The sequence below is a fragment of the Arachis hypogaea genome, chromosome 18, assembly GCF_003086295.3.
Source record: "Arachis hypogaea cultivar Tifrunner chromosome 18, arahy.Tifrunner.gnm2.J5K5, whole genome shotgun sequence".
Taxonomy (NCBI): Eukaryota; Viridiplantae; Streptophyta; class Magnoliopsida; order Fabales; family Fabaceae; genus Arachis; species Arachis hypogaea.
Window position 1 is genome coordinate 46,953,707 of NC_092053.1, and position 72,089 is coordinate 47,025,795.

Here is a 72,089-nt window from a genome sequence, read left to right on the forward strand (position 1 = left end):
TGGACTGTTCATTTCCACTTAGGTCCATGATGGAGAAAGGGAGATGATGCGGATTGCAAATAAAAATATTTTTTTTTTGAGAACCGAAATTAAAAATAAAATAAAATAAAAGAAAATAAATGAAAAATTGACTATAAATTCGAAAATTTGAAGAAAAATAAATAAAAGAAAATTGAAAACTAAATTAATTAATTAAAAAGATTAGAAAAAGATGTGGGTGAAGATTTTCAAAAAAAAATGAAGAGAGAGAAATTGGTTAGGAAGTTTTGAAAAAGATATGTCTTAAAATTAAAGATACTTATAAGAAAATAAAATGAAAAAAATAAAAAAGAAAATATATGAAAAAGATTTGATTTTAAAATTTGAGATTAGAAAAGATAAGATAGGGTAGGTAAGAGAAGATAAGGAATTTAAATTAAAAAGTTTTGAAAATTAAATTTTAAATTTGAAAATTTGAAATTTGAATTTTGAAATTTGAACTTTGAAATTTTAAATTTTGAATTTTGAATTTTTTGAAAAGTCAACAATATAAGATAAGAATTTGAAAAAGATTTAAATTTTGAAGAGATTTGATTTTTTTAAATTTGAAAATTAAATTTTGAATTTTAAATTTTGAAATTTGAATTTTGAAATTTGAATTTTGAAATATGAATTTTAAAATTTGAATTTTGAAAGTTGAAATTTGAAATTTGAAATAAGATAAGATAAGATTTTGAAAAAGATATGATTTTTTTTGAAAAAGATTTGAATTTTGAAATTTTAAAACTAAGATAAGATAAAATAAAAAATTTTAAAATAAAATCTGAATTTTTAAAAGGAAAATTCGAAAAATCAATTAAAATAAAGGAAAAAGATATTTTTGAATTTAAAGAGGAAAGAGAAAAACAATAAGATAGCACAAGACTTAAAATTTTTAGATCTAATGCTCCTTGTTTTCGAAAATTTTGGAGGGAAAATACCAAGGAACACCAAACTTAAAAATTTTAAGATCAAGACACAAGGAAAACTCAAGAACACTTTGAAGACTCACAAGAACAACAAGAACAAAAGAAAGAATACCAAACTTAAAATTTTTAGAAAACCTCAATAAAATCTTCGAAAATTATAGAAAGATTGACAAGAAAACACCAAACTTAAAGTTTGGTACAAGATTTAATCAAAGAAAAATTATTTTTGAAAAAAAATTTTAAAAAGAAGATACCCAATTACCAAGAACATAAACCAACGCTCTAGCCAATTGAGCTGTAAATGTAACACTTGTTTTAAAGAAGTATTTTTAATAACTAAGAATAAATTTTTTTCGAAAACAAATGTTTTGAAAAAGCACAAGAAAAACAAGAAAAGAAACAGAACAAGAAAAATAAACAAGAACAACTTGAAGATCCAGGAAAAACAAAGAACATAAATTCGAAAATTTAAAGGAAAATATAAAATATGCAATTGACACCAAACTTAAAATATAAAACTAAACTTGAACAGAAAAAACTCAATTATTAGTAAAAAAAATAAAATTTCAAAAAACGTTGGAAAAATAAAATAAGGATTCTAAAATTTTAACAAGAACAATAATAAAAGACTCAAAGACAAATCACAGATTAATAAAGAAAAATAAAAATCTTTTGAAAGATTTTTGAAAAGAAAGCAAAAGACTCTGACCCAAAAGACAAAATCTTCCTAATCTAAGCAACAGGATAAACCGTCAGTTGTTCAAACTCGAACAATCCCCGGCAACGGCGCCAAAAACTTGGTGCACGAATTGTGAATCACACTTTTCACAACTCGTACCACTAACCAGCAAGTGCACTGGGTCTTCCAAGTAATACCTTACGTGAGTAAGGGTTGATCCCACGGAGATTGTTGGTTTGAAGCAATCTATGGTTATCTTGTAAATCTTAGTCAGGAAATCAATTATAATTATCAGTATGAATTTCGAAGAATAAAAGAGCATGGATTAAATACTTGTTCTGCAGTAATGGAGAATATGTTGGAGTTTTGGAGATGCTTTGTCTTCTAAATCTCTGCTTTCTCCCTGTCTTCTTCTTCACGCACGCAAGGTTCCTCCTATGGCAAGCTGTGTGTTGGTGGATGATGAGCGGATAATTTATACGCTTTTTGGCATTGTTTTTAGTATGTTTTTAGTAGAATCTAGTTACTTTTAGGGATGTTTTCATTAGTTTTTATGTTAAATTCACATTTCTGGACTTTACTATGAGTTTGTGTGTTTTTCTGTGATTTCAGGTATTTTCTGGCTGAAATTGAGGGACTTGAGCAGAAATTAGATTCAGAGGTTGAAGAAGGACTGCTGATGCTGTTGGATTCTTACCTCCCTGCACTCAAAGTGGATTTTCTTGAGCTACAGAACTCTAAATGGCGCGCTTCCAATTGCGTTGGAAAGTAGATATCCAGGGCTTTCCATCAATGTATAATAGTCCATACTTTGCCCAAGTTTAAATGACGCAAACTGGCGTTCAACGCCAGTTCTCCGTCCAATTCTGGAGTTCATCGCCAGAAAGGATCAAAAACCAGAGTTGAACGCCAGAAATGGATCAAAACCTGGCGTTCAACTCCACAAATAGCCTCTGCACGTGAAAAGTTAAAGCTCAGCCCAAGCACACACCAAGTGGGCCCCGGAAGTGGATTTATGCATCAATTACTTACTTCTGTAAACCCTAGTAGCTAGTTTATTATAAATAGGACATTTTACTATTGTATTAGACATCCTGAGTTTTATCTTCGGATCATAGTAGTCTTGGTTACTCCGGTTCCCCTCTGGGGACGAGACCAATGAACTCCATTATCACTTATGTATTTTCAACGGTAGAGTTTCTGCACTCCATAGATTAAGGTGTGGAGCTCTGATGTTCCTCAAAGATTAATGCAAAGTACTACTGTTTTCTATTCAATTCATCTTATTTCGCTTCCAAGATATTCATTTGAACTTCAATCTGAATGTGATGAATGTGACAATCATCATCATTCCCTATGAACGCGTGCCTGACAACCACTTTCGTTCTACCTTCGACTAAATGAGTATCTCTTAGATCTCTTAATCAGAATCTTCGTGGTGTAAGCTAGAATGATGGCGGCATTCAAGAGAATCCGGAAAGTCTAAACCTTGTCTGTGCTATTCCGAGTAGGATTCAATGATTGAATGACTGTGACGAGCTTCAAACTCGCGAGTGCTGGGTGTAGTGACAGACGCAAAAGGATAGTAAATCCTATTCCAGCAGGATCGAGAACCGACAGATGAATAGCCGTACCGTGACAGGGTGCGTTGACCATTTTCACTGAGAGGATAAGATGAAACCATTGACAAGGGTGATGCCTCCAGACGATTAGCCGTGCCGTGACAGGGCATTTGGATCATTTTCCTGAGAGAAGACTGAAAGTAGCCATTGACAGTGATGATGTATCACATAAAGCCAGCCATGGAAAGGAGTAAGACTGATTGGATGAAGATAGCAGGAAAGCAGAGGTTCAGAGGAACGAAAGCATCTCTATTCGCTTATCTGAAATTCTCACCAATGATTTACATAAGTATTTCTATCCTTTATTCTATGTTTATTTAATTATTATTCGAAAACACCATTATCAATTTATATCTGCCTGACTGAGATTTACAAGGTGACCATAGCTTGCTTCATACCAACAATCTCCGTGGGATTCGACCCTTACTCACGTAAGGTATTACTTGGACGATCCAGTGCACTTGCTGGTTAGTTGTGCGAAGTTGTGAACCATGGTATTGGCATCATGTTTTTGGCGCCATTACCAGGGAAAGAAAGAGCGATGAATTTTACATAATTAAAGTGTAATCACAATTTCTGCTCACCAAGTTTTTGGCGCCGTTGCCGGGGATTGTTTGAGTTTGGACAACTAACGGTTCATCTTGTTGCTCAAATCAGGTAATTTTCTTTTTGTTTTGTTTTCAAAAATTTTTCAAAATATCTTTCAAAAATTTTTCTTTTGTTTTCGAAAAAAAATAATAATAAAAATAATATTTTCAAAAATAAATTATTCTATGGCTTCAAAACTTTTAAGAATGAATTCTAGAGTTTCATGGTAACATGTTGAATCCTATCTGGCTGAAAAGCCATACCCAAACTCCTTTGGGATTGGTCTTCAACTAATCACCTCAATGGATGTAAATCCATTCTAAAGCTTGGCTGGCTATTATGCCATGCCTGACCCTTTGATTGGAGCTTTAGACTAAAAGAGCATAAGATTCCTGGAATTCATATTAAAAATTTTAGAATCCTTATTTTTCTTTTATTTCAAAATGATTTTCGAAAATTTTAAAATAAAAATACAAAAAAAATCATAAAATCATAAAAATCAAAAATATTTTGTGTTTCTTGTTTGAGTCTTGAGTCATGTTATAAGTTTGGTGTCCATTGCATGTGCATCTTGCATTTTTCGAAAATTCTCATGCATTCATAGTGTTCTTCATGATCTTCAAGTTGTTCTTGGTAAGTCTTCTTGTTTGATCTTTGCATTTACATGTTTTGTGTCTTTTCTTGTTTTTCATATGCATTCTTGAATTCTTAGTGTCTAAGCATTAAAGAATTCTAAGTTTGGTGTCTTGCATGTTTTCCTTGCATTAAAAAATTTTTTAAAAACATGTTCTTGGTGTTCATCTTGACATTCAAAGTGTTCTTGGTGTTCATCTTGACATTCATAGTGTTCTTGCATGCATTCATTGTTTTAATCTAAAAATTTCATGCATTGCATCATTTTTCTTGTTTTTCTCTCTCATCATAAAAATTCAAAAATAAAAAAAATAAAATATCTTTTCCTTTTTCTCTCTCATAAATTCGAAAATTAGATTTGACTTTTTCAAAAATTTTTAAAATCTAGTTGTTTTTATGAGTCAAATCAAATTTTCAATTTAAAAATCTTATCTTTTTCAAAATCTTTTTCAAAAATCAAATCTTTTTCAATTTTCTTAGTTATTTTCGAAAATTCTAAAAACATTTTTCAAAAATATTTTTCTTATTTTTATATCAAATTTTCGAAAATAACATCACCAATTAATGTTTTGATTCAAAAATTTCAAGTTTGTTACTTACTTGTTAAGAAAGTTTCAAACTTTAAGTTCTAGAATCATATCTTGTGATTTCTTGTGAATCAAGTCATTAATTGTGATTTTAAAAAAAAATCAAACCTTTTTCAAAACCAATTTCAATCATATCTTTTCAAAAATATCTTCTTATCTTATCTTTTTCAAAAATATGATTTCAAAATATCTTTTCTAACTTCCTAACTTCTTATCTTTTCAAAATTGATTTTCAAAATTTGTTTCAACTAACTAACTAACTTTTTGTTTGTTTCTTATCCTTTTTCAAAACTACCTAACTAACTCTCTCTCTCTAATTTTCGAAAATATCTTCCCCCTTTTTCAAAAATTTCTTTTTAATTAACTAATTATTTTAACTTTTGATTTTAAAAATTTTCGAAAAAAAATTACTAACATTTTTCAAAAACTATTTTCGAAAATCACTAACTCTTTTTCAAAAATTCTTTTCGAAAATTCTCCATCTCTCTCATCTCCTTCTATTTATTTATTCATCTACTAACACTTCATCTCACCCAAATTCGAACCCTCTCTTCCATCTGTGTTCGAATTTCTTCTTCTTCTTTTCTTCTACTCACATTGGGACCTCTATACTGTGGTAAAAAGGACCCCTATTATTATTATTTTTCTGTTCTCTCTTTTTCATATGAGCAGGAGCAAAGACAAGAATATTCTTGTTGAAGCAGATCCAGAACCTGAAAGGACTCTGAAAAGGAAACTAAGAGAAGCTAAATTACAACTATCCAGCAAGCACCTGTCAAAAATTTTCGAACAGGAAAAGAAGATGGCAGCTGAAAATAATAATAATGCAAGGAGAATGCTTGGTGACTTTACTGCACCTAATTCCAATTTACATGGAAGAAGCATCTCCATTCCTGCCATTGGAGCAAACAATTTTGAGCTGAAACCTCAGCTAGTTTCTCTAATGCAGCAGAACTACAAGTTTCATGGACTTCTATCCGAAGATCCTTTTCAGTTCTTAACTGAATTCTTGCAGATCTGTGATACTGTTAAGACTAATGGAGTAGATCCTGGAGTCTACAGGCTCATGCTTTTCCCTTTTGCTGTAAGAGACAGAGCTAGAGTGTGGTTGGACTCTCAACCCAGAGATAGCCTGAGCTCTTGGGATAAGCTGGTCACGGATTTCTTAGCCAAGTTCTTTCCTCCTCAAAAGCTGAGCAAGCTTAGAGTGGATGTTCAAACCTTCAGACAGAAAGAAGGTGAATCCCTCTATGAAGCTTGGGAAAGATACAAGCAGCTGACCAAAAAGTGTCCTTCTGATATGCTTTTAGAATGGACCATCCTGGATATATTCTATGATGGTTTATCTGAGCTATCAAAGATGTCATTGGATACTTCTACAGGTGGATCCATTCACCTAAAGAAAACGCCTGCAGAAGCTCAATAACTCATTGACATGGTTGCTAATAACCAGTTCATGTACACTTCTGAGAGGAATCCTGTGAGTAATGGGACGCCTATGAAGAAGGGAGTTCTTGAAATTGATACTCTGAATGCCATATTGGCTCAGAATAAAATATTGACTCAGCAAGTCAATATGATTTCCCAGAGTCTGAATGGAATGCAAACTGCATCCAACAGTACTCAAGAGGCATCTTCTGAAGAAGAAGCTTATGATCCTGAGAACCCTGCAATAGCAGAGGTGAATTACTTAGGTGAACCTTATGGAAACACCTATAACTCATCATGGAGAAATCATCCAAATTTCTCATGGAAGGATCAAAAGCCTCAACAAGGCTTTAATAATGGTGGAAGAAACAGGTTTAGCAATAGCAAGCCTTTTCCATCATCCACTCAGCAACAGACAGAGAATTCTGAGCAGAATCCATCTAGCTTAGCAAACTTAGTCTCTGATCTATCTAAGGCCACTGTGAGTTTCATGAATGAAACAAGGTCTTCCATTAGAAATTTGGAAGCACAAGTGGGCCAGCTGAGTAAAAGGATCACTGAAATCCCTCCTAGTACTCTCCCAAGCAATACAGAAGAGAACCCAAAAGGAGAGTGCAAGGCCATTGACATAATCAAAATGGCCGAACCCAATGAGGGAGAGGAGGACGTGAATCCCAAGGAGGAAGACCTCCTGGGACGTCCAGTGATCAATAAGGAGCTTCCCTCTGAGGAACCAAAGGACTCTGAGGCTCATCTAGAGACCATAGAGATTCCATTGAACCTCCTTATGTCCTTCATGAGCTCTGATGAGTATTCCTCTTCTGAAGATAATGAGGATGTTACTGAAGAGCAAACTGCCAAGTTTCTTGGTGTAATCATGAAGCTGAATGCCAAATTATTTGGTATTGAGACTTGGGAAGATGAACCTCCCTTGTTCACCAATGAACTAAGTGATCTGGATCAACTGACATTGTCTCAGAAGAAACAGGATCCTGGAAAGTTCATAATACCTTGTACCATAGGCACCATGATCTTTAAGGCTCTGTGTGACCTTGGTTCAGGAATAAACCTCATGCCACTCTCTGTAATAGAGAAACTGGGAATCTATGGGGTGCAAGCTACTAGAATCTCATTAGAGATGGCAGATAATTCAAGAAAATAGGCTTATGGACAAGTTGAGGACGTGTTAGTAAAGGTTGAAGGCCTTTACATCCCTGCTGATTTCATAGTCCTGGATACTGGAAAGGAAGATGATGAATCCATCATCCTAGGAAGACCTTTCCTAGCCACAGCAAGAGCTGTGATTGATGTGGACAGAGGAGAATTAATCCTTCAATTGAATGAGGACAACCTTGTGTTTACAACTCAAGGATCTCTCTCTGCATCTATGGAGAGGAAGCATAAAAAGCTTCTCTCAAAGCAGAGTCAAACAAAGCGCCCACAATCAAACTCTAAGTTTGGTGTTGGGAGGCCACAACCAAACTCTAAGTTTGGTGTTGAACCCCTATATCCAAACTCTAAGTTTGGTGTTGGAGAGCCTCAACAATGCTCTGAACATCTGTGAGGCTCCATGTGAGCCCACTGTCAAGCTATTGACATTAAAGAAGCGCTTGTTGGGAGGCAACCCAATGTTTATTTATCTAACTATATTTTTGTTTTTCATGTTTTCTTAGGTTCATGATCATGCGGAGTCACAAAATAAATATAAAAATTGGAAACGGAATCAAAAACAGCAGAAGAAAAATCACACCCTAGAGGAAGCACCCGCCTAGCGTTCAACGCCAGAACAGAGCATGGTTCTGGCGCTGAACGCCCAAAATGGGCAGCATCCTGGCGCTGAACGCCCAGAACAAGCATGGTTCTGGCGTTCAACGCCAGAAATGGCCAACAAATGGGCGTTGAACGCCCAAAATAGGCACCAACCTGGTGCTGAACGCCCAGAGTTGTGTGCAAGGGCATTTTACATGCCTAATTTGGTGCAAGGGTGTAAATCCTTGGACACCTCAGGATCTGTGGACCCCACAGGATCATCTCAGGATCTGTGGACCCCACAGGATCCCCACCTACCTCCACTCACTTCTTCTCATCCCTCACCACTCTCCTTCACAAAATCCCATAAACACTCTTCCCCAAAAAACCCTTCACCAATCACCTCAATCTCTCTTCCCCATCACCTCTTCACCACTCACATCCATCCACTCTTCCCCATAAACCTACCTCATAAACTCCACCTACCTTCAAAATTCAAAACCAATTTCCCACCCAAACCCACCCTAAATCGCCGAACCTTAACCCCCCTCCCTCCCCTATATATAGCCCTCCATTCTTCCTCATTTTCACACAACAGAACCCTCTCCTCTCTACTTGGCCGAAACACACTTCACCCCTCTTCTCCATATTTTCTTCTTCTTCTTCCTCTATTCTTTCTTTTATTGCTCGAGGGCGAGCAATATTCTAAGTTTGGTGTGGTAAAAGCATAAACTTTTTATTTTTCCATTACCATTGATGGCACCTAAGACCAGAGAATCCTCTAGAAAGGGGAAAGAGAAGACAAAAGCTTCCACCTCCAAGTCATGGGAGATGGAAAGGTTCATCTCCAAAGCCCATCAAGACCACTTCTATGATGTTGTGGCCAAGAAGAAGGTGATCTCTGAGGTCCCTTTCAAACTCAAAAGAAATGAGTATCCGGAGATCCGACATGAAATTCAAAGAAGAGGTTGGGAAGTTCTAACAAATCCCATCCAACAAGTCGGCATCCTAATGGTTCAAGAGTTCTATGCCAATGCATGGATCACCAAGAACCATGATCACAGTAAGAACCCGGATCCAAAGAACTATGTTACAATGGTTCGGGGGAAAATACTTGGATTTTAGTCCGGAAAATGTGAGGTTGGCATTTAACTTTCCCATGATGCAAGGAGATGAACGCCCCTATACTAGAAGGGTCAACTTTAATCAAAGGTTGGACCAAGTCCTTATGGACATATGTGTGGAAGAAGCTCAATGGAAGATTGACTTCAAAGGCAAGCCGGTTCAACTAAGAAGATTGGACCTCAAGCCTGTGGCTAGAGGATGGTTGGAGTTCATTCAATGCTCAATCATTCCCACTAGCAACCGATCTGAAGTTACTGTGGATCGGGCCATCATGATTCATAGCATCATGATTGGAGAGGAAATAGAAGTTCATGAAGTCATCTCTAATGAACTCTACAAAATAGCCGAAAAGTCATCCCCCATGGCAAGGCTAGCTTTTTCTCATCTTATCTGCCATCTATGTTACTCAGCTGGAGCTTTCATAGAAGGAGACATTCCTATTAAGGAAGAGAAGCCCATCACTAAGAAAAAGATGGAGCAAGCAAGAGAGCCCATTCATGGAGCTCAAGAGGCGCAGGAAGCTCATCACCATGAGATCCTGGAGATGCCTCAAATGCATTTTCCTCCACAAAACTATTGGGAGTAAATCAACACCTCCCTAGGAGAATTAAGTGCCAACATGGGACAATTAAGGGTGGAACATCAAGAGCACTCCATCATGCTCCATGAAATAAGAGAAGATCAAAAAACAATGAGGGAGGAGCAACAAAGGCAAGGAAGAGACATAGAAGAGCTCAAGGACATCATTGGTTCCTTGATGAGCGAATAATTTATACGCTTTTTGGCATTGTTTTTAGTATGTTTTTAGTAGGATCTAGTTACTTTTAGGGATGTTTTCATTAGTTTTTATATTAAATTCACATTTCTGGACTTTACTATGAGTTTGTGTGTTTTTCTGTGATTTCAGGTATTTTCTGGCTGAAATTGAGGGACTTGAGCAGAAATCAGATTCAGAGGTTGAAAAAGGACTGCTGATGCTGTTGGATTCTGATCTCCCTGCACTCAAAGTGGATTTTCTGGAGCTACAGAACTCGAAATGGCACGCTTCCAATTGCGTTGGAAAGTAGACATCCAGGGCTTTCCAGAAATATATAATAGTCCATACTTTGGCCAAGAATTGACGACGTACACTGGCGTTCAACGCCAGCCTTCTGCCCAAATCTGGCGTCCAGCGCCAGAAAAGGATCCAAAACCAGAGTTGAACGCCCAAACTGGCACAAATACTGGCGTTCAACTCCACCAATAGCCTCTGCACGTGCAACACTCAGGCTTAACCCAAACACACACCAAGTGGGCCCCGGAAGTGGATTTATTCATCAATTACTTACTCATGTAAACCCTAGTGACTAGTTTATTATAAATAGGACCTCTTACTATTGTATTAGGCGTCTTTTTGACCATCTTTGAACGCATTGTTCTTAGATCATGGGGGCTGGCCACATGGCCATGCCTGGACCTATCACTTATGTATTTTCAACGGTAGAGTTTCTGCACTCCATAGATTAAGGTGTGGAGCTCTGCTGTTCCTCAAAGATTAATGCAAAGTACTACTGTTTTCTATTCAATTCTTCTTATTTCGCTTCTAAGATATCCATTCGCACCCAAGAACGTGATGAAGGTGATGATTATGTGTGACGCTCATCATCCTTCTCCCTTATGAACGCGTGCCTGACAAACACTTCTGTTCTACATGAATTAAGCTAGAATGAGTATCTCTTAGATCTCCTAACCAGAATCTTCGTGGCGTAAGCTAGAATGATAGCGGCATTCAAGAGAATCCGGAAGGTCTAAACCTTGTCTGTGGTATTCCGAGTAGGATTCAATGATTGAATGACTGTGACGAGCTTCAAACTCGCGATTGTTGGGCGTTAGTGACAGACGCAAAAGGAGGGTGAATCCTATTCCAGCATGATCGAGAACCGACAGATGAATAGTCGTGCCGTGACAGGGTGCGTGAGCATATTATTCACTGAGAGGAGGGGATGTAGCCACTGACAACGGTGATGCCCTTGCATAAAGCCAGCCATGGAAAGGAGTAAGACTGATTTGATGAAGATAGCAGGAAAGCAGAGGTTCAGAGGAACGAAAAGCATCTCCGTTCGCTTATCTGAAATTCCTACCAATGATTTACATAAGTATCTCTATCCCTATTTTATTATATAATATTCGAAAACACCATTATCACTTTATATCCGCCTGACTGAGATTTACAAGGTGACCATAGCTTGCTTCATACCAACAATCTCCGTGGGATTCGACCCTTACTCACGTAAGGTATTACTTGGACGACCCAGTGCACTTGCTGGTTAGTTGTATCGAAGTTGTGACAATTATGAATTAAGATCAAAGCACCAAGCTTTGGAGCCATTACCAGGGATTGTTCGAGCTTGGACATCACAATTTCGTGCACCAAGTTTTTGGCGCCGTTGCCGGGGATTGTTCGAGTTTGGACAACTGACGGCTCATCTTGTTGCTCAGATTAGGTAATTTTCTTTTCGTTTTGTTTTCAAAAAAAAAATCTTTCAAAAATATTTTCAAAAATCTCTCATCTGTTTTCGAAAAAAAAATAAATAAATAAATAAAAATGTTTTCAAAAATTTATTCAAAATTTTTAAGAATGAATTCTAGTGTTTCATGAAGCATGTGAAACCTGGCTGGCTGTAAAGCCATGTCTAAATTCATTTGGACTGAGACTTGCAATTTGTTATCAAGAGCAACTTAGTTGTTGCTCATCCACCTGCTGCTGATCCATGATCACCTGCTGAAGCTTGGCTGGCCATTGGCCATGTCTAGTGTTTTGGACTGCAGCTTTCTTTGAAGGCTTGGCTGGCTAGTGAGCCATGTCTAATTCCTGGACTGAAGCTTTAGACTAACATGGCAAGATTCCTGGAATTCATATTAAAAATTTTGGAATCCTTATTTTTCCTTTTTCATATAATTTTCGAAAAAATCCAAAAAGAAAAATTAGAAAATCATAAAAAATCAAAAAATAATTTTCTGTTTCTTGTTTGAGTCTTGAGTCATATCATAAGTTTGGTGTCATTTGCATATGCATCTTGCATTTTTCGAAAATTTCATGCATTCATAGTGTTCTTCATGATCTTCAAGTTGTTCTTGGTAAGTCTTCTTGTTTGATCTTGATGATTTTTTGTTTTGTGTCTTTTCATGTTTATCATATGCATTCTTGAATTCTTAGTGTCTAAGCATTAAAGAATTCTAAGTTTGGTGTCTTGCATGTTTTCTTTGCATTAAAAATTTTTCAAAATTGTGTCTTGATGTTCATCATGACATTCATAGTGTTCCTGGTGTTCATCTTGACATTCATAGCATTCTTGCATGCATTCATTGTTTTGATCTAAAAATTTCATGCATTGCATATTTTTCATGTTTTTCATAAAAATTTCAAAAATAAAAAAAAATATCTTTCCCTTTTTCTCTCATCAAATTCGAAAATTGAGTTGACTTTTTCAAAAATTTAAAAAAAAAAAAAAATCAAGTTGTTTCTTATGAGTCAAATCAAATTTTCAATTTGAAAATCTTATCTTTTTCGAAATCTTTTTCAAAAATCAAATCTTTTTCAAAAATTCTTAGTTATTTTAGAAAATTTCAAAAATATTTTTCAAAAATCTTTTTCTTATTTTTATACCAAATTTTCGAAAATAACATAATCAATTAATGTTTTGATTCAAAAATTTGAAGTTTGTTACTTGCTTGTTAAGAAAGATTCAAGTTCTAGAATCATATCTTGTGATTTCTTGTGAATCAAGTCATTAATTGTGATTTTAAAAATCAAATCTTTTTTTTTCAAAAACTAATTTCTATCATATCTTTTCAAAAATATCTTCTCATCTTATCTTTTTCAAAAATATCTTTTCAAAATATCTTTTCTAACTTCCTAACTTCCTATCTTTTCAAAATTTGTTTCAACTAACTAACTAACTTGTTGTTTGTTTCTTAACTTTTTCAAAACCACCTAACTAACTCTCTCTCTCTCATTTTCAAAAATATCTCTCCCCTTTTTCAAAATTTCTTTTTAATTTATTAATTATTTTAATTTTTAAAACTTAATTTTCGAAAATTACTAACAATTTTTCAAAAACCATTTTCAAAAATCACTAACCCCTTTTCAAAAATAATTTTCGAAAATTCCCTCCTTCTCTCTCATCCTATTCTATTTATTCATTCATATCCTAACATCTCATCTCACATCTCTTCCATCCGTACAGTTGTGTTTCTTCCTTTACATCACATTCTTTGTCTCCCCCTCTTTTCTTCCACTCACAAAGGGATCCCTATACTGTGGTATAAAGGATCTCTATTATTATTATTATTTTTCTGTGCCTTCTTCTTTGTCATATGAGCAGGAGCAAGGATAAGAACATTCTTGTGGAAGCAGATCCAGAACCTGAAAGGACTCTGAAGAGAAAATTAAGAGAAGCCAAAATACAACAATCCAGAGATAACCTTTCAGAAATTTTCGAACAGGAAAAGGAGATGGCAGCCGAAAATAATAATAATGAAAGGAGGATGCTTGGTGACTTTACTGCACCTAATTCCAATTTACATGGAAGAAGCATCTCCATTCCTGCCATTAGAGCAAACAACTTTGAGCTGAAACCTCAATTAGTTTCTCTGATGCAGCAGAACTGCAAGTTTCATGGACTTCCATCTGAAGATCCTTTTCAGTTCTTAACTGAATTCTTGCAGATATGTGATACTGTTAAGACTAATGGAGTAGATCCTGAAGTCTACAGGCTCATGCTTTTCCCTTTTGCTGTAAGAGACAGAGCTAGATTATGGTTGGATTCTCAACCTAAAGACAGCCTAAACTCTTGGGATAAGCTGGTCACGGCTTTCTTAGCCAAGTACTTTCCTCCTCAAAAGCTGAGCAAGCTTAGAGCTGATGTCCAAACCTTCAGACAGAAAGAAGGTGAATCCCTCTATGAAGCTTGGGAAAGATACAAACAATTGACCAAAAAGTGTCCTTCTGACATGCTCTCAGAATGGACCATCCTGGATATATTCTATGATGGTCTGTCTGAGTTATCTAAGATGTCATTGGATACTTCTGCAGGTGGATCCATTCACCTAAAGAAAACGCCTGCAGAAGCTCAATAACTCATTGACATGGTTGCTAATAACCAGTTCATGTACACTTCTGAAAGGAATCCTGTGAATAATGGGACGCCTATGAAGAAGGGAGTTCTTGAAGTTGATGCTCTGAATGCCATATTGACTCAGAATAAAATATTGACTCAGCAAGTCAATATGATCTCTCAGAGTCTGCATGGAATGCAAGCTGCATCCAACAGTACTCAAGAGGCATCTTCTGAAGAAGAAGCCTATGATCCTGAGAACCCTGCAATAGCAGAGGTGAACTACTTAGGTGAACCTTATGGAAACACCTATAACTCAACATGGAGAAATCATCCAAATTTCTCATGGAAGGATCAAAAGCCCCAACAAGGCTTTAATAATGGTGGAAGAAACAGGTTTAGCAATAGCAAGCCTTTTCCATCATCAACTCAGCAACAGACAGAGAACTCTGAACAAAATGCTTCTAATTTAGCAAATCTAGTCTCTGATCTATCGAAGGCCACTGTAAGTTTCATGAATGAAACAAGGTCTTCCATTAGAAATTTGGAAGCACAAGTGGGCCAGCTGAGTAAAAGGATCACTGAAATCCCTCCTAGTACTCTCCCAAGCAATACAGAAGAGAACCTAAAAGGAGAGTGCAAGGCCATTGACATAAGCGCCATGGCCGAACCTGTGAGGAGAGGAGAGGACGTGAATCCCAAGGAGGAAGACCTCCTGGGACGTCCAGTGGTCAATAAGGAGCTTCCCTCTGAGGAACCAAAGGAATCTGAGACTCATCTAGAGACCATAGAGATTCCATTGAACCTCCTTATGCCCTTCATGAGCTCTGATGAGTACTCCTCTTCTGAAGAGAATGAGGATGTTACTGAAGAGTAAACTGCCAAGTTTCTTGGTGCAATCATGAAGCTGAATGCCAAATTGTTTGGCATTGATACTTGGGAAGTTGAACCTCCCTTGTTCATCAATGAACTAAGTGATCTGGATCAACTGACATTGCCTCAGAAGAGACAGGATCCTGGAAAGTTCATAATACCCTGTACCATAGGCACCATGATCTTTAAGGCTCTATGTGTCCTTGGTTCAGGAATAAACCTCATGCCTCTCTCTGTAATAGAGAAACTGGGAATCTATGGGGTGCAAGCTGCTAAAATCTCACTAGAGATGGCAGACAGCTCAAGAAAACAGGCTTATGGACAAGTAGAAGATGTATTAGTAAAGGTTGAGGGCCTTTACATACCTACTGATTTCATAGTCCTGGATACTGGAAAGGAAGAGGATGAATCCATCATCCTAGGAAGACCTTTCCTGGCCACAGCAAGAGCTGTGATTGATGTTGACAGAGGTGAAATAGTCCTTCAATGGAATGAGAACTCCCTTGTATTCAAAACTCAAGGATCTCCCTCTGCAACCATGAAGAGGAAGCATGAAAAGCTTCTCTCAAAGCAGAGTCAACCAGAGCCCCCACAGTCAAACTCTAAGTTTGGTGTTGGGAGGCCACAACCAAACTCTAAGTTTGGTGTTGGAGAGTCTCAACAAAGCTCTGCACATCTGTGAGGCTCCATGAGAGCCCATTGTCAAGCTATTGACATTAAAGAAGCGCTTGTTGGGAGGCAACCCAATGTTTATCTAATTCTTATTTTTATTGTTTTTCATGTTTTCTTAGGTTCATGGTCATGTGGAGTCACAAAATAAATAGAAAAATTGAAAACGGAATCAAAAACAGCAGAAGAAAAATCACACCCTGGAGGAGCATCTGTCTGGCGTTCAGCGCCAGAACAGAGCATGGTTCTGGCGCTGAACGCCCAAAATGGGCAGCTTCTGGGCGCTGAACGCCAGAACAGGCATGGTTCTGGCGTTCAACGCCAGAAATGGCACACAAATGGGCGTTGAACGCCCAAAATGGCCACCAACCTGGCGCTGAACGCCCAGAGTTGGGTACAAAGGCATTTTTACATGCCTAATGGGTGCAGGGATGTAAATCCTTGAACACCTCAGGATCTGTGGACTCCACAGGATCCCCACCTACCTCCACTCACTCCTTCTCACCACTCTCTTTCACACAACCCCACAAACACTCTTCCCTAAAAACCCCTCACCAATCACCTCAATCTCTCTTCCCCACTAAACCTTCACCACTCACATCCATCTCCTCTTCCCCATAAACCTACCTCATAAACTCCACCTACCTTCAAAATTCAAAACCAATTTCCCACCCAAACCCACCCATATGGCCAAACCTTAACCCCCCTCCCTTCCCTATATAAAGACCTCCATTCTTCATCAAATTCACACAACACACCCCTCTACACTCTCCTTGGCCGAAACCACATCTCCCTCTCCCTCTCCATATTTCTTCTTCTTCTTCTTCTATTCTTTTGTTTATTGCTCGAGGGCGAGCAATATTCTAAGTTTGGTGTGGTAAAAGCATAGCCTTTTTGTTTTTCCATTACCATTGATGGCATCAAAGACCGGAGAATCCTCTAGAAGAGGGAAAGGGAAGATAAAAGCTTCCACATCCGAGTCATGGGAGATGGAAAGATTCATCTCCAAAGCCCATCAAGACCACTTCTATGATGTTGTGGCCAAGAAGAAGGTGATCCCTGAGGTCCCTTTTAAACTCAAAAGAAATGAGTATCCGGAGATCCGACATGAAATTCAAAGAAGAGGTTGGGAAGTTCTAACAAATCCCATCCAACAAGTCGGCATCCTAATGGTTCAAGAGTTCTATGCCAATGCATGGATCACCAAGAACCATGATCAAAGTAAGAACCCGGATCCAAAGAACTATGTTTCAATGGTTCGGGGGAAATACTTAGATTTTAGTCCGGAGAATGTGAGGTTGGCGTTCAACTTGCCATACATGGAAGAGAACGCACGCCCCTACACAAGGAGAGTCAACTTTGATCAAAGGTTGGACCAAGTCCTTATGGACATATGTGTAGAAGGAGCTCAATGGAAGATTCACTCCAAAGGCAAGCCGGTTCAACTAAGAAGATTGGACCTCAAGCCTATAGCTAGAGGATGGTTAGAGTTTATTCAATGCTCAATCATTCCCACTAGCAACCGGTCTGAAGTTACTATAGACCGGGCCATCATGATCCATAGCATCATGATTGGAGAAGAGGTGGAAGTTCATGAGATTATACCTCAAGAACTCTACAAGGTGGCTGACAAGTCCTCCACTATGGCAAGGTTAGCCTTTCCTCACCTCATCTGCCACCTATGCAATTCAGCTGGGATTGACATAGAGAGAGATATCCTCATCAAAGAGGACAAGCCCATCACTAAGAAAAAGATGGAGCAAGCAAGAGAGCCCAGTCATGGAGCTCAAGAGGCGCAAGAAGCTCACTTCCATGAGATCCCTGAGATGCCTCAAATGCACTTTCCTCCACAAAATTATTGGGAGCAAATCAACACCTCCCTAGGAGAATTGAGTTCCAATATGGGACAACTAAGGGTGGAACATCAAGAGCACTCCATCATGCTCCATGAAATAAGAGAAGATCAAAGAGCAATGAGGGAGGAGCAACAAAGACAAGGAAGAGACATAGAAGAGCTCAAGGACATCATTGGTTCCTCAAGAAGGAAACGCCACCATCACTAAGGTGGATTCATTCCTTGTTCTTATTTCCTCTGTTTTTCGTTTTCTATGTTATGTGCTTATCTATGTTTGTATCTTCATTACATGATCATTAGTAGTTAGTAACTTTGTCTTAAAGATATGAATGTCCTATGAATCCATCACCTCTCTTAAAAGAAAAATATTTTAATTCAAAAGAACAAGAAGTACATGAGTTTCGAATTTATCCTTGAACTTAGCTTAATTATATTAATGTGGTGACAATGCTTCTTGTTTTCTGAATGTATGCTTGAACAGTACATATGTCTTTTGAAGTTGTTGTTTAAGAATGTTAAATATGTTGGCTCTTGAAAGAATGATGACTAGGAGACATGTTATTTGATAATCTGAAAAACCATAAAAATGATTCTTGAAGCAAGAAAAAGCAGCAAAAAACAAAGCTTGCAGAAAAAAAAAAAAAGGGGGCGAAAAAAAAAAAAAAAAAGAAAAAAGCAAGCAGAAAAAGCCAATAACCCTTAAAACCAAAAGGCAAGGGCAAATAAAAAGGATCCCAAGGCTTTGAGCATCAGTGGATAGGAGGGCCTAAAGGAATAAAATCCTGGTCTAAGCGGCTAAACCAAGCTGTCCCTAACCATGTGCTTGTGGCATGAAGGTGTCAAGTGAAAACTTGAGACTGAGCGGTTAAAGTCAAGGTCCAAAGCAAACAAAGAGTGTGCTTAAGAACCCTGGACACCTCTAATTGGGGACTTTAGCAAAGCTGAGTCACAATCTGAAAAGGTTCACCCAATTATGTGTCTGTGGCATTTATGTATCCGGTGGTAATACTGGAAAACAAAGTGCTTAGGGCCACGGCCAAGACTCATAAAGAAGCTGTGTTCAAGAATCATCATACTGAACTAGGAGAGTCAATAACACTATTCGAAATCTGAAGTTCCTATAGATACCAATCATTCTGAACCTCAATGGATAAAGTGAGATGCCAAAACTATTCAAGAGGCAAAAAGCTATAAGTCCCGCTCATATGATTGAAGCTCTGATTCATTGATAGTTTGGAATTTATAGTATATTCTCTTCTTTTTATCCTATTTGATTTTCAGTTGCTTGGGGACAAGCAACAATTTAAGTTTGGTGTTGTGATGAGCGGATAATTTATACGCTTTTTGGCATTGTTTTTAGTATGTTTTTAGTAGGATCTAGTTACTTTTAGGGATGTTTTCATTAGTTTTTATGTTAAATTCACATTTCTGGACTTTACTATGAGTTTGTGTGTTTTTCTGTGATTTCAGGTATTTTCTGGCTGAAATTGAGGGACTTGAGCAGAAATCAGATTCAGAGGTTGAAAAAGGACTGCTGATGCTGTTGGATTCTGACCTCCCTGCACTCAAAGTAGTATTTCTGGAGCTACAGAACTCGAAATGGCACGCTTCCAATTGCGTTGGAAAGTAGACATCCAGGGCTTTCCAGAAATATATAATAGTCCATACTTTGGCCAAGAATTGACGACGTAAACTGGCGTTCAACGCCCGCCTTCTGCCCAAATCTGGCGTCCAGCGCCAGAAAAGGATCCAAAACCAGAGTTGAACGCCCAAACTGGCACAAATACTGGCGTTCAACTCCACCAATAGCCTCTGCACGTGCAACACTCAGGCTCAGCCCAAACACACACCAAGTGGGCCCCGAAAGTGGATTTATTCATCAATTACTTACTCATGTAAACCCTAGTGACTAGTTTATTATAAATAGGAACTCTTACTATTGTATTAGGCGTCTTTTTGACCATCTTTGAACGCATTGTTCTTAGATCATGGGGGCTGGCCACATGGCCATGCCTGGACCTATCACTTATGTATTTTCAACGGTAGAGTTTCTGCACACCATAGATTAAGGTGTGGAGCTCTGCTGTTCCTCAAAGATTAATGCAAAGTACTACTGTTTTCTATTCAATTCTTCTTATTTCGCTTCTAAGATATCCATTCGCACCCAAGAACGTGATGAAGGTGATGATTATGTGTGACGCTCATTATCCTTCTCCCTTATGAACGCGTGCCTGACAAACACTTCTGTTCTACATGAATTAAGCTAGAATGAGTATCTCTTAGATCTCCTAACCAGAATCTTCGTGGCGTAAGCTAGAATGATGGCGGCATTCAAGAGAATCCGGAAGGTCTAAACCTTGTCTGTGGTATTCCGAGTAGGATTCAATGATTGAATGACTGTGACGAGCTTCAAACTCGCGATTGTTGGGCGTTAGTGACAGACGCAAAAGGAGGGTGAATCCTATTCCAGCATGATCGAGAACCGACAGATGAATAGCTGTGCCGTGACAGGGTGCGTGAGCATATTATTCACTGAGAGGAGGGGATGTAGCCACTGACAACGGTGATGCCCTTGCATAAAGCCAGCCATGGAAAGGAGTAAGACTGATTGGATGAAGATAGCAGGAAAGCAGAGGTTCTGAGGAACGAAAAGCATCTCCGTTCGCTTATCTGAAATTCCTACCAATGATTTACATAAGTATCTCTATCCCTATTTTATTATATAATATTCGAAAACACCATTATCACTTTATATCCGCCTGACTGAGATTTACAAGGTGACCATAGCTTGCTTCATACCAACAATCTCCGTTGGATTCGACCCTTACTCACGTAAGGTATTACTTGGACGACCCAGTGCACTTGCTGGTTAGTTGTATCGAAGTTGTGACAATTATGAATTAAGATCAAAGCACCAAGCTTTGGAGCCATTACCAGGGATTGTTCGAGCCTGGACATCACAATTTCGTGCACCATTCCTCAAGAAGGAAACGCCACCATCACTAAGGTGGATTCATTCCTTGTTCTTATTTCCTCTGTTTTTTCGTTTTCTATGTTATGTGCTTATCTATGTTTGTGTCTTCATTACATGATCATTAGTAGTTAGTAACTTTGTCTTAAAGTTATGAATGCCCTATGAATCCATCACCTCTCTTAAATGAAAAATGTTTTAATTCAAAAGAACAAGAAGTACATGAGTTTCGAATTTATCCTTGAACTTAGTTTAATTATACTGATGTGGTGACAATGCTTCTTGTTTTCCGAATGAATGCTTGAACAGTGCATATGTCTTTTGAAGTTGTTGTTTAAGAATGTTAAATATGTTGGCTCTTGAAAGAATGATGACTAGGAGACATGTTATTTGATAATCTGAAAAATCATAAAAATAATTCTTGAAGCAAGAAAAAGCAGCAAAGAACAAAGCTTGCAGAAAAAAAAAATGGGCGAAAAAAAATTAGAAGAAAAAGAAAAAGCAAGCAGAAAAAGCCAAAAGCTCTTAAAACCAAGAGGCAAGAGCAAAAAGCCAATAACCCTTAAAACCAAAAGGCAAGGGAAAATAAAAAGGATCCCAAGGCTTTGAGCATCAGTGGATAGGAGGGCCTAAAGGAATAAAATCCTGGTCTAAGCGGCTAAACCAAGCTGTCCCTAACCATGTGCTTGTGGCGTGTAGGTGTCAAGTGAAAACTTGAGACTGAGCGGTTAAAGTCAAGGTCCAAAGCAAAAAAAGAGTGTGCTTAAGAACCCTGGACACCTCTAATTAGTGACTTTAGCAAAGCTGAGTCACAATCTGAAAAGGTTCACCCAATTATGTGTCTGTGGCATTTATGTATCCGGTGGTAATACTGGAAAACAAAGTGCTTAGGGCCACGACCAAGACTCATAAAAGAAGATGTGTTCAAGAATCATCATACTGAACTAGGAGAATCAATAACACTATCTGAACTCTGAGTTCCTATAGATGCTAATCATTCTAAACTTCAATGGATAAAGTGAGATGCCAAAACTATTCAAGAGGCAAAAAGTTATAAGTCCCGCTCATATGATTGAAGCTCTGTTTTATTGATAGTTTAGAATTTATAGTATATTCTCTTCTTTTTATCCTATTTTATTTTCATTTGCTTGGGGACAAGCTACAATTTAAGTTTGGTGTTGTGATGAGCGGATAATTTATACGCTTTTAGGCATTGTTTTTAGTATGTTTTTAGTAGAATCTAGTTACTTTTAGGGATCTTTTCATTAGTTTTTATGTTAAATTCACATTTCTGGACTTTACTATGAGTTTGTGTGTTTTTCTGTGATTTCAGGTATTTTCTGGCTGAAATTGAGGGACTTGAGCAGAAATTAGATTCAGAGGTTGAAGAAGGACTGCTGATGCTGTTGGATTCTGACCTCCCTGCACTCAAAGTGGATTTTCTAGAGCTACAGAACTCGAAATGGCGTGCTTCTAATTGCGTTGGAAAGTAGATATCCAGGGCTTTCCAGTAATGTATAATAGTCTATACTTTGCCCAAGTTTAGACGATGCAAACTGGCATTCAACGCCAGCTCTCCGCCCAATTCTGGAGTTCAGGGCCAGAAAGGGATCAAAAACCAGAGTTGAACGCCAGAAATGGATCAAAACCTGGCATTCAACTCCACAAATGGCCTCTGCACGTGGAAAGTTAAAGCTCAGCCCAAGCACACACCAAGTGGGCCCCGGAAGTGGATTTATGCATCAATTACTTACTTCTGTAAACCCTAGTAGCTAGTTTATTATAAATAGGACATTTTACTATTGTATTAGACATCCTAAGTTTTATCTTCGGATCATAGTAGTCTTGGTTACTCCGGTTCCCCTCTGGGGCCGAGACCAATGAACTCCATTATTACTTATGTATTTTCAACGGTAGAGTTTCTGCACTCCATAGATTAAGGTGTGGAGCTCTGCTGTTCCTCAAAGATTAATGCAAAGTACTACTGTTTTCTATTCAATTCATCTTATTTCGCTTCCAAGATATTCATTCGAACTTCAATCTGAATGTGATGAATGTGACAATCATCATCATTCCCTATGAACGCGTGCCTGACAACCACTTCCGTTCTACCTTCGACTGAATGAGTATCTCTTATATCTCTTAATCAGAATCTTCGTGGTGTAAGCTAGAATGATGGCGGCATTCAAGAGAATCCGGAAAGTCTAAACCTTGTCTGTGGTATTCCGAGTAGGATTCAATGATTGAATGACTGTGACGAGCTTCAAACTCGCGAGTGCTGGGCGTAGTGACAGACGCAAAAGGATAGAAAATCCTATTCCAGCAGGATCAAGAACCGACAGATGAATGGCCGTGCCGTGACAGGGTGCGTTGACCATTTTCACTGAGAGGATAAGATGAAACCATTGACAAGGGTGATGCCTCCAGACGATTAGCCGTGCCGTGACAGGGCATTTGGATCATATTCCCGAGAGAAGACCGAAAGTAGCCATTGACAGTGGTGATGTATCACATAAAGCCAGCCATGGAAAGGAGTAAGACTGATTGGATGAAGATAGCAGGAAAGCAGAGGTTCAGAGGAACGAAAGCATCTCTATTCGCTTATCTGAAATTCTCACCAATGATTTACATAAGTATTTCTATCCTTTATTCTATGTTTATTTAATTATTATTCGAAAACACCATTATCAATTTATATCTGCCTGACTGGGATTTACAAGGTGACCATAGCTTGCTTCATACCAACAATCTCCGTGGGATTCGACCCTTACTCACGTAAGGTATTACTTGGACGACCCAGTGCACTTGCTGGTTAGTTGTGCGAAGTTGTGAACCATGGTATTGGCATCATATTTTTGGCGCCATTACCAGGGAAAGAAAGAGCGATGAATTTTACATAATTAAAGTGTAATCACAATTTCTGCGCACCAGTGGATCACCGTTGTCAATGGCTACCATCCGTCCTCTCAGTGAAAAAGGTCCAGGTGCACTGTCACCGCACGGCTAATCATCTGTCGGTTCCCACTCATGCTGGAATAGGATCCATTGATCCTTTTGCGTCTGTCACTATGCCCAGCCCTTGTGAATTTGAAGCTCGTCACAGTCATTCAATCCCTGAATCCTACTCGGAATACCACAGACAAGGTTTAGACTTTCCGGATTCTCAAGAATGCTGCCAATGGATTCTAGCTTATACCACAAAGATTCTAATTAAGGAATCCAAGAGATATTCATTCAATCGAAGGTAGAACAGAGGTGGTTGTCAGGTACGCGTTCATAGGTTGAGGATGATGATGAGTGTCACGGATCATCACATCCATCATATTGAAGTGCGAATAAACATCTTAGATAAAAACAAGCGTATTTGAATAGAAAACAGAAATAGTTGCATTAATTCATCGAAACACAGCAGAGCTCCTCACCCCCAACAATGGAGTTCAGAGACTCATGCCGTCAAAGAGTACAAAGTTCAGATCTAAAAATGTCATGAGGTGCGAAAATCGACCTCTAAAAGTTGTTTAAATACTAAACTAGTAACCTAGGTTTATAGAAAATGAATAAACTATGATAGATGGTGCAGAAATCCACTTCTGGGGCTCACTTGGTGTGTGCTGAGGCTGAGACTTAAGCTTCTCACGTGCCTAGGCTGTTCCTGGAGTTAAACACCAGGTTGTAACCTGTTTCTGGCGTTCAACTCCCATTTGTAACCTGTTTCTGGCGTTTGACGCCAGACTGCAACATGGAACTGGCGTTGAACGCCAGTTTACGTCATCTATCCTTGAGCAAAGTATGGACTATTATATATTGCTGGAAAGCCCTAGATGTCTACTTTCCAACGCAATTGAGAGCGCGCCATTTGGAGTTTTGTAGCTCCAGAAAATCTACTTTGAGTGCAGGAAGGTCAGAATCCAATAGCATCAGCAGTCCTTTTTCAGCCTGAATCAGATTTTTGCTCAGCTCCCTCAATTTCAGCCAGAAAATACCTTAAATTACAGAAAATCACACAAACTCATAGTAAAGTTCAGAATTGTGATTTTTATTTAAAAACTAATAGAAAATACCTGAAATTACAGAAAATCACACAAACTCATAGTAAAGTTCAGAATTGTGATTTTTATTTAAAAACTAATAGAAATATAATAAAAACTAACTAAATTACACTGAAAACATACTAAAAACAATGCCAAAAAGCATATAAATTATCCGCTCATCAATGGGTCATCCCATATATAATATTTAGACTCGCTTTTCAGCTTGTCTCTTTGATGCTTAGAAAAGTTTGGAGGAAAGGTGCGGCTAACTAGATAATTAGCTACAGGTGCATACCAAGGGACTACCTCAGATACTGCTTGCAGGTTATCAAATGGGAAATTATCAACTATAGGAGTGGGGTCATCTGTAATGTGCTCAAGGCGACTCAAATGGTCTGCCACTAAATTCTGGTTACCACTCCTATCCTTAATTTCTAAATCAAATTCTTGTAATAGCAGTATCCAACGTATAAGCCTTGGTTTGGACTCCTTTTTAGCTAATAGATACTTTAGAGCTGCGTGGTCTGAGTACACTACTACCTTCGTACCAAGTAAATAGGCTCGGAATTTATCCAGAGCAAAAATAATAGCAAGAAGCTCTTTATCAGTAGTAGTGTAATTGGACTGAGCGGCATCTAAAGTTTTAGACGCATAAGCAATAACAAAGGGGTTCTTACCTTCACGCTGAGCCAGTGCTGCTCCTACTGCATGGTTGGAGGCGTCGCACATTATTTCAAATGGCTGGCTCCAGTCTGGTCCTCTCACAATTGGAGTTTGAGTCAGGGCGGTCTTCAGCTTATCAAATGCTTGTTTGCAATCCTCGCTAAACTCGAATTCAATATCCTTCTGCATTAGTCTGGATAAGGGAAGAGCTACCTTACTGAAGTCCTTAATGAATCTCCTGTAAAATCCTGCATGGCTAAGGAATGAACGGACTTCCCTCACAGAAGAGGGGTAAGGTGAACTAGAAATAACATCCACCTTTGCTAGATCTACAGAAATGCCAGTATTAGACACAACATGTCCTAGTACAATACCTTGTTTTACCATAAAGTGACATTTTTCAAAATTCAATACAAGGTTTGTACTGACACATTTATCTAATACTCTAGATAATCCATCTAAGCAAAGGCTAAAGGAATCGCCATATACACTAAAATCATCCATAAAAACTTCCATACAGTCCTCAATAAGATCAGAGAAAAGACTCATCATGCACCTTTGGAAGGTAGCTGGTGCATTGCACAAGCCAAAGGGCATTCTCTTGTAAGCATAAGTCCCAGAAGGACATGTAAAAGTGGTCTTTTCATAATCCTCAAGAGCTATATGAATCTAGAAATAACCTGTGTAACCATCAAAAAAACAATAATGTGATTTACCTGACAGGCGATCCAACATTTGATCAATGAATGGAAGAGGATAGTGATCCTTACAAGTGGCCTGGTTGAGGCGTCTGTAGTCAATGCAGACCCTCCAGGCATTCTGAACTCTGGTTACAATGAGATCTCCATGCTCATTCTTCACTATAGTGACTCCAGACTTCTTGGGCACCACTTGTACTGGGCTTACCCATTCACTGTCTGAAATGGGGTAGATGATATCTACCTCCAGTAGTCTGGTCACTTCCTTTTTGAAAACCTCTAAGATAGTGGAGTTTAGTCTTCTCTGGGGTTGACGGACAGGTCTTGCTCCCTCTTCTAAAAATATCCGATGCTCACAGACTTGAGGGTTGATGCCTACTATGTCTGCCAAACTCTAACCAATTGCCTTTTTGTGCCTTCTCAGCACACTAAGTAACTGCTCTTCCGGTTGAGAAGTGAGTTCCCTTGCAATGATAACTGGAAACTTCTGCTCGTCCTCAAGGTAAGTATATTTGAGGTGTGGAGGAAGGGGTTTTAATTCTAACTTCTGATCATGGTTAGGCTCTGGGTTGTCTAGAGCTGGTAACAATGGTAAAGCACTGTCATTGTCCTCTGAGAATGTCCCCAAACTTGGACCTTGTCCTATGAAATTCTCTTCAAATTCCTCCTGGTGAACTTCAGCCACGGTTTCATCTATAATGTCACATTGGAGGATAGAATGATCCTCCGGAGGATGCTTCATAACTCCATTTAGATTGAAGATTACTACTCGGCCATCTATTTCAAAAGAGTATATTCCTGATAAAGCATCTAATTTGAACTTCGAGGTCTTCAGGAATGGTCTTCCGAGTAGGATTGATGATGGCTTCTCTGAGTCATTTTGGGACATCTCCAAGATATAAAAATCAATGGAAAATGTGAGCCCCTTAATGCCCACTAATACATCTTCAGCAACTCCAGTCACTGTAATAATGCTTTTATCTGCTAACACAAAATGAGCTGCCGACCTTTTTAAGGGGGGAGCCTCAAAATATCATATATAGACAAAGGCATTATACTCACACATGCTCCTAAATCACACATGCAGTCAGAAAATACTACACCACCAATAGTACAATTAACCATACATGGACCTGGGTCACTACACTTTTCAGGTAAACCTCCCATTAAAGCAGATATGGAACTACCTAAAGGAATAGTTTCTAATTCATTAATTTTGTCTTTATGTATACATAAATCCTTTAGAAACTTTGCATATTTAGGTACCTGTTGAATAACATCAAAAAGATGAACAGTTACCTCAACCTTTTTGAATATTTCTACCATTTTGGGGTCAAGTTCCAGCTGCTTCCTGGGCTTCCTTGCAAGTTGTGGAAATGGAATGGGAGTGGTGTCTTCTGCAGTGTCTGCGCCCTGTGGTGCTTCCTCCTGTGGTTGAACTTCTTCTTTTTCATCTATGTCCTGTATGTCCTGTATGTCCTCTTCCTCGTCAACATCTTCTATTTCCACTACCTCTTCAGCTGAGGCGTGTTCTGGTGGGCTTGGCTCCTCCTGATTCCTCTCCTGCAGTGTGGTTTTGGACCTTAGGGTGATGGCATTAATGCCACCTTTTAGATTGGGTAATGGTTGAGAGAGAATTCCACTGAAGCTCAAAGGCTGGTTATTGGAGTTATTCATTGATCCAATCTGTGAGACAAGAGCTTGCAGGGTAGAGTTCAGACCATTTAGTGTAGCATAAAGGTTATTTTCCATGGTCTGTTGTCTCCGATCAATAGATTGTAGTAAGTCATCATTAGCAGATGAAGAAGGATAAGTAATTTGAGAGATCTGCTGTTGGGTATTCTGTGGTCCTTGGGATTGCCTCAGGTGAGGTGCTCTGTAACGCTGGAACTGGTTCTGCTGCCTGTTATTGTTGTTATTCCACCTCTGATTTCCCTGATTGTCTCTACCTCCTCTGTTGTTGTTGTTGTCCCTCCAATTCTGGTTAGAATTGTCCTGCCATCCGTGGTTATAATTGCCACCTTGATTGTACCCTAGGTTGGGGCGGTCATAGAAGTTATGAGTGGCTGCCACGGTGTTATCTTCCTGCTGGAGTTGCGAACATTCGTCAATATAATGGCTATAATTAGCACAGATTCCGTAAACTCTCTGTGGGACTAACTGTTGGCTTTGCTGTGGTGGAGAAGGTTGAGCTTGCTGAACTTGTTGTTGATTCAATTGCATCTGCTTCAGCAAGTTGGTCATTTCACAGATACTCTAAGTTAGAGCAGCAGTCTCTCTGCTAGATGATACCTCTGCAATGGCTTTTGAACGGCCTTGCTTCTGCCTGTGATTCCGAGTGGATTCAGCTAAGTCACTGATCAATTGCCATGCCTCATCAGTGGTCTTGTACTTTTTCATAGACCCATTGCTAACACTTTCCAATGTGGTCTTATCTTGGGGCCTCATGCCCTGTGTGACATAACCGAGTAACACTATCTTGTCAATCATATGGTGGGGGCAAGCTTCTAGAAGATTATTGAAGCGCTCCCAGTATTCATAGAGAGTCTCAGATTCGTCTTGAACAATCATGGAAATATCTTTCCTCAGTTTATCAGTAACTTTAGCTGGAAAGAATTTTTCCAAGAATTCTCTTCTAAGTGTATCCCAGTTGGATACAGTTGCTGCGGGTTGAGTGTAGTACCACTCTCTTGCCTTTCCCTCAAGAGAAAACGGGAAAGCTTTCAAAAAAATTGAAGTTTCATCTGCACCATCACGTCTGACAATAGAACAGGCTGCTTGAAAATCTCTCAGGTGCTTGATAGGCTCTTGAGCAGGTAAGCCATGAAACTTGGGCATCAAATTGAGCAGTGCAGTCTTTATTTCAAAGTCTGTAGCCACTGCTGGGTGATGCGCTTGAAACGGTTGCATTGTAAAATCAGGGGCTCCAGCCTCCTGGATAGTAACTCTCCTAGGTTCTGCCATGTCACCTACACGTAAATCAACCAAATCAATAGAACGGGGGGCTGGTTTCTTCCTCAAATGACATTTTAGATCCGCCCTCAGAGAGGACTAACCGACGCCGAGCTTGCCTTATTCATGAAATAGTTCTTTTAATCTCAGGATCGAATACTGGCAAGCTTGGATAAGGAAGTGAACGTGTCATCTAGCGAAAGAAACAAGCAGCTCATAGTAGCAAGATAAAATAAAATGCAAATAAATAAATTCCAATTAATAACTTTAGCACTCTATTGTAACTCCCCAGCAACGGCGCCAAAAATTGACGTGGCAAAAATTGGAGAGTCAAGAATTGTTATAAGATATGCGTTGCAAGTATAGTTCTCAACCAACCAGAATTCCACTTATCAATTTAGAAGGTTGTCACAAGAATTAAAATTAAAATACTGGGAGTATGAATCCCAGGTCGTCTCCCAACGAGTTACAGAAAGGTGTGCTATTTTATTAACCAGATGTTTTCAAAATGGTTTGAGTTGCATAAACAAGAAATTAAATTAGAAAAATTAAATAATTTAAATAAAAGCCTTGACTGGGAATAGATTAGTTGGAAGCCCTATTCTTGTTGAAGTACTCTCAAGATTAATTGATAATTGAAGGTTGTTCTGTTTAGTTATCCCTTACTAGGTAAGGGAAAGTCAAACAAGTTGGAATGTTGTTTCTATTCACAAGTTCCAAACCGCTCAATTGAAAAGGATTAGTGTCAATGACTAGAAAGCATCCCAACAATAAACCTAATTACAATTTTTCTTTTAAGCATCCCAACTCAAGGGTTCCTTTCAATCAACTCCCCATCAAGTTAGGGAACTACTCGCTCATTGTGAATGTAGAATTCATAACATAGGAAAGGGAATTAAAGAAAGACATGATAGATAAAACTCAAGGGAATCAATTAAAAATAAAAATAATTCTTGTATTAATAAATTTTAAAATAATCTAATGGTAAAATTGAGTAAATTAAAGGACATGGAAGAGTAAAGCCAAGTAAAGAAAACGAACTAGAATGACGAAGTCTTGATAAGGTAATAACTCTTCTCAATATCCCAATGCAAAAAGCAATAGAAATAAAATCCTAAGAACTATGAATGTGTAGAGAGAAAACCTAGAGGAGGAGTAAAACTAGATCTAAAAAACTAAAATTGTATAGAATGAATGTTGTCCTTGGTTTCTGCATGTTCCCTAGCTCTAGTCTGCTTTTCTGGGCCGAAAACTGGGTCAAAATAGGGCCCAAAATCGCCCCCAGCGAATTCTACAGATTATGCAGATCGCGCACGTCACGCGATCGCGTCATTCATACGGCCGCGTCATTCGGCCTTTTGCCCTGCCACACGAGCGCGTCGTCCACGCCTCCGCGTCACTTGTGCTATTCCAATCCGCGCAGTTGCGTGAGCCATGCGGCCGCGTTACTGCGATTTCTTCTCTTTCGCGCGGTCGCGTGGGCCATGTAGCCGCGTCACTTCTCGCTGATCATCTCCTCAATTTCTTGTGTTCCTTCCATTTTTGCAAGCTTCCTTTCCAATCTCCAACTCATTCATGCCCTATAAAGCCTGAAGCACTTAACACACAGATCACGGCATCGAATGGAATAAAGGAAAATTAAAATACATAATTAAAAGTCTCTAGGAAGCAAGTTTTCAATCTTGTAATAATTTTAGGAAGGAAATATAAATGCATGCTAATCATATGAATAAGTGGGTAAAGATCATGATAAAACCACACAATTAAGCACATTATAAACCATGAAATAGCGGTTTATCAGTGACCAACCTTTTTCACCTTAATTCTCTATTGGTTGCAAAATCGGTCACTAAATTAAAAAATAGCGACAGATTTTGTAACCAATAATTCCAAGCGTTACATCCTCATTTCGGTTGCTAAGTTAAAAGATAGTGACCAATTTTAGCGACCAACTTTATGTTACTCGTATAAAAATTTTATCAGTCGCTAAATTGGTTGCTATTAGTGACCGATTTTTTTGTCACTAAAATTGGTCGCTAATTGTAATTTAGCAATCGATTTAGCGACCAACATTTTTCCAATCCTTGAAATACTATATCGGTTGCTAAATCAGTCGCTATTTGCAACCAATTTTTTTGGTCACTAAAATCGGTCGCTATTCTGAAATTTTCTTGTAGTGTATGAAGCTTTAAAACTGTTGTGGCGCTTTGTCTTGGTTTGCTTTACAGCTTGAGGTAAGGCTTAGAGTGATAGGGTGTTACATTACTAAGTCTTTCATCGAATGGTGGGATAGTTACTACTCCCATTACCCCCAATCTCTGAATGATATTTTTGAAAGGATTAATCAAAACCTTTCCAAACACAACTGAAACATCCGTTCAAAAGCTCTGAAGAGAAAGGCAGAGTTAGAAAGACATCAAAAAAGGAAAAAGAAGACAAAAGTTTTTATAGGTAACAAGGTGATCTTGAATTAAATTTAAGTTCTTTGATATAATCTTTCATACTATTATCCTCTTATCTTAAACTTTCAATCTTTTATTATAGTTGGAATCTTCTACTGAAGGATCATCCGATAAAAGCACCACAATTTCTCCAAAGAAGACTCCCACATATTCAAGTGATTCCTTTTCCATCTGCAGTACTTCGAAATCAATCAACAATAATATGTTATAAATCAAGTGTGTGATTTCAAACTACTTACCAACCAAACAAGACAATCTACTAACTACGAACAAATTGTTCACTCTATTGAAGGTATTATCCAACCCATTGATGAAGTTGTCCAACCTATCCATGATGATGATATACCAAAGGAGCTAAACCAAGTCAATCCTCGAGAAATCCAAGCCCTTGAAAATAAACTTGATCCTCCTTAAATCTAGGTTGACCTTACTCTTAGTTCTTCTCCTTCTAAAGGAAGCAGTCCCAATGTTGAGGACAACAATATGGTTAAAAAACATCCCCTAACCCATTGCAAAACTTGATAACACACCCAGTCCGACTAATGAAGCTGAACCTACTTTGACTCCAATCCAAAAGATAACGAAATTCCATCAGCCCCTATTTCTAGCCCATAAGAAGTTGATTTAGATCATCTTCTTTTTGTCATGTCCAGTATTACTTTCAAAACAAAAATCCTATCCACAACTTCAGGAACTGAAGAATCACCAGGTCATAGACTTCCAAAGGAATTGACTCCTCACGCAATTGAGATGCTAAAAACTCTTGCTGATTTTTTAAAGCACACTATGGATGAGTTGGTCAATCGAGATGACTTGAATTCCACCTTTTCTGATATCCTATGTTCTTCTCTGGAATATCGAGTTCCAAGTTCTCTAAAGTGGTAAAACAATTCGAGAAGATCGCCAACAATTTACTTATTTCTCACCAGCAGCTTGGTGCTTAAGAAGATAATGGAAGAAATCGAAACAGAAGTTGCAGAACTAGAAACTTCTTATGCGTCTTTAGAAAGAACTTACAAAAAATATGAAGTCAATGTCGATGATGCTGCCAGTACTCGATTTCAACTAGCTTGACGTAGAGAAGAACTCAAAAGAGAACTCACCAAAATTCGAGAAGAAGAAGTTAGGTTGGAACGAAGGCCCTTACTTAAAAGCTGAAAAGAGGAAAAAGAACTTGTTTCGAGATCTTTATGGGATGAAAAACACTTTGGCTGACATCAAAAGAAAATATGAAAAATTTTAACAAGAGCGTGAAGAAATTGTCGCCTATAATTATTTTGATGAAGAAAGGATTTACTTTCAATTTGAGTTGGAAGAATTATTGCTGCCCTACATTTATTTCAAGTTCTTTTGTAATTAATTTGTTCTTGGTTACTTTGGTTTGTAACGCTTTAAATTTTGACGCTAAACTTTTACTTTTGAGTTAAGTCCTATTTTGTAAACATCAAATGTTTTCTATTGATATATTTAGCCTCGGCTTCACTTTCTGTGTGGCTAATTCAATACGCATTTTCTAAATACAGTTGGATTAGTTGAAAGTTTCCAAACCACAATTAGGCGTCCATTTTGCATAACTTTCAAGACTAACTCACCAATTTCAAAAACTTTTCGTTTTACCGGTGGATTTTAAATATGATCTATATCATTTGTTTTAACTGGTGTGATTGTTTGTTTTTTTCGTTCTGTCCATTATTTTTTTAACTGTTTCAAGTATTTTCTTTTTGGTTTCTTCATTATTATTTATTTATTTTTCCTTTTCTGATTTTGTTAATTCCTTAATTAATCTTATGTTTGTTGAAGTGTATTTATTTTCTTAAGATTTGAAATTATTTTTATTTATCGCTGTTTTGTCTTATGAATTTTAATTGGACACTACTGTACTAATTTGTATCTTTTGTATCTTATATTATAATTTATATGTCAAAATCATCAATATTTTCCGAATGCTTATTTATTAATAGTTTAGCGGTATGAGATTTTTTTTAAGAGTATTGCTACATATACAAGTCTTTTTGGCATATAAGTCATACAAATTAATTTTAATCCAACAAAATCTATTTACATAATGTGCGCGTGAAATTACATTGTTCCTCTTTGTATCCCGCTTTTCTCCTCCTCCTCCTCTTTCTTCTTCTTCTCCTGATTCTTTTTTGCGTTTCTCCTTCTTTTTTTTCGCGTGTTTCATCTTTATCGTCCTTTTTTTATTACTGTTGTTGTTGCTGCATTTTTTTCCTCCTCCTATTTCTATTGATTTTGCAACATTATGTATTTTTTTTCTTTATTTGATTTTTTTCTCCCAAGAAGAATTATGAGAATATGAAATAAGAAGATGAAGAAGAAGAAGCAGCAGAAGATGAAGAGGAGGAAAAGGAAGAGTTTTGAATTATGCAGAACTTATCAGCACACATACACAAAAAAGTTTTAAACAATACACTCAAATATCTTTGTGTTACACCAAAATATCTTTGTGTTATACTCAAATTTGGTGCAAATACAGAAAAACGTTTCCTCTAATGCTGTATTTTTTTTCTTTTTTTCTTTATTTCTTTCTTTCTTTTAGTTGATTGAATGTAAGTTCATCCTCTTCTAAGTAATTTTGTACCATTATATATTTCTTCTTCTTTGTTTAATTTTTTTATTTTTAATCTTGTTAACAGAGTAAAACAAGAAAAAATTTGAAAATGTAAAACAAAAAAGAAAAGATGAATAAGAAAAAAGAAGAAGAAGAAGATGGTGATGATGATGAAAAAAAGAAGAAGCGGCAGAAGATGATGAGGAGGAAGAGGAAGAGTTTTAAATTATGCAGAACTTATCAGCATACGTACACCAAAAATTCTTAAACAATACACCTAAATATCTTCGTGTTACACCCAAATATCTTCGTGTTACACCCAAATTTGCTACAAATACAGAAAAATATTTTCTTTAATGTAGAACTTTTACATTACATTCAATTCAAACCATCAACAATGAATAACAATTTTCACAAACAAAAACAACATTATTCACCTACAGAATCATAAACTACTAACGAAACATTAACTAGAATCGAACCACACCTTAGCCACTTGATTAGATTCAAAACAATAACCAATTTCATTGTAGTTCAATTGAAAATCTGAACTTGAATTATTCATTATCTTCAACAACGAGATAACTGATGATGGGAGAGAAGGAGGAAAAGGAAGGAGGAGAAGAAATTTCAATGAAAAAGAAAGAGGAGGAGGAGGTGGTGTTGGTGACGATGATAACGAAAAAAAAAAAAAACAAAGAAGAAGAAGAACGTGCAGTAAGAAGAAAAGAGAAGAAGAACGTGCAGTAATGGCACGAAGAAAAATGTGCGCGTATGAATATAAATGACTTGTATAAACTTGTATCGAAAAATAACTTGTATGTGGAGAATAATTATTCTTTTAATTAATGCTTAATGATATGCATTTGTTTGATTAATATTTAATATCTGCACTTAATGTCTATAACAAATAAGTATATTTTTATTACCTGATAATGTATTGTATATCGTTTAGGGTTTGATGTATGTTTTTGTTTTCGTTAAATACTTTTGTTGTACGATTCAACTATACCCGTGCGTTGCACGAGTCATTAAACTAGTGGTACTGTTAAGAAGGTGCTATGAGAGTGGTGACTTAGATGCATTTTTAGTGTTTTTTAATAGGTTGAGCAGTCCTTAATTTTAAATATTATAACATTACAAATTTATAAATATTACATATTTACACATATATAACATTATTTTAAAAATTTTTATTCATTACTTAATCTCAACCATGTTTTTGTTTTTTTTTTTGGTCAGGATCTCAACCATGTTTTAAATCTCAATATGTTTATTCATGAAGCTAATGAATTACTGCTGTGAAGAGACCTCACCACAATCTAAAGAAAGGGTGGTGGAGTACTTACAATAAAACACATGGATCGACAATCATGTTATTATGGGTCTAGGTACCAAAAAACTTTGGACATATTTCATATCCTTCTTTTATAGTGAATGACAAAAATTTAGAATAGTTCAGTCGGTGCTGGATTTAAATTTACTTTAGATTTCATCTCATCATGAGCCATAACATTGCTCCCACATCAAGAGCTAGTACTGCTAGAATTTTGAGCACTATGTTATGCCTACTGTGCTCTACCTATGCCCTTGAAATGTGTCCAGAACGGTTTTATTTTGAATATCTACACTTTTTCTTTCTGCTTCTACTGCCACTCATATGCCAAACGAAACAATGGCCCCTAAACTTCAACCTTTTTTTAATAAATTATTCATAAATTTTACTTTTAATTTTTTTAACAATTTTTATTTTAGTCGTTTTACATTGAAAAATTAAACTTTGATCTTTATTCAAATTTTATTCTAGCTTCGTTTCTATTATCACTTCATTTTTTCGGTCATATCCTCATTGTAAATTTTTCTGTCAATTTTTTATTTAAAAAATGTATTTTTTTTTTGTGACTAATGTATTTTTATTATACCAGCAGAATATTATGATTTATCATTAAAATTTTTTATAGTAAAACCAGTATAAAATAACTACTTCCTTCTGTCAAATTTGGTTCAACGAATCTGACGACAGTAATTATTATAAATCAGACCATATATTCATTAAGATTGAATGAACATTTTATATCCTTAGGAACATATATTTATTGCCAATAAAAAAAAATTTAGTTAACATATTTTCTAAAGATATGATAAGTTTATTATTAAAAATTTTTTTAAATATTTTTATTTAATACATATAGAATATATATTAAAAATTTAAAATTTTATATTTTTAATGAACATTTATTTAATTAATAAACTTAATATGTAATTTTAGAACACAAAATAAACAGACTCTAAATTATCTTTAACTTTATTTGGTCGACGACGACTTTAGCTAGAAACACAATGCAATTAGTGCGATAATTATTAGGAATACTTTGTGTCCATTAACCATGGTTCTGAAAACCGAACCGGACCGGCCGGTTCAACCGGAAAAACCGGGAACCGGTCACCTAACCGGTCCGGGTAAGGTCAGAAACCGTCTGGCAAAAAACCGGGGAAAAAACCGGTCGAACCGGCGGTTAACCGGTAAACCGGACGAACCGTCCGGTTTTTTTACGGTTTTTTGCGGTTAAAAAAAAAAAAAAAAAACGCCTAATTGTAATTGCCTAAACGAAACGAGCCCTAAATCAGTAAATCGACTCCACTCCTCTCTCAAAAACTCAATCGACTCCTCTCCTCTCTCAAAAACTCAATTGGAAGAAGAACAGAAAAGAACCCTAGCGGAACCCACAACCACTGTTCAAGCGCCGTCTCCTCTGTTCAAGCGCTCTCTCTCTCTCTCTCTGTTCGCCGGTGTGGCCCGCGGAACCCACAACCACCGCATCTCCTCTCCTCTGTTCGTCGGTGTCGCGCCGTGGAAGCTCCGTCGCCGTCCTAGGAAGCTGTGTCGCCATCGTAGGAAGCTCCCTCGCCATCGTGTGGAAGCTCTGCGGCCGTCGCGCCGTCTCCTCTGTTCAAGCGCTCTCTCTCTGTTCGCCGGTGTGGCCGTCTCCTCTGTCGTCGCCGTCACTCCCCTTCCTCCTCGCCGCCGGTAAGCAGTAAGCACTCTGAGTGTTGATGCAGGACCCAGTCTTCATATTTGCAAATCACTTCACTCGAAAGCAGACAGATGCAGGACAAATATAATTACATTTGGCATCAAAATTTTCATTATGTCTAAAATTGTGAATGAGTACATAGTCTCTTACTTATTTTATGAAACTGGAATAATCTTGTTGATGGTTGATTTATGATTCTAGAATGATTTTCTGAAATGATGATGATATTGTTACTGATATGTTGTTGGCTTCTTGTTGATTCTCTGATGGTTATTGATCAGTGATGATTGGTGCCTTTGATTTTGAATTGGAGTTGGGTTTAATTATGAGTTATTTGGGTTTAATATGAGTTGCTGAGTTAATAATATACTGATTTTGTTGATGTTTGCTTATTATAAATTGCTGATTTTCTGAAATGATGATGATGTTGTTGCTTGATGATATATTGTTGGCTGCTTGTGGATTTTCTGATGATTACTGATTAGTGATGATTAGTGCCTTTATTTATTTCTGAATTGGAGTTGGGTTTAATTGTGAATTGCTAGGTTTAATTCTGAGTTGCTGAGTTGATTTTGTTGATGTTTGCTTATTTTGAATTGTTGATTTTCTAAATTGATGATGATGTTGTTGCTTGATGATATATTGTTGGCTTGTTGCTGATTTTCTGATGATTACTGATTAGTTGGAGATTTTGTTGTTAGTATTTTTTTTGGGTGTAGAACATTATGGTAAATTTTGAAATTTTGGATTTCATTAGGTTAGAAATGATCAAATTTAAATATTTGAAATTATATATTAAATTTTTAATGAATATTTAATTAAACCGGTTGAACCCCGGTTGAACCCCGGTCGAACCGTTGAACCAGTGAACCAGTTATCTTACCGGTTCATTGACCGGTTCGGTTCTCGCAACCTTGCCATTAACAACAATATATAGGTATCTACTCATATCGAGTTTGTGTTTAGTGTAGGATTAGAATTTTTTATTGTTTATAGAAGGGAAAAAAAACTCAGTATATGATATTAATGATAAAATGGGAAAGGCAAGAATTTATAAATCATAGTACAACCACTATTTAATTATTAGTTATTTGATAGATAATAATACAATCATCATCACTACTTTATTCCCCATGCATTATTATAACAAATTAACACCGGGGATCGGGACATTGCTGACTTGGATTCGGATTTGGATAGGTACAAACGCATCCGTGGTTTGGAAAGCATTCTCCCTTGGTCGAAACCCTACCATGAAAAAACACGCAAATACTATCACATGCCGCATTTGGGTCATATTTATTTTTTGGGTTGGATGGTGAACAATACTCAGCACCGGCTGCACAACCCGTGCATGTTATCCTGTTCGCCTCTGTCATCTTAATTTGGTTATTACCTATAAATATTCAGACATAAAACACAGTCATTAGCGAAGAAACTAAAATCATATAACAATTGCTGAAATCAAAATGTTATAACTAAAATCATACAAAAGTATAGCAAATATATGTTTTTATTAATTTAAAAATTTTTAATAAAAAATATATAAAATTTAATTTTTTATTGAGAATAATCTTAGTGTATGTCTTTAGATTCCATTTGATTTCTATCGTGAAAGATAAATGCGAGAAAGAAGGATATAAAAAAAAAGATTTTGTTCTAGAAACAAAAATTTACAAATTTTCTATTCATTCAACAGGAGAAAACATAATGTACAGAGAGCCAAAAACTTTAGTTGTCAAGAATAGTAGTAAAAGAAGGTAATTTGTTGTGGATGGTAAAAAGAAGATAAAATAAAAACAATTTTTTTAAATTTTGGCGTCTTTGTATCTTTATTTTTCTCAAAGAAAACACAGAGACGTTTTTTTATTTGGGGCATCTCAAATATTTTATTATCTTAGGACAACATCTAAATAGAATATGATGGCATGTTATTTGATAAATTAGATGCATACCAAAGTCTACGCATAGAACAAATAAGAAGACGAAAAAATATAAAAGTATTTTCATATCACAAATTTGAAAACTTAATTCATACCCTACTATAGAAGAGACTCAAAAGAACTAGTATTTACTATTTATAGGCACTCAATGACAACAAAACTTTTTTACAAATTTATAATTTATTAAATAGTCTTTGTCTATGAAATTCGGACATTTCGCTGAGTTGTCGTAGTGTCCACATGTCGAACATATTTCAGACACGACACTCACCGACACTAAACTGATAGGCATGTCTATGCTATGTCCAAACCGTATCTTAATAAAACATAAAAAAAATTTTACCGGACACACTTGGACACACCTAAATACTATCACATGTCAGCGTGTCCGGTCTTATTCTTAACATATATTCTTGAAATAAATTTATTAAAACAAAAAATATTTTATATAATTGATATAATTAAAATACGACATTAAAAATAATTAAAAAATGAATTTATATTTTAATATTAATAAAATATCAAAATATCATTATAATTTATCAAAAAAATACTTTATATTTTATATGTATGCGTGTCCCCATGTCTTATAAAATTTTAAAATTTGCGTGTCGACATATTCTATGTTATATCGTATTCAATATTCGTGTCAATGTCTGCGCATCATAGGTCTTCGTCAAGTGATGATTTTCATTTTCCAAATTAACCCTCATTTAATATTTCCATGTTTAACGTATTTATTGACCATTCATTTATTACTATAAATGTTTCTCTTTATGTATATTTATTAATTATTAATATAAACGGAATTAATCCTTATTTAATATTTCCATGTTTAACGTATTTATTGACCATTCATTTATTACTATTTATTGCTATATAAATGTTTCCCTTTATGTATATTTATTAATTATTAATATAAACGGAATTTCATTTAAATGATGTCATCTTTTTGTTCTTTAATTTGTGCATATTTATTTATTACTAAAAACAAAAAATAATTTTTTTTAATAATCAAAATATTAAATATTAAATATATATTTAAAAAATAATTTTAAAGATTAGATTTTGATATAATTTTATGTAAATATTATAAAAAAAATACGATATTTTCATTCTTAAAATTTGATAATTTGTTGTCAAGTAATTTTTTTAATTTTTTTATTATGAATAACTACCTTTTTTTGAAAAATAAAAAATCTAAAAATTAAATTTTATGTGAATTTTTTTGTATTTTCTAAAATATTTATTAAAATATTTTTATTGAAATTTAGATCAAATAAATAATTTATTTATTAAATACAAAAAATTTTTATTATTTATAAAAAATATAATATTTATTAAATATTTTTATTCCATTTTTAAATTATTTAAATATTGTTTTGTCGATATTATTTTTTTAATAATTTTTTTTGTCAGGATCTAAATTTTTTGGATACCAAAATGGTCAATTCTCCCCTAAAATAGCGCACTAATTTAAAAATTCGCACATAATATAATGCACGTACCATGTTAATATGTTATTGAGCCACCCACCGTCATCTATTCAAAATTCTATACCCGTATTGACGAGTTTTATTATGTCTATCTAAATTATATCTTTTAATTGATTATTTCTAGAAATAAAAAGTTTAATTGATTATATTCTAATTTTTCTAATTATAGATACTGAGTAATCATTTCATCTTTAAATGAATATATATATAAAAGCTGATTTAAAAAATTAATAATACTAAAGAAACAAAAAAAAAAGTTAAAAATTATTTTATTTAGAATTTATTAATTACTATAACAATTAATGAATATTAAATAAAATAAATTTTAATTTATTTTAGCTAATTTTTTTTTATTATCAGATATTGCTATAAAAAACGGACTACTTTTAAAATGTATCAAGTCATCAAATTTTGTGTGCAGCTCTACCTAGCTATTTAAATCTTTATACCAATAATAAATTGAATATATCTCAAATTCATCTCATAATTCATCCTTTTTATAAATAAAATTTTTAATTAATTACATTTATATTTTTTATAATTGAATCATTTTTAAATATAGAACGTGTACTTTTGACTCTTAAATATACTCTTTTTAAAAAATATTCATTACTAATATAAAAAAAAAAAAGAAAAAAATTTAAAAAATAAAATAATTCAACTATAACTAGTCAAAATTTTTTTATTTGACTTCATTTATATAACTTTTTTATATTTTAATTTTTTATCTTACTCTCTTATCACTCAACTTATTACATTATATCTCTAACTATTAGGATGTAACATATCATATATTAATAAAACCTTTTATAATTTGATTTTTATATATATTATTACATTAAAGATTAATCATAATAATATACTTTGAATGTCATTAATGTGATTCATTTTTTTTTATAATCATTAATTTATTTTTTTCTTATTATTTCACTGCACCTACCTAATATTGTAGAGGGTGAAATAATTTAAATTTTAATTATCATTAATTTTAATTAATTTTTTTTATAATCATTAATTTATTGTCTCACTTACGTAATATTTGTTTCATATTTTTTAAAGTGAAATAATAATTTATTGTATTTTGAACACAAATATTTTCAAATTTTCTCATAATTGGATTTAGAAAATATCAAATACTTAAATTAATTTATTCAATTGATAAATTTACTCATAACATCCATAAGTTCATACACATAACATCCATAATTTCATATTAATAACATCCATAGTTTCATATACTCATAACATTCATAATTTTATATAGGGGAGTGCTAGGTAAACAATGACTATCTTGAACAACATGAACAACCACCAATCAAATAAAAACACATTACACTTTTAAATTACTCACCTAAATCTTAATATTAAAATAACCATCCGTACACCTAGTGAAATGAACATCCGATATATCTATTGTTCACATTGCTTAATATTTTTATTGTCTACTTATACTTTTCCTTTTATATATAAGATGTGTAAAATCCGGTTAAACCGTAATTAATTAAATAGGAGCGAATATGGTTAGAAAATTTAGCAATCGGAATTTGATAATTTAAATATGATATTTGAACTCAGTGAATTTTTCTGAGTTGGAAAACTGTTTTCTGAATAAAAATGCACACTGAAAATTTGACCGGCAGTACCGGTGGTGCACGAAATTGTGATAACACTTTTCACAACTCCGCACAACTAACCAGCAAGTGCACTGGGTCGTCCAAGTAATACCTTACGTGAGTAAGGGTCGATCCCACGGAGATTGTCGGTTTGAAGCAAGCTATGGTTATTTTGTAAATCTTAGTCAGGAGATTAATGATAAAAGTGATTTGATTATGAAAAGTAAATAACATGAAATAAATGGTACTTGTAATTCAGTAATGAGAAAAAGGTTGAGGCTCCGGAGATGCTTTGTCGTCTGAATCTCTACTTTTCTACTGTCTTCTTCTCCAAACACGTATGGCTTCCTTCAATGGCAAGCTGTATGATCCTCTCGGACGAAAAATACCAGGTACGATCTCTGCACGGCTAATCAACTGTCGGATTTTTTGTCTCGGATGAAAAATACCATGTATAGCTACCGCACGGCTAATCATCTGTCGGTTCTCACTAGCGTCGGAATAGGACCCCTGTCCTTTTGCACACTGTCATTGAGCCCAACATTTGCAGGTTTGTAGCTCATCACAGTCATCCCTTCTCAGATCCTACTCGGAATACCACAGACAAGGTTTAGACTTTCCGGACCCCAGGAATGCTGTCAATTGGTTCTAGCCTATACCACGAAGGTTCTAACCTCTGGACCCGGTCTGTAGATTAGAAACCCAAGAGATACGCACTCAAGCTGTCGCCCAATGACTACGTTGAGATCAGATAGAACGGGAGTGGTTGTCAGGCACGCATTCATAGGTTGAGGATAATGATGAGTGTCACGGATTATCATATTCTCTATATTGAAGTACGAGTGAGTATCTTAGAATAGAATCAAGCGTGATTGAATAGAAAACAGTAGTAATTACATTAATCCATTGAAACACAACCTAGCTCCTCACCCCCACCTATGGGGTTTAGAGACTCATGCCATCAAAGATACAATATGGAATGTAAAAAATTTCATGAGTTACTCAAATGAATCTCTAAAAGTAGTTTTTATACTAAACTAGTAACTTAGGGTTACAGAAAATGAGTAACTAGGTGCAGATAGTGCAGAAATCTACTTCTGGGGCCTACTTGGTAAGTGTTTAGGCTGAGCTTTCAAGCTTCCACGTGCATATGCCTCAAATTGGAGTTAAACGCCATCCTGGGTGCCAAAATGGGCATTTAACGCCAAGAATTATGCCAGTTCTGACGTTTTATGCCTGAAAGTTTTAGGCTGTCTTTTACCGCCAGTTTGGGCCAACATATCTTGGGTAAAGTATGGACTATTATATATTTCTCGAAAGCCCAAGATGTCTACTTTCCAACTCAATTAAGAGCGCACCAATTGGGCTTCTCTAGCTCTAGAAAATTCACTTCGAGTGCTGGAGGGTCAGAATCCAACAGCATCTGTAGTCCTTTTTCAGCGTCTTAATCAGATTTTTGCTCAGGTCCCTCAATTTCAACCAGAAAATACCTGAAATCATAGAAAAAAAATACAAACTCATAGTAAAGTCCAGAAATGTGATTTTTGCGTAAAAACTAATAAAAATATAATAAAAAGTAACTAAAACATACTAAAAACTACCTAAAAATAATGCCAAAAAGGGTATAAATTATCTGCTCATCACAACACCAAACTTAAATTGTTGCTTATCCCCAAGCAACTAAAAATAAAATAGGATAAAAAGAAGAGAATATATAATGAATTTCAAAATACCAATGAAGCTTAGTTCCAATTAGATGAGCGGGACTAATAGCCTCTTTGCTTCTGAACAGTTTTGGCATCTCACTTTATTCTTTGAAGTTCAGAATGATTGGCATCCATAGGAACTCAGAATTCAGATAGCGTTATTGATTCTCCTAGTTCAGTATGTTGATTCTTGAACACAGCTACTTTATGAGTCTTGGTCGTGACCCTAACCACTTTGTTTTCCAGTATTACCACCGGATACATAAATGCCACAGACACATAACTGGGTAAACCTCTTCAGATTGTGACTCAGCTTTGCTAGAGTCCCCAGTTAGAGGTGCCCAGAGCTCTTAAGCACACTCTTTTGCTTTGGACCACGACTTTAACCACTTAGTCTCAAGCTTTTCACTTGGACCTTCATGGCACAAGCACATGGTTAGGGACAACTTGATTTAGCCGCTTTGTCAAGGATTTTATTCCTTTGGGCCCTCCTATCCATTAATGCTCAAAGCCTTGGATCCTCTTTACCTTTGCCTTTTAGTTTAAGGGGTTACTGGCTTTTTCTGCTTGCTTTTTTTTTATTTATCTATTTTTTTATTTTTTTATTTTTTTTATTTTTTATTTTTTTGCAAGCTTTTGTTCTTCACTGCTTTTTCTTACTTCAAGAATCAATTTTATGATTTTTCAGATTATCAATAATATTTCTTCATTTTCATTATTCTTTCAAGAGCCAATAATTTTAACATTCATAAACAACAATATTGAAAATATGCATTGTTCAAGCATTCATTCAGAAAACAAAAAGTATTGCCACCATATCAAAATAATTACACTAATTTCAAGGTAGAATTCGAAATTCATGTACTTCTTGTTCTTTTGCAAATAAAAATATTTTTTCATTTAAGAAAGGTGAGGGATATATAGAATCATTCATAGCTTTAAGACACATACTTCTAAATTTTATTAATCATGGAATAAAAATAAGACATAAAATAAAACATCAAAGCAGACAGATAATAATAAAAGAAAGGAAATTAAAGACATAAAAATAAAAATAAATGACTCTAATACTAATGCTTATGTAGCTCTTAAAATAGGTGTCTAATAATAAAAGTTATCACAGAGTTAGGACTCAACAACCTTGATTTTGAGGGGTAGGTGCTCCTTCAATCTGTGGGACGTCCAACTCTTCAAGGGACAGCTTCTGACGCTTTAGCTCCTGTATTTCACGCCCTTGTTTCTCTTGTTCTATGAGCATTTTGCAGAGCATGCTGTTTTGATTATGTTGCTCTTCTTTGAGTTGACTCATAGCTTCTTGCAGCTTGGTGACAGAGGCCTCTAAGCGGGCCCAATAGTCAAATTGAGGAATTTCTGGAAGGAGTTCATGCGCCCCCTCTTGATGAGGTTATCTTGAATTTGAGTTCCATTCATCACTTTTTTGGTGATTGGGCGTTCAACTGGGATAAATTCATCCACACCCATCTTTACCCCTGCATCTTTACATAGCAGACTGATCAAGCTTGGGTAAGCCAATTTGGCTTCAGTGGATTCCTTGTTTCAAAATAAGTAAATTTCACAAGGAATTAGCTGATGAACCTCCACTTCTTTTCCTAGCATAATACAGTGAATCATCACTGCTCTTTTGACAGTGACTTCAGAGCGGTTACTGGTGGGAAGTATAGATCACCCAATGAAATCTAGCTAGCCCCTAGCAACTGGCTTGAGGTCTCCTCTCTTCAGTTGGTTTGGAACACCTTTTGCATTGGTTATCCACTTGGTTCCAGGGAGGCATATGTCCTCTAGAACTTGATCTAGCTTTTTATCTTTAGCCATTCTCCTATTAAAGGATTCTGGATCATCCTACAGTTGAGGAAGTTTGAGGACTTCTCTCGCTTTGTCAAGATGGAAGTAGATAATCTTCCCTCTGACCATGGTTCGAAAAGTGTGGAAGGCGGTTCCCTCCATCCTTTGCTTATCTGTCAGCCACAGATTTAAATAGAATTCCTAGACCATGTTTCTTCCCACATTCATCTTAGGATTAGCTAGGATTTTCCAGCCTCTGTTTCGAATCTGCTCTTGGATCTCCGGATATTCGTCTTCTTTCAGATCGAACTTGACTTTTGGGATCACTGATCTTCTGCACACAATTTTGAAGTAATGATTTGCATGTTCTTTGGTGCAGAACCTCTCATGCATCCATTGTGGTTTTGGATTATTTTCTTTCTTGCCTCTTGGAGTGGTTTGTTTTCCTTTAGGGGCCATGATCTTGGTTAGTGATCACGGAAAATCACACCAAACATAGAGGTTTGCTTGTCCTCAAGCAAAAGTAAAGAAAGAAGATGAATAGATGGAGAGAAAGATTCGAATGATTAAGAAAAGGGGATGGCCGAATGTATAAATAGAGGGGAGGGAAGGAATGGGTTTTGAAATTTTAGAAACAGATATGATTTGGAAGATATAATTGACGAAAGATAAACATGATATGCAAAAGAGAAGATTGTTTTCAAAATTTAAGAGATATGAAAAAGATATGAGAAAGTTAAATCTGAATTTTTGTTTATGCATCCAAGAAATAAAAGAAAATATAAATGAATTAAAAAAAATTGAAAAGAAATTGGAAAGATGAATGAGTTTTTTTGAAAAAGATTTGAAAAGAATTGAAGGAGAATTAAAAAGAATTTATAAGATTATGAATTTTTGTTAATGGAAATTAAAAATTGAATATTTTTAATGTTTGGATGCAGAAAATTTTGAATTAAAACATGAAAATTTGAAAAAAATTGGATTGAAAACGAAATTACCTCTCCCCTAGCTGTTCTGGCGTTAAACGCCAAGCCAGGTACCCTGGCTGGCGTTAAACGCTAGAAATCCTTTTTTACTGGGCGTTTTTCTAAATGCCCAGAATGCTGCCAATTCTGGCGTTTAACGCCCAGAATGATGCCCTTACTGGCGTTAAACACCCAGAATGGTAGCCATTCTGGCGTTTAACGCCCAAATTGCCTCTTTACTAGCGTTTTGACGCCAGTGAGCTCCTTTTCTCTGTGATTTTTCTGTTTTATGTCTTGAACCTCTATTTTCCTAATTTATCCACTAGAATGCATTATCTAACATTAGGAACAAAATTAAATACTTATATAATTGATATAAACATCTAATTTGATTTGATAATGGCTGGGTTACCTCCCAGCAAGTGCTTCTTTACTGTCTTTAGCTGGACTTTACTGAGCTTTTTAATTTAGTCTCAGTTTTGAGCATTCTTGCTCAATATTGCCTTCAAGATAATGTTTGATTCTCTGTCCATTAACAATGAATTTTTTGTCAGAATCAACATCTTGAAGCTCTACATAACCATATGGTGACACACTTGTAATCACATATGGTCCCCTCCATCGGGATTTCAATTTCCCAGGGAACAGTCTGAGCCTAGAATTAAACAGTAGAACTTTCTGTCCTATCTCAAAGACTCTAGATGACAACTTTTTGTCATGCCATCTTTTTGCTTTCTCTTTGTAAATTTTAGCATTTTCGAAAGCATTGAGTCTGAACTCCTCCAGCTCATTCAGCTGGAGTAATCTCTTCTCTCCAGCTATCTTAGCATCAAGGTTTAGGAACCTGGTCACCCAGTAGGCCTTATGTTCCTGTTCCACTGGCAGATGACAGGCTTTTTCATACACAAGCTGGTATGGAGAGGTCCCTATAGGAGTCTTGAATGCTATTCTGTATGCCGAGAGAGCATCATCCAGACTTCTTGCCCAATCCTTTCTACGTGTACTTACTGTCTGTTCCAGGATTCGTTTTAGTTCTCTATTTGAGACTTCAGCCTGCCCATTTGTCTGTGGATGATATGGAGTTGCCACATTATGGTTAATTCCATATCGGACCAGAGCAGAGTTGATGAACGGAACTCTCACGCGATCTAGAATTTTCACAAATAAATTCCCGTTGTAAGTATAGCTTCTAGACCGACAAGAATTCCTTCTGTACAAAGGTTTGGTTGTCACTTAAGCAAATCCAATAAAAATAATAAACCGAAGTATTTAAACCTCGGATCGTCTTCTCAAGGAATTGTAGGGAGGTGTATTTATTATTGGTTATGAGTAAAAGTGTATTTTTGGGTTTTTGAAATAGGGAACAAGTAATTTAAATAGCAAGAAAAATAAATTAATAATTATGAAAATCTCTTGGCAAGGTATAAGAATTGGAATTTCTATCCTAGTTATCCTTATCAGGTGTGATGAGAATTGTTATTGCTCCCACTTAGTTAATCCTTACTAATAAGGAGAGTCAAGTGGACTAATTAACTTGATTCCTCGATCCTAGTCAACTCCTATGGAAAGACTAGCTTTAGAGGGATTCAAATCAATTAGCAATCCTAATTTCCAATCAACTACTGAGTTTGATAACTCAAGTGTTACCAATTACTTAACCAAAGCCAAAGGGAGAAAATAAATCAATAATTAAATTGAAAGTATCATAAATAGAATAGAACGATCATTAATCTGAAATATCTCAAATAATATTAAATAGAACGTTCAATCTTAACATAGAATAAATCATAAAAGAAATTGAAAAGATAAATAACAATTAAAGTAACAGAGTACATAAAACTAGAAAGTAAATTAAAGGAACATTGAACCTGTAATTGAAGAGAAGTAGCCTAAACATAATAGAAATCCTAAATCCTAATCCTAAGAGAGAGGAGAGAACCTCTCTCTCTAAAAACTACATCTAAATCCTAAAATTTGCATATGAATGTTGTATGTGTCGTTCTACGAGTTGTTGTTTGATTCCACCATTCTCTGACTTATATTCTGTGTTTCTGGATTTGGAATTGGCCGAAAAAGGGTCCAGAAATCGCTGTGGGCATTTTCTGCAGATTCCTGTATGTGGCGTCTGTAACGCGAGCGCGTGGGTCACGTGTTCGCGTGGTCTGGAGTTTTTCCTTGTCACGTGTACGCGTCAGTCACGCGTACGCGTCATTTGCGTTCTGCTCAAGGCACGCGTCCGCGTCGTCCACGCGTGCGCGTCACTGCCCTTTTCTTCAAAACTCTATTTTTGTGCTTTCCCTCCATTTTTGTATGTTTCTTTTCTGTTCTCTAAGCCATTCCTGCCCTATGAAGACTGAAAATACTTAACACATAAATCACGACATCGAATGGTAATAAAGGATAATTAAAATTAATACTTTTAAAGCATAGGAAACATGTTTTCACACTTATCACATAATAAGGAAGGAAAAGTAAAACCATGCAATTCATATGAATAAGTGGGTGAAGAATTGATAAAAACACTCAATTAAGCACAAGATGAATCATAAAATAGGGGTTTATCAACCTCCCCACACTTAAACAATAGCATGTCCTCATGCTAAATCCAAGAGAAAGAGTAAAGGTAGAATAGTGGAATCTTATGCAATGCAATCTATTCTAAATGCAAGCTACCTAAATGAATCATGCAATTTTAATTATTATCCACCTATATATATAGAGCTTTCATGTGGTTAGTTTGATACATATTTTCAAGGAATCATATAGCCAAGCCTATATCACGTTAAAGCACTTTCACAATTGAGTTGGGTCAAAATATTTCACAAACTAGCAAGACAGTTAAATAATTAAATCTGGATATATGGAGATGAGCTATTGAACCCTCACTGGATTTGTGTTTACTCTCCATTCACTCATTGTTTGGGGTTAATCACTCTATTCTTTTCTATTCATGCTTTCTAAAACTTTGTTCTTCATCTAAGCAATCAACAAATATATAATGTATACATACAAGCATCATGAGGTCTTTTTTTAGGGTTGTAATGGGGCCAAGGTAAAGGTAAGGGTATATATATAAGGCTAAGTAAGCTATAAATTGAACCCTTAATTAGTCTAAGATCTCACCTAACATATACATACTTTTTCATAATTTTGAAAATTCGCCTAGCTACCCAAAATTTTCCCACTTTTGTGTTACATATTCATGTACCAAATTTATTTTTGATTTTACTTCCATGTGCATTGATTTCTCTACTAAACTCATTATTGGGGTAATTTTGTCCCCTTATTTATTTGTTTAATTAAAAAGGATTTTTTTTTTGAAACACAAACATATATCAATGCACATGGTATTTTAGTTTAATTTGGTTTCACATGAGCATGCTCCCAAATTTCTGATTATTCTTATTAAATTAATCCTTTTCCTATCAACCCATGTTCCCATAAAATTCTCCACACTTAGTTAATACATAATTTCTATCTTAAGCTAACTAAGGATTCAACTTGGGATTTTAATTTTTTTTTCTGCTTAAGGCTAGTAATGTGGTTATAGAACAAAAGGGGATTAAAAGGCTCAAGGGGGCTAACAAAGGTGATGTAGGAGGTAGCTTATTTGGGATAAGTGAGGAAAAATTCAAATGATGGCCTCAATCATATGTGGGCATGTATCTACATTCTATATTGGACATATAGATTAAAACAAAGTAAAGATTACAAGTATAGAAAAGAATGGCGAAACACACATGAATGAAATTTATGGTTAAATGCAACCATACAATTAAGCTAAAAAACTCACGGGTTGTGTGTTCTTTGGCTCAGAAACCATATATCAGTTATGTATGTCATGCAAGTAGAAATCAAGAGTTCCCATTATTCTCAATGTGAATCTTAGGATGGCTCTTAAAAACTTAGTGTTCTTCCTTGAAGAAATGTTGTTAACTAACTCACATTTGTTGCTATATATATATATATAGTGTGTGTGGATTGTTGTTATTCTGTTATACTAAAGTCTCTAGTTTACTCTTTCTTTATTTTCAATTAAACCAAGTTATCGTATGCTAAAAGGGTAAACTAAACTAATTAATCCATATATTCTATATCACAACTTAATAAGCTAAAAGTGCAACCTAAACTAAATATCTAATATATATATAAACCAAAGTGTAAAATATAGAAATAAAGTAAAAAAAAAATATGCAAGTACTGGAAGATAAATAAGATAAGATAAAATAAAAATAAAAATAAAAAATAAAAAATAAAAATACAGAAAAATGAGCAAAATAGGATAAAAAGAGAGTCTGAAAAGTGGTTCACCAAAATAAAGTTCGCCAGAGATGGCGACCTCCCCACACTAAAATAATAGCATCGTCCTCGATGCTCACTCAAGCTGGGTGTGAAGAAGTGTCATCTCCGGAAGGATGTGCAGTAGGTGTCTCTGTGGTGGTCTGAGGCTCTGCAGTCTGGATGAGTGTCGGAGGGTCGAGTGTAGGCTCTGCCTGTAGAGGGATCTCTGGGTTTGCGGGCTGTATCGTATGGGCCTTCTCATGATGAGGTGCAGCCTGCTCCGGTCCTGCCTGCTCAGCCTCTCTCTGTGCAGCCTTGATGCACAAAATTGTGATCCCTGGTAATGGTTCCAAAAAACTTGGTGCTCCAATCTTAATTCATAATTTGTCACAACTTCGATACAACTAACCAGCAAGTGCACTGGGTTGTCCAAGTAATAAAACCTTACGTGAGTAAGGGTCGATCCCACAGAGATTGTTGGTATGAAGCAAGCTATGGTCATCTTGTAAATCTCAGTTAGGTGTATAATAAATGGTTATGGAGTTTTCGAATAATAATAATAATAATTAAATAGAAAATAAAGATAGAAATACTTATGTAAATCATTGGTGAGAATTTCAGATAAGCGTATAGAGATGCTTTCGTTCCTCTAAACTTCTGCTTTCCTGTTGTCTTCATCCAATCCTTCCTACTCCTTTCCATGGCAAGCTTTATATAGGGCATCACCGTTGTCAATGGCTACATCCCATCCTCTCTGTGAAAATGGTCCAAATGCTCTGTCACGGCACGGCTAATCATCTGGAGGTTCCCGATCATACTGGAATAGGATTCACCCTCCTTTTGCGTCTGTCACTACGCCCAGCACTTGCGAGTTTGAAGTTCGTCATAGCCATCCCTTCCCAGATCCTACTCGGAATACCACAAACAAGGTTTAGACTTTTCGGATCTCAGGAATGGCCATCCATGGGTTCTAACTTATACCATGAAGATTCTAATATCTCAGACTCCGTCCCCTGTATTAGATATCTAAGAGATACTCATTCTAGCTTGTTTGCATGTAGAACGGAAGTGTTTGTCAAGCACGCGTTCATAAGTGAGAATGATGATGAGCATCACATAATTATCACATTCATCATGTTCTTGGGTACGAATGGATATCTTAGAAGCGGAATAAGTTGAATTGAATGTAAAACAGTAGTACTTTGCATTAAATCATGAGGAATAGCAGAGCTCCACACCTTAATCTATGGAGTGCAGAAACTCTACCGTTGAAAATACATAAGTAATGAAGGTTCAGGCATGGCCGAATGGCCAGCCCCCAAACGTGATCAATAGATCAAAAGATAATCCAAAGATGTAAATACAATAGTAAAAAGTCCTATTTATACTAAACTAGCTACTAGGATTTACAGAAGTAAGTAATTGATGCATAAATCCACTTCCAGAGCCCACTTGGTGTGTGCTTGGGCTGAGCTTGAAGTTTACACGTGCAGAGGCTTCTTTTGGAGTTGAACGCCAAGTTGTAACGTATTTTTGGCGTTCAACTCTGGTTCGTGACGTGTTTCTGGCGTTTAACTCCAGACTACAGCGTAGAACTGGCGTTCAACGCCCTTTTGCGCCATCTAAACTTGAGCAAAGTATGGACTATTATATATTGCTGGAAAGCCCTGGATGTCTCCTTTCCAACCTCATTGAGAGCGCGCCATTTAGAGTTCTGTAGCTCCAGAAAATCCACTTTGAGTGCAGGGAGGTCAGAATCCAACAGCATCAGCAGTCCTTCTTCAACCTCTGAATCTGATTTTTGCTCAAGTCCCTCAATTTCAGCCAGAAAATACCTGAAATCACAGAAAAATACACAAACTCATAGTAAAGTCCAGAAATGTGAATTTAACATAAAAACTAATAAAAACATCCCTAAAAGTAACTAGATCCTACTAAAAACATACTAAAAACAATGCCAAAAAGCGTATAAATTATCCGTTCATCACAACACCAAACTTAAATTGTTGCTTGTCCCCAAGCAACTGAAAATCAAATAGGATAAAAAAAGAGAATATACTATAAATTTCAAACTATCAATGAAACATAGCTCCAATCAGATGAGCGGGACTTGTAGCTTTTTGCCTCTTGAATAGTTTTGGCATCTCACTTTATCCATTGAAGTTTAGAATGATTGGCATCTATAGGAACTTAGAATTTAGATAGTGTTATTGATTCTCCTAGTTCAGTATGTTGATTCTTGAACACAGCTACTTTATGAGTCTTGGCCGTGGCCCTAAGCACTTTGTTTTTCAGTATTACCACCGGATACATAAATGCCACAGACACATAATTGGGTGAACCTTTTCAGATTGTGACTCAGCTTTGCTAAAGTCCCCAATTAGAGGTGTCCAGGGTTCTTAAGCACACTCTGTTTTTGCTTTGGACCTTGACTTTAACCGCTCAGTCTCAAGTTTTCACTTGACATCTTCACGCCACAAGCACATGGTTAGGGACAGCTCGGTTTAGCCGCTTAGGCCAGGATTTTATTCCTTTAGGCCCTCCTATCCACTGATACTCAAAGCCTTGGGATCCTTTTTATATACCCTTGCCTTTTGGTTTTAAGGGTTATTGGCTTTTTGCTCTTGCCTTTTGGTTTTAAGAGCTTTTGGCTTTTTCTGCTTGCTTTTTCTTTTTCTATTTTTTTTTGCCATCTTTTTTTTTTCTGCAAGCTTTGTATTCATTGCTTTTTCTTGCTTCAAGAATCAATTTTATGATTTTTCAGATTATCAAATAACATGTCTCCTTGTCATCATTCTTTCAAGAGCCAACATGTTTAACATTCTTAAACAACAACTTCAAAAGACATATGCACTGTTCAAGTATTCATTCAGAAAACAAAAAGTATTGTCACCACATCAATATAATTAAACTAAGTTCAAGGATAAATTCGAAACTCATGTACTTCTTGTTCTTTTGAATTAAAAACATTTTTCATTTAAGAGAGGTGATGGATTCATAGGACATTCATAACTTTAAGACAAAGTTACTAAATACTAATGATCATGTAATAAGACACTAACATAGATAAGCACTTAACATAAAGAAAACGAAAAACAGAAAATTTGAGAACAAGGAATGAGTCCACCTTAGTGATGGTGGCGTTTTCTTCTTGAGGAACCAATGATGTCCTTGAGCTCTTCTATGTCTCTTCCTTGTCTTTGTTGCTCCTCCCTCATAGCTCTTTGATCTTCTCTAATTTCATGGAGGATGATTGAGTACTCTTGATGTTCCACCCTTAGTTGTCCTATGTTGGAACTCAGTTCTCCTAAGGAGGTGTTGATTTGCTCCCAAAAATTCTGTGGAGGAAAGTGCATCCCTTGAGGCATCTCAGGGATTTCTTGGTGATGAGCTTCTTCATGCGTCTCTTGAGATCCATGAATGGGCTCTCTTGTTTGCTCCATCATTTTCTTAGTGATGGGCTTGTCCTCATCAATGAGGATATCTCCCTCTATGTCAATCCCAGCCAAATTGCATAGATGGCAAATGAGGTGAGGAAAAGCTAACCTTGCCATAGTGGAGGACTTGTCAGCCACCTTGTAGAGTTCTTGAGGTATAATCTCATGAACCTCCACCTCTTCTCCAATCATGATGCTATGGATCATGATGGCCCGGTCTATAGTAACTTCAGACCGGTTGCTAGTGGGAATGATTGAGCGTTGAATGAACTCCAACCATCCTCTAGCTACAGGCTTAAGGTCCAGTCTTCTCAGTTGAACCGGTTTGCCTTTTGAGTCAATCTTCCATTGAGCTCCTTCCACACATATGTCCATGAGGACTTGGTCCAACCTTTGATCAAAGTTGACTCTCCTTGTGTAGGGGCATGCGTTCTCTTCCATAATTGGCAAGTTGAACGCCAACCTCACATTTTCTGGACTAAAATCTAAGTATTTCCCCCGAACCATGGTGAGATAATTCTTTGGGTTCGGGTTCTTACTTTGATCATGGTTCCTAGTGATCCATGCATTAGCATAGAACTCTTGAACCATTAGAATTCCGACTTGTTGGATGGGGTTTGTTAGAACTTCCCAACCTTTTCTATGGATCTCATGTCGGATCTCCAGATACTCATTTTTCTTGAGTTTGAAAGGGACCTCGGGGATCACCTTCTTCTTGGCCACAACATCATAGAAGTGGTCTTGATGGGCTTTGGAGATGAATCTTTCCATCTCCCATGACTCGGAGGTGGAAGCTTTTGTCTTCCCTTTCCCTTTTCTAGAGGATTCTCCGGTCTTAGGTTCCATCAATGGTAATGGAAAAACAAAAAGCTTATGCTTTTTCCACACCAAACTTAGAATATTGCTCGCCCTCGAGCAAGAGAAGAAAGAAGAGATGAAGAAGAAGAAGAAATGGAGGAGAGGGAGAGAGGTTGTGTTTCGGCCAAGAAGAAGAAGAGAGGATTGTGTTGGGTGAAAATGAAGAAGAATAGAGGGGTTTATATAGTGGAGGGAGAGGGGTTAAGGTTCGGCCATATGGGGAGGGTTTGGGTGGGAAAGTGATTTTGAATTTTGAAGGTAGGTGGGGTTTATGAGGTAGGTTTATGGGGAAGAGTGGATGGATGTGAGTGGTGAATGGGTGATAGAGAAGAGAGCTTGAGGTGGTTGGTGAAGGGTTTTGGGGAAGGGTGTTTACTGGGAAGAGAGGATGAACATTGAGAAGAGGGAAGAGTATGAGTGGAGGTAGTGGGGATCCTGTGGGGTTCACAGATGCTGAGATGATCCTGTGGGGTCTACAGATCCTGAGGTGTCAAGAAATTGCATCCCTGCACCAATTAGGCATGTAAGATGCCTTTGCATGCAATTCTGGCGTTTAAACGCCGAATTGGTGCTTGTTCTGGGCGTTCAGCGCCCAGATGCAGCATGTTTCTGGCGTTGAACGCCAGTTCTATGCTTGTTTCTGGCGTTCAGCGCCAGCTTTCCTCAGTGTGCATTCCTGGCATCTGAATGCCAGGATGCTGCTTGTTTTGGGCGTTCAACGCCAGATCCATGCTCTGTTCTGGCGTTGAACGCCAGCTAGATGCTCCTTACTGGCGTTTAAACGCCAGTAAGTCCTTCCTCCAGGGTGTAATTTTTCTTCTGCTATTTTTGATTCTGTTTTTGATTTTTCTATTTATTTTGTGACTCCACGTGATCATAAACTTAATAGAACATGAAAGAAGAATAAAAATAAAAATAAAATTAGATAAATAAAAATTGGGTTGCCTCCCAACAAGCGCTTCTTTAATGTCAATAGCTTGACAGTGGGCTCTCATGGAGCCACACAGGTGATCAGGTCAATTTTATAGACTCCCAACACCAAACTTAGAGTTTGGATATGGGAGTTCAACACCAAACTTAGAGTTTGGCTGAGGCCTCCCAACACCAAACTCTGGTTGACTCTGTTTTGAGAGAAGCTTACTGTGCCTCTTTTCCATGTTTACAGAAAGGTGACCTTGAGTTTTAAACACAAGGGAGTCTTCATTCAATTGAAGGACTAATTCACCTCTGTCTACATCAATCACAGCTCTTGCTGTGGCTAGGAAGGGTCTTCCAAGAATGATGGATTCATCCTCATCCTTCCCAGTATCCAGGATTATGAAATCAACAGGGATGTAAAGGCCTTCAACCTTTACTAACACGTCCTCTACTTGTCCATAAGCCTCTTTTCTTGAGTTGTCTGCCATCTCTAATGAGATTTTAGCAGCTTGCACCTCAAAGATTCCCAGTTTCTCCATTACAGAGAGTGGCATGAGGTTTATTCCTGACCCAAGGTCACATAGAGCCTTCTCAAAGGTTATGGTGCCTATGGTACAAGGTATTAGGAACTTTCCAGGATCCTGTTTCTTCTGAGGCAGTCTCAGTTGATCCAATGCATTTAGTTCATTGGTGAACAGGGGAGGTTCATCTCCCCAAGTCTCTTTACCAAATAAATTGGCATTCAGCTTCATGATTGCACCAAGGAACTTGGTAACTTGCTCTTCAGTAACATCTTCATTCTCTTCAGAAGAAGAGTACTCTTCAGAGCTCATGAATGGCATAAGGAGGTTCAATGGAATCTCTATGGTCTCTAGATGAGTCTCAGATTCCTTTAGTTCCTCAGAGGGAAACTCCTTATTGATCACTAGACGTCCCAGGAGGTCTTCCTCCTTGGGATTCACGTCCTCCCCTTCCTCCTTGGGTTCGGCTATGATGGTTATATCAATGGCCTTGCACTCTCCTTTTGGATTTTCTTCTGTATTACTTGGGAGAGCACTAGGAGGGGTTTCAGTGATCTTCTTACTCAGCTGGCCCACTTGTGCCTCCAAATTTCTAATGGAGGACCTTGTTTCATTCATGAAACTCAGAGTGGCCTTAGATAGATTAGATACTAAGTTTGCTAAATTAGAGGTATTTTGTTCAGAGTTCTCTGTCTGTTGCTGAGTGGATGATGGAAAAGGCTTACTATTGCTAAACCTGTTTCTTCCACCATTATTAAAGCCTTGTTGAGGCTTTTGTTGATCCTTCCATGAGAAATTTGGGTGATTTCTCCATGAGGGGTTATAGGTGTTCCCATAAGGTTCACCCATGTAATTCACCTCTGCTATTGCAGGATTCTCAGGATCATAAGCTTCTTCTTCAGAAGATGCCTCTTGAGTACTGTTGGATGCAACTTGCATTTCATTCAGACTCTGAGAAATCATATTAACTTGCTGAGTCAATATTTTATTCTGAGCCAATATGACATTCAGAGTATCAATTTCAAGAACTCCCTTCTTCTGAGGCGTCCCATTACTCACAGAATTCCTCTCAGAAGTGTACATAAACTGGTTATTGGCAACCATGTGAATGAGTTCTTGAGCTTCTGCAGGCATTTTCTTTAGGTGAATGGATCCACCTGCAGAAGTATCCAATGACATCTTAGCTAATTCAGACAGACCATCATAGAATATATCCAGGATGGTCCATTCTGAAAGCATGTCAGAAGGACACTTTTTGGTCAGTTCCTTGTATCTCTCCCAAGCTTCATAGAGGGATTCACCTTCTTTCTGTCTGAAGGTTTGAACATCCACTCTAAGCTTACTCAGCTTTTGAGGAGGAAAGAACTTGGCTAAGAAAGCCTTGACCAGCTTATCCCAAGAGTTCAGGCTATCCTTAGGTTGAGAGTCCAACCATATTCTAGCTTTGTCTCTCACAGCAAAAAGGAAAAGCATGAGCCTGTAGACTTCAGGATCCACTCCATTAGTCTTAACAATATCACATATCTGCAAGAATTCAGTTAAGAACTGAAAAGGATCTTCAGATGGAAGTCCATGAAACTTGCAGTTTTGTTGCATCAGAGAAACTAACTGAGGTTTAAGCTCAAAGTTGTTTGCTCCAATGGCAGGGATGGAGATGCTTCTTCGATGTAAATTGGAATTAGGTGCAGTGAAGTCATCAAGCATCCTCCTTGCATTATTATTATTTTCGGCTGCCATCTCCTCTTCCTGTTCGAAAATTCCTGTAAGGTTGTCTCTGGATTGTTGTATTTTAGCTTCTCTTAGTTTTCTCTTCAGAGTCCTTTCAGGTTCTGGATCTGCTTCAACAAGAATGTTCTTGTCCTTGCTCCTGCTCATATGACAAAGAAGGGAATAACAAAGAAAATATGGAATCCTCTATGTCACAGTATAGAGATTCCTTTGTGTGAGTAGAAGAAGAAAAGAATGTAATGTAAGGAAAGAGAAGGGAGGAGAATCCAAACACAAGGGTAAGGGGAGCAAAGATATGAGATGAAGAGAAGTGTTAGTAGATGAATAAATAAATAGAAGAAGATGAGAGGTGAGAGGATTTTCGAAAATTAAAAATTAAAATTTAAAGTTAAATTTCGAAAATAGTTTTTGAAAAAGAGTTAATGATTTTCGAAAATTAAGAATGAAATAAAATTAAAATAAAAAATTAAAATAATTAGTTAATTAAAAAGAAATTTTGAAAAAGAGGGAAGGAATTTTCGAAAATTAGAGAGGGGAAGTTAGTTAGGTAGTTTTGAAAGAGATAAGAAACAAACAAAAAGTTAATTAGTTAGTTGAAACAAATTTTGAAAATCAAATTTTTAAAAGATAAGAAAATAAGAAGTTAGAAAAGATATTTGAAAAAGATAAGATAAAAAGATATTTTTGAAAAGATATGATTGAAATTATTTTTGAAAAAGATTTGATTTTTAAAATCACAATTAATGACTTGATTCACAAGAAATCACAAGATATGATTCTAGAACTTAAAGTTTGAATCTTTCTTAACAAGTAAGTAACAAACTTGAAATTTTTGAATCAAAACATTAATTGTTGATGATATTTTCGAAAATATGATGTAAAATTAAGAAAAAGATTTTTAAAAAATATTTTTAAAATTTTCGAAAATAAATAAGAAAAATGAAAAAGATTTGATTTTTGAAAAAGATTTTGAAAAAGATAAGATTTTTAAATTGAAAATTTGATTTGACTCATAAGAAACAATTGAATTTTAAAAATTTTTGAAAGAGTCAATCCAATTTTCGAAATTTTATGAGTGAAAAAGGGAAAGATATTTTTTTTTTTATTTTTGAATTTTTAATGATGAAAGAGAAAAACATGAAAAAGACTCATAACATAAAAATTATGAATCAAAACACACAATGCATGCAAGAATACTATGAATATCAAGATGAACACCAAGAACACTTTGAAGATCAAGATGAACATCAAGACTTATTTTTGAAAAATTTTCAAGAAAAGAAAACATGCAAGACACCAAACTTAAAAATTTTTCATGTATAGACACTGAATGCAAGAATGCATATGAAAAACAAGAAAAGACACAAAACAAGAAAATATGAAGATCAAACAAGAAGACTGGCCAAGAACAACTTGATGATCATGAAGAACACTATGAATGCATGAATTTTCGAAAAATGCATAAATTTTTTTTTGTATTTTTCGAAAATTATTTGAAAAAAAAAGGATTTCAAAATTTTTAATATGAATTCCAGGAATCTTGTACTCTTAGTCTAAAGCTCCAATCTGAGGGTTAGGCATGGCTTAATAGCCAGCCAAGCTTTAGAAGATACAAATCAGTCATACAATAACAAATTTGATTAGCAACAACTAGCTTGCTCTTGTAATGATGACTTGGGAGCCTCAGTCCAAATGAATTTAAACATAGCTTTACAGCCAGCCAGGCTTCAACATACTTCATGAAACACTAGAATTCATTCTTAAAAATTCTGAAGAAAAATATATTTTTTTTTGAAAATATTTTTTTTTTCGAATATTAATTGGGAAAAACGAAAAAGAAGAAAATATTTTTGAAAAATTTTTGAAAACTTTTTGAAAATAAAATAAGAAGAAAATTACCCAATTTGAACAACACAATGAACCGTCAGTTGTCCAAACTCGAACAATCCCCGGCAACGGCGCCAAAAACTTGATGCACGAAATTGTGATCCCTGGTAATGGCTCCAAAAAAACTTGGTGCCCCAATCTTAATTCATAATTTGTCACAACTTCGATACAACTAACCAGCAAGTGCACTGGGTCGTCCAAGTAATAAAACCTTACGTGAGTAAGGGTCGATCCCACGGAGATTATTGGTATGAAGCAAGCTATGGTCATCTTGTAAATCTCAGTCAGGCGTATAATAAATGGTTATGGAGTTTTCGAATAATAATAATAATTAAACAGAAAATAAAGATAGAAATACTTGTGTAAATCATTGGTGAGAATTTCAGATAAGCGTATAGAGATGCTTTCATTCCTCTGAACCTCTGCTTTCCTACTGTCTTCATCCAATCCTTCCTACTCCTTTCCATGGCAAGCTTTATATAGGGCATCACCGTTGTCAATGGCTACATCCCATCCTCTCTGTGAAAATGGTCCAAATGCTCTATCACGGCACGGCTAATCATCTGGAGGTTTTCGATCATACTGGAATAGGATTCACCCTCCTTTTGCGTCTGTCACTACGCCCAGCACTCGCGAGTTTGAAGTTCGTCACAGCCATCCCTTCCCAGATCCTACTCGGAATACCATAGATAAGGTTTAGACTTTCCAGATCTCAGGAATGGCCATCCATGGGTTCTAACTTATACCACGAAGATTCTAATATCTCGGACTCCGTCCCCTGTATTAGTTATCTAAGAGATACTCATTCTAGCTTGTTTGCATGTAGAACGGAAGTGTTTGTCAGGCACGCGTTCATAAGTGAGATGATGATGAGCGTCACATAATCATCACATTCATCATGTTCTTGGGTGCGAATGGATATCTTAGAAGCGGAATAAGTTGAATTGAATATAAAACAGTAGTACTTTGCATTAAATCATGAGGAACAGCAGAGCTCCACACCTTAATCTATGGAGTGTAGAAACTCTACCGTTGAAAATACATAAGTAATGAAGGTTCAAGCATGGCCGAATGGCCAGCCTCCAAACGTGATCAATAGATCAAAAGATAATCCAAAGATGTAAATACAATAGTAAAAAGTCCTATTTATACTAAACTAGCTACTAGGGTTTACAGAAGTAAGTAATTGATGCATAAATCCACTTCCGGAGCCCACTTGGTGTGTGCTTGGGCTGAGCTTGAAGTTTACACGTGCAGAGGCTTCTTTTGGAGTTGAACGACAAGTTGTAACATGTTTTTGGCGTTCAACTCTGGTTCGTGACGTGTTTCTGGCGTTTAACTCCAGACTGCAGCGTAGAACTGGCGTTCAACGCCCTTTTGCATTATTTAAACTTGAGAAAAGTATGGACTATTATATATTGCTGGAAAGCCCTGGATGTCTACTTTCCAACGCTGTTCAGAGCGCGCCATTTGGAGTTCTGTAGCTCCAGAAAATCCACTTTGAGTGCAGGGAGGTCAGAATCCAACAGCATCAGCAGTCCTTCTTCAACCTCTGAATCTGATTTTTCCTCAAGTCCCTCAATTTCAGCCAGAAAATACCTGAAATCACAGAAAAACACACAAACTCATAGTAAAGTCCAGAAATGTGAATTTAACATAAAAACTAATAAAAATATCCCTAAAAGTAACTAGATCCTACTAAAAGCATACTAAAAACGATGCCAAAAAGCATATAAATTATCCGCTCATCACGAAACCATAATCTTCTTATCCTTGGCTTCCCAAGAAACACCCGCAGTAGCAACTAAGTTAGACACCAATGCTAGAAATGGCAAATTATCCCAGTCGTGAACTTGACTCATCGTTTGCTTGACAAGAGGCGGGATGTTCACCGGCTTCTCCGTGAGAACACACCAAACAAGCAAGGTGAGGTCCGCCGTGAGGGACGACTTGTGGGTGCTAGGTAGCACATAATGAGATAGGATCTGGGCCCAAGCTCTAGCTTCCACAGTGAGGAAGCGAGCGTCAATGGACTTAGGCCTCATCCGGAGTCGACCTTGGGTCCAAAATGCCTCTGGCTCAGCAATGACGTAGGACTTCTTGGTAGCCATCCATGTCACTTGGCACTGGTAAGACATTAAGCACTTGTTGAATAGCCTCTTCTGAAACTGAAACTTGCTTGCGGCGCATGTATACCGATTGAAGAGATGAAAGATGGTAGTTGGTGTAGAATTCTTCCACCTAAGAGAGGTTGATTTCCCTCGGTTTCCTCAAGAGAAACTCCCATCCATGCTGTTCAATGCGGGGCAAAATATAAGGAGCAACCTTGTCCGGCGGAGCGAGTAGATGCTCGAGGTGATAGTTCCTTACCGCTATGGAGGGGAACATAAGTTCACAGAAGCGGTTGGGGAACCTTGAAGAATCTCTCACCGGTTTGCCCTTGTCATTCTCATCAATAGGAGCGGTTGTCTTTCCTTTCTTAGATAGGGGTTTGGCTCCTACTGAAGAACGCGCCTTAGAGTTTGATTTTTGGGGTGCCCTTTTTGCGGCCGGTTTCCTTGAAGCTATCTCCTTGCCTTTCTTGGTGGCCATCCTAAAAAGGGAGAGAATGAAGGAAAACATTAAACCCAAGAATTAATTTGACAAAAGACATGCAAGTGAATTGTAATTCCCGTGGTAGATGTAAAAGCAAGGGTCATAATACTTGGCATGGGATGCAAGAGGAAGTAAAGCATGCAATGGCATGAGAAGAGTAGTCTCAAGCATCCAAAATAAAAAAGCAAGTCATGTTTAATTAATATCTAATTGGCAAGTATAAACTTAAAGCACACAAACTGGACTCAATGCATTTAAGAGAAAGCAAGTGAATGAGGAGAGAGCACCAATTTGAAAATACATGGCTAAATTGAGCCGAAATGGTATATGTGCATTTCCTCGAACACTTGGCGTGCAATAAATAAGCAATGAGCAATTATGAGATACTAAACCAATTTAAAGCCCAAAATAGAACATCAATCATCACATAAACATCACACAATGGCACAGGTTAGAGAAACAATGACAAAAGATCTATTAATGCAAATTAAGCTCAAATTCAACATCCATGGAGAAATAAAGAAAAAGAAAAAAAACAAATAAAAGCAAGAAACATCATCATGCAAGTAAAAGAGAGACTAAATAAAGTAATAAGAGGCATCCAACTAGAAGAAATAAGGCAAGGGAAAGTGGAAGTAAAGGAAAGGAAGGAGAAAAACCTTGATGAGTATGAAGGAACAATGTTGAACCTTCTTTTGTGAGGATGAGAGGGAAAATAAGAGAAGTGCAGTGCTACCAAAAAAGAGTGGTTGTCACTGGTGAGTAGCCGGAGACAATGGTGGTGGATTGTGGAAGAAGAAGAAGTGAAGGAAAATGATGGATGGAGAAGAAAAAGAAACTAAAGAAGAGAAAAGAGAATTTAAAGAAAGAGAAACAGGGCAGGCGCGAAGGTATTAAACTGATGCGCGCAACCGGCACGCACGCAAGGTGCGCTGGCGCGTCGGTGAGGGTGCTAGCAGATGGCGTGGGAGCGTCAGTGGCGCGCGCGCACGAGAAAGGTTGTGCCTCAGGCACAAAAGTGGCACAAAGTTGGCTCAAGTCTCTGGTTTTTTGTACCAGAGTGAGTTAGTGAGGTAGGCGTGCGGGCGCGCACCTTGCGCGGACACGTGCTTGAGGTGTTTTGCCACTGGTGCGGATGCGCACTACGCGCAGACACGTGGGTGCTAGCACAAGGTTGGCCCAATTGTGGCACAACTCTCTGGTTCTTGTACCAGGGAGTTCACATATCACCATCGGCACGCGCGCGCACCGTGCGCTAGCGCGTCGATGGTTAAATTGCCAGAGTGCGCGCAGGCAGCATGTACACGGGAGCGTGAGTGCCTGGCGCGAGTTGGGAACGAAGTGGGCATAACTCTCGGGTATTTGGCCCAAGAGTGGAGATTTGCTACCGGCACGCGCGCGCACTGTGCGTTGGCGCGTCGGTGCCCTTTTTCAAAGAACAATTTTTTTTTGTTTTCTTTACTTTTTCACACCCTATCTACAAGAACATTCTTCCTTTCCAATAAAATCAGCAAAACTAACATTCCTATGCACTCAATCAATCATCAAAAGATCACAAAATTCACAAGAAATTAAGAATACTAAGAAGATGATATAAACAAGGAAGATCTTACCATGGTGGGGTGCATCCCACCAAGCACTTTTCTTTAACGTCCTTAAGTTGGACGGTCCTTTTCTTAAGCTTCATCTCTTCTTGGTGCATCCTCCAATATGTACACCTCTAGCTCCTTTGGAGGCTTGCAACCATGATACCTCTTCACTCTATGTCCATTCACCTTGAAAGTTACTTCACTTTTGGGATCAAACAATTCCACCACTCCGTAGGGCTTCATCTCCTTCACCTTGAAAGGTCCTTCCCATCTAGAGCGGAGCTTGCCAGGCATAAATCGGAGCCTTGAGTTGTAGAGGAGGACATCATCACCTTCTTGAAAGTCCTTCTTCCGAATGTGATGGTCATGGAATGCTTTAGTCTTTTCCTTGTAGATTCGGGCATTCTCATATGACTCATTCCTCAAACATTCAAGCTCCTCCAGTTGTAGCTTCCTAGCTTCACCCGCCTTGGCTAGATCCATGTTGCACTGCTTTACCGCCCAATAAGCTCGATGCTCAATCTCCACCGGAAGGTGGCATGCCTTACCATAGACGATCCAGAAAGGGCTCATCCCTATCGGAGTCTTGTAGGCCGTTCTATATGCCCATAATGCATCTCCTAACCGGAGGCTCCAATCCTTTCTTTGTGGATTGACCACTTTTTCCAAGATTCTCTTGATTTCCCGGTTGGACACTTCTGCTTGCCCATTTGTTTGCGGATGATAAGCAGTAGCAACCTTATGCGACACTCCATAGCGCTTGAGCAATGCTTCTACCTTTCTGTTACAAAAGTGGGATCCTTGGTCGCTCACGATTGCTCGTGGCGACCTATAACGGCATACAATGTGATTCCTTATGAAAGAAACAACGATATTTGCATCATCAAGGCGGGTAGGTACGGCCTCTACCCACTTTAACACGTAGTCAACCGCTAACAGAATATACAGATACCCACTAGAGTTGGGAAATGGTCCCATAAAGTCAATGCCCCATACATCAAATATCTCACAGAACAGCATAGGTTGCTGAGGCATTTCATCCCTTTGGGATGCGTTCCCTGACTTCTGACACTGATGGCAAGACACACATAACCGGTTAGCATCCTTGAATAAGGTTGGCCACCAAAATCCACAACCAACACTTTTTTAGCGGTCCTTTGTGGGCCAAAGTGGCTACCACATTCGGACGAATGACAAGCTTCAAGAATTGGTTAGAATTCGGATTCCGGGACACATCTTCGAATTACTTGGTCTACGCCCCTCTTCCACAAGTGAGGGTCATCCCAAATATAGTATTTGGAATCACTCCTCAACTTGTCCCTTTGGTTTTTCGAAAAGTTGGGAGGGAAGATTCTTGCAACCAAGTAGTTTGCCATTGGGGCAAACTAAGGAAAGCTAACCGACACAGCATGCAAACTATCCAATGGGAATGAGTCATTGATCGGAAATGGATTAGTTTTTAAATTCTCAATGCGGCTTAAATGATCCGTAACCAGGTTTTGAGATCCACTCCGGTCCCTAATCTCAATGTCAAATTCTTGCAGAAGCAAGATCCAACATATGAGTCTAGGCTTTGACTCATTCTTTGTCAATAAGTACTTTAAAGCTGCATGATCCGTGTATACCACTATCTTTGAACCTAGCAAATAAGATCTGAATTTATCTAGAGCATGAACAATGGCTAAGAGTTCTTTTTCAGTAGTGGTATAGTTGGATTGTGCTGCATCTAGTGTCTTAGAAGAGTAAGCAATGACATAAGGGAGTTTACCATCGCGCTGTGCAAGCGCGGAACCCACAGCATAGTTCGACGCATCGCACATTATCTCAAATGGCAACGTCCAGTTGGGGCCTCGCACAATCGGTGCTGTGGTAAGAACTCTCCTTAGCTCTTCAAAAGCTTTTACACATTCATTGTCAAACTCAAAATCCACATCTTTTTGGAGTAGACGCGACAATGGCAAATAAATCTTGCTGAAGTCCATGATAAAGCGCCTGTAAAATCCTGCATGTCCCAAAAACGAGCGGACCTCCCTCACGGATGAGGGGTGAGGCAAAGTAGTAATAACATTGACCTTGGCCGGGTCCACATAAATGCTTTCATGAGATACTACATGTCCTAACAGTAAGCCTTGTCGCACCATAAAGTGACATTTTTCAAAATTCAAGACAAGGTTAGTGTCAACACATCTAGCCAGAACCTTGGCCAAACTCTCTAAACAACAATCGAATGAGATACCATAAATGCTGAAGTCGTCCATAAAAACTTCCAAGCAATTCTCCATTAGATCAGAGAAGACACTCGTCATGCACCGCTGAAAAGTAGCGGGTGCGTTACATAGTCCAAATGGCATCCTTTTATAGGCAAAGGTGCCAAACAGACAAGTAAACGTGGTCTTGTCCTGATCTTCAGGAGCAATATGTATTTGGAAGTAGCCAGTAAATCCATCAAGAAAACAGTAGTGAGATTTACCTGCCAAGCGGTCTAGCATCTGATCGATGAAGGGTAAGGGGTAATGGTCCTTTCGTGTGGCGGCGTTCAATCTTCTGTAGTCAATACATACTCGCCACGCATTTTGGACTCTTTTAGTGACCAATTCACCGTTGTCCTTCTTGACCGTTGTGATGTCCGACTTCTTGGGAACAACTTGAACCGGGCTCACCCACTCACTGTCAGAAATTGGGTATATGATATCCGCATCTAGTAATCGGGTGACCTCTTTCTTCACTACATCAAGGATGGTTGGGTTGAGCCTCCTTTCGGTTGCCTAACCGGCTTGGCTCCATCTTGGAGAAAGATCCTATGCATGCACTTGCAGGGGTCAATTCCCACAATATCCGCTAGGCTCCATCCTATTGCTTTCTTGTACTTTCTTAGAACATCTAGGAGCTTTCCCTCTTCTTCACTTGAGAGCTCACTAGCAATAATGACCGGAAACCTTTGGTTATCCTCTAAGAAAGCATACTTCAGATGAGATGAAAGGGGCTTCAGTTCACTTTTTATCTCAAGATGAGGTTCCTTTTCATCAAGCTCATGGGACTCATTCTTGACAACTTCCTCTTGTTCATCCTCTTGGTCATCTGTCTCCTCAACAATGGGGTAGCACAACTTGTTATGATCTTTTTCTTGCACTTCCGCTACCACTTCATCAATTACATTACATCGGAGCATGGAATGTTCTTCGGGAGGATGTTTCATGGCTTCCTCTAAATTAAACTTGATAGTCTTGTCTCCAACCCCAAAGGAATATACACCGGTGAAGGCATCTAACTTGAATTTGGAGGTTTTGAGGAAGGTTCTACCAAGTAGAACGGAGGATGAGTTTCTATTTTCTGTTGGAGGCATTTCAAGGATGTAAAAATCGACCAGAAAAACCAAATCCTTAATTGCCACAAATACATCCTCCGCTATCCCCATCACTGTGATCACACTTTTATCGGCTAAGGCAAACCTCACCGCCGACTTCTTCAATGGAGCTAAATTCAACCGCACGTAGATAGAAAGCGGCATGATGCTAACACAGGCCCCCAAGTCACACATACAATCATGAAAGGTGTATCCATCAATACAACAGGACACTAAGCACGGTCTAGGGTCACCACATTTTCTTGGAATAGGTTCCATCAAGGAAGAAACTGAACTACCCAGGGATAATGTCTCCAATTCTCCTATCCTATCCTTGTGTGTACACAAGTCTTTCAAAAATTTTGCATACTTTGGAATTTGTTGAATAGCATCAAGGAGTGGTATAGTTACCTCAACCTTTTTGAACACTTGAAGCATGTTCAAATCAAATTCCGGTGTCTTCTTTGCTTTCTTCACCATGGAAGGAAATGGAATAGGAATTGACTCATCCACTATGGCTTTCCTCTTGGGTTCCTTGAGGTTTACTCCTTCTTCCTCATGCCTTTTGTCTACCATCTCTTCTTCATGTGAGACTTCAACGACTACCTCTTCCTCATGAATTTCTCCCATGACCCTTGGAGGTATCTCCTCTAACGTAGTCCCCGACCTTAGAGTGATGGCGTTGAGACCGCCCTTTGGGTTTGGTTAGGGTTGGGATGGAAGGTTAGAAGAACTTGAGGGTTGGTTGGTGTTGTTATTGGGGTTTGGTGGTTGGTTTGACATGTTCATCTTTGAAAGCATGTTGGTGAGGTTGGCCAATTGAACATTCAAGGCCTCAAATTGAGCCTTGTTGCTCTCATCTCCTTTTTCCATAGTGGCTCTAAGCTCATCAACTTGGTTGTTGGAAGATGGAGGAGTTTGGTTTTGATTTTGTTGTCTATGGTGTAGTGCTTGGTACTTGGTGTAGTTGTTTTGGTTTTGGTTGGAGTGGCTTTGGTTGGCTTGGTAGTTGGTGTTGTTGTGGTGGTATTGGGATGAAGATTGGTTGTTGTTGTGATGAGAAGAAGAGTTGTTCCACCTTTGGTTTTGATTGCTTCCTTGTGCATTATCTCTCCACCCTTGATGTTGCCTTGATGGTAATTGTTTTGACCTTAAGAAGGGTAGGGTGGACGGTTGTTGTAATTCACATTGGCTACCACAAGAGCAGGTTCCTCTTGAATTTGATGGCATTGGTCGGTGTAATGTGTGGTGCTAGAGCACAAACCACAAATTCTAGGAGGGCTTTCAATTTGAGCAACTGGAGGTGGAGCTTGAACGGCTTGGATGGAGTAGTATTCCTTTTGATCCTTTTGGATTTGTGTAAAGATGGTGGTCATATCCCCAAGTGCCTTGGTTAGACTTGATTCAGAAGGGGATGGTTCTACCATACCCTTAAGGGGATTACTCCTCACTCTTGTGTGTTGTGTAGATTCGGCAACGTTCTTTATCAAATTCCAAGCTTCTCCCTCCGTCTTGTTTTTCGAAAGGGAACTGCCACTAGAAGCGGTGAGCAATCTTCTATCTTCCGCACAAAGACCTCCGGTGAAGTAGCTAATGAGCAAGTGAGTGGTCATTCCGTGGTGTGGACATGACTCCAATAGCCTGTTGAATCGAGACCAATACTCGTACAAACTCTCTTGGTCTCTTTGCATTATGCCCGAAATCTCCTTCCGGATGTAGTCGGTCTTCTCTGGTGGGAAGAACTTATCAAGAAACTCTCTCCTCAAGAAATCCTAATTAGTCACAATCTCATCTGGTAGCGAATAGAACCATGTTTTTGCTTGCGCTTCAAGAGAGAAAGGGAAGGCAAAAACCATGATAGCTACCTCATCGGCTCCATGCCTTCGAGCCGTAGAACAAGCAACTTGAAAATCCTTCAAATGTCGGATGGGGTCTTGACCCGGTAACCCATGATACTTAGGAAGTAAATTTATCAAGCTACTCTTCAACTCAAAGTTCGGATCAAGGTTAGGATACCTTGCTTGCAACGGTTGAAGTATGATATCCGGAGCTCCTTGCTCATTCAAAGTGATCCGGCGTGGCTCCGCCATGTGTGGCTCACCTATAGGATGCAAAGATGTATTAGTAGTGCCAACAGAAGAATAGGAAGTAGCGGACTCCAAGTCACTCTCGGTAACGTCTAGTGATTCGGTATTTTCCTCAAGAAAGGCCGAAGTACTAGGCGTATAGTCCAACCACCGTCTAGCTTGCCGAGTGTGTAACAAAGTTCTTTCGATCTCGGGATCAAAATTGGCTAAGCTAGAATTCGGTTGAGACTGAGTCATCAAACATGAAAGTCATAGCACAAATGTAAAAAAAATCTAAACTATAGCTAAGTATCGAAAGAAGTAAAATATCTAAAATATTCACATATTCACATAACCAATATCAAGGCATACGTTGCAACTATTCCCCGGCAACGGCGCCAAAAATTTGACACGCTCCCAAGGGTGTATTGGTAAAGATTCTCTTTAATAAAACCGCGTTGCAAGTATAGCTCTACCAACAACAATCCTCGGGGGTCAAATTTAGAAGAGGGATTTGGTTGTCACAAGTTCAACCCCAATAGAAGTAACCAAAGTATTCAAACCTCGGGTTGTCTCACAAGGAATGGGCAAACATGTGTTTCTACATTAGTTAGAAATCCGGGGTTGTGAGTTATGAGCATGAAAATAAATGGGAATCTTAACAAGCAAGTAATCTTAAAATGCGTCAACTAGTTCAATTGACTAAGCAAAACATGAGTGATAAACCCATATTTCATGAGTTCTTTTGTGCTTAATTTGAGTGATTTATACAATCCTTCACCCACTTATTCACATTAATTACATGATTTTAATTTCCCTTCCTTATTATGTGATGTAAATGAAAAACATGTTTCCTAAGCTTTAAAATTAATTAATTTAATTACCTTTATTTCCATTCGATGCCATGATTAGTGTGTTGAGTAGTTTCAGATTTTCTAAGGCAGAATGACTTAAAGGACGGAAAAGGAAACATATAAAATGGAAGGAGAAAGCAAAACGGAGCTTTAAGGAAACTGGTATCCACGCGATCGCATGGATGACGCGATCGCGTGCCAAGCACGAATCAGCAGCGACGCGGCCGCATGACTGACGCGACCGCGCGCCTTAAGCAGAACGCACATGACACGGTCGCATGACTGACGCGACCGCGTGGAAAGGAAAAGCTCCAGATGACGTGACCGCATGACCCACGCGGACGCGTGATAGAGGCCACGTATCAGAATTTACAGAATACACCCCCAGCGAATTCTGAAGCCCTTTTTGGCCCAGATCCAAGTACAGACATCATAGACCAGAGGTTATAAATTGTGGGAATGCATCCATTCAAAGGAGAGCTCGCATAATTTTAGTTTTCAATGATTTAGATTTAGTTGAGAGGGAGATTTTCTCCTCTCTCTCTTTTAGGATTTAGGATTTCTTCTTGTTTTAAGAGTGACTCTCAATCCAGGTTTTATATTTCTTTGTTTTAAACTTCTCCTTCACTTTATTTATTTATTTCAGTATCTGAGTTGGCTATTTACCTTTATAATTGGATCTATGAATTCTTTCATGTTACAGACAGTTATTTGAATTAATGATAATTGAGGTATTTTCAGTTTATGATTGTTCTCTTTGATTTAAGTTACTATTGCTTCCAATCTAAGGATATTTTTATTATTCTATCAATTTTACTTTTTTCCCTTTTGGTTCTGGTTAAGAATTCAGTAACTCAACAGTTATTAATCTCAATATAATTGATAATCGTTATCTTGCTAATTGAGTTGAACTTAAGTAATCCCAACCTTTTCTTAGGAAATAAATAGGATTCAAAGGTCAATTTAATTAGTCCCTTGACTTTCCCTTACCCTAGTAAAGGTTGACCAAGTGGAGTTTAGATTCAACTTTCATTTTAGTAGAGAGAGATAACTACGTTGGACCTCCAACTTTTCTTACCTTGCCAAAAGTCTGCTTTACAGTATTTATTTCTTTTAATTGCCATTTACTTTACTTGTCATTTAAATTACTTGCTTCTCATCTTCTAAACCCCGATTACAACCTTTATAGCCAATAATAAGAACATACTTCCTCGCAGTTCCTTGAGAAGACGACCCGAGGTTTGAATACTC

The 72,089-nt window shown here is 37.3% G+C and overlaps 1 long non-coding RNA gene and 4 other non-coding genes across 5 annotated transcripts; 2 read left to right on the forward strand and 3 right to left on the reverse strand.

Moving 5' to 3' along the window:
- Positions 1-6,254: 6,254 nt before the first annotated feature.
- On the reverse strand, positions 6,255-6,362 carry LOC112773515 (small nucleolar RNA R71). Its single transcript, XR_003188062.1, has one exon. It is a non-coding gene; the product is annotated as a small nucleolar RNA R71 (small nucleolar RNA).
- Positions 6,363-14,248: 7,886 nt separating this feature from the next.
- On the reverse strand, positions 14,249-14,352 carry LOC112773951 (small nucleolar RNA R71). Its single transcript, XR_003188470.1, has one exon. It is a non-coding gene; the product is annotated as a small nucleolar RNA R71 (small nucleolar RNA).
- Positions 14,353-28,698: 14,346 nt separating this feature from the next.
- Positions 28,699-28,806, forward strand: LOC112774535 (small nucleolar RNA R71). The gene has a single exon (XR_003189019.1). It is a non-coding gene; the product is annotated as a small nucleolar RNA R71 (small nucleolar RNA).
- Positions 28,807-38,285: 9,479 nt separating this feature from the next.
- On the reverse strand, positions 38,286-39,318 carry LOC112771465 (uncharacterized). Its single transcript, XR_003187088.2, has 2 exons — positions 39,191-39,318; positions 38,286-38,631 (listed from the first exon to the last, which is right to left on the reverse strand). It is a non-coding gene; the product is annotated as an uncharacterized lncRNA (long non-coding RNA).
- Positions 39,319-58,009: 18,691 nt separating this feature from the next.
- LOC112774649 (small nucleolar RNA R71) lies at positions 58,010-58,117 on the forward strand. Its single transcript, XR_003189124.1, has one exon. It is a non-coding gene; the product is annotated as a small nucleolar RNA R71 (small nucleolar RNA).
- The last annotated feature ends 13,972 nt before the right edge of the window (positions 58,118-72,089 follow it).